Below are 72089 nucleotides of genomic sequence, written 5' to 3' on the forward strand. Positions count from 1 at the left end.
ACATGACCAAGCTCCCCACACTCATAGCAACCCCGATCCATCAATGGTGGTGGGGACTGAATCGGGCCTCGAGAATCAGAATAACTGCTAGAAGAACCTGGAACAGATAAACCCTGAACTGATGGAGCACGAGATAAACTCTGAGTTCAGAGGGCACTGAGAGATGACAGACCCGGACGAACACTGTATGAACCATGGCTAGCTGATGTGCCACGATGAACCGGATGAGCTATCTGAGAGGGCCTATAAGGACGACCCTTGCTGTGGTATAATTTACCCCAGAAGAAACACCGTTGAAACCACCCGAACCACGAGGCCTCTTGGCATCCCTCTCCTCACGCTTCTGACTATGGACCAGCTCTATTCAACTTGAAATATCAACATCCTCATCGAACATAGCACCTGATATATTCTCTGGAGTCATAACAAAGCACAGTTCATAGTTGAGGTCATCAATGAACCTCCTAATCCTCTCCCTCTCTGTGGGAACCAACCAGACTGCGTGACGAGCTAACTCTAAAAATATCATCTCGTACGGGGTCACAGACATGCCCTCTTGGCATAGCTACTCAAACTACCTACGTAACTCCTCCTTGCGGGTCGGTGGCACAAACTTATCCAATAAGAGAACATAGAACTCTTGCCATGAAAGTGGTGCGGAACCGGCTGGCCTGCCTCGCTCATAGGTCTCCCACCATTTGAAGGCTGCCCCTATCAGTTGAAAAGTAGTAAATGAGACCCCACTAGTCTCTAGAATACCCCGCCGTGTGAATAATCTGGTGGCACCTATCCAACAAGTCCTGAGCATCCTCTGACTCGGCCCCACTGAACTCCAGAGGCTTGAGCCTCCCAAACCACTCTAGTCTCTTCTGCTCCTCATCACTCATAGGTAGGCCAGCCTAGGCCTGAGCAACGGTAACCGGTTGGGCTAATAGTACCCCCGGTGTCTGAAGTCCCTATATCACCTGATCTAAAGTACGGGCGGCTGGAGTCTGAGTACCTCCTTCGGCCTGAGAAGAGGCTGATGCGGCCTGAATTGAAACTGCCTGAGCAAGGCTAGTGCAAACAGTCAATATCTGGGCCAAATCCTCCTGAAGGCCTGAAATCACAACTGGTGCCTGAGCTGGTCCCACCGGCTCAACTACATCTAGAATCTGCTCCTGGGCTGGAGCAACTGTTGGGTCTACAGGTGCTACTCTAGCTATTTTACGAGCTGCACCTCGGCCTCTACCGCTACCCCAGCCTCTCGTGGCCCTAGCTGGTGGTACTGGTGGCCATTTGCCCGATCCTGTAGCATGTGTCCTCACCATCTGTGTGATAATAAAATAACATAAGTTTAATTCCCGGAATTAACAAATTTACACGACAAGAATACAAGAATGTGAAGTTTTCCTATTCGATAGCCTATCAAAGATAAGTATAGACTTCTCCGTACTGTTCCGCAAGACTCTACTAAACATGCCCATGACTCGTGAGACTATTTAACCTAGGCTCTGATACCAACTTGTCACGACCCTAATCTTACGTGTCGTGATGGCGCCTATCACAATACTAGGTAAGCCGATAATCACAATAAACTATGCAACTTTAAATTTGAAAACATAGTAATATAAGTTCAAGAGTAAAATCTCATAATAACTTGATGAAAACACCACAATCAATACAGAATTTCCCAAAATCTGGGTGTCACTGGGTACATGAGCATCTATACAATAACACGGCCTGACAAGTGAAACACTGTCTAGGAAGGTAGAACAGTATAAGAAAAACTAAAAGATAAAGGAGGAGAGTCAAGGTCTGCGGACGTCAAGGCAGCTACCTCGATAATCTCCGAACTGATTAAGCTCCAGAAATCAGGAACCACCATGCCCGGAAATGCCTAGATTTGCACACGGAGTGAAGAGTGTAGTATGAGTACAACTAACTCAACAAGTAATAAAACTAACCTTTGGGTGAAAGAAGTGACGAGCTCAACCAATAGAGTCCAAATACAGAGTTTAACATTACGAAAATGACAGGAATATGACAATAATATCGCAGAGAAACTCATAATTTGTTGGTACACAGTACAAGAATGTAGTCATGATTCCAGGTTTATCAATTAGCTTAATATAGATTAAATATGCCAAGTATGACTGATATAAGGAATATTACATCTCTATATCTACATGCCAATGTGCATATCACATGTGATGCAACATAATTAAAACCTCACACACTCACACTCGCAGAGTACTCAATCTGACTGTTTCAATTCTCACTCATTACACTCAGTCACTAAGCACTGTACGGTGTATGCGCTCACTGATGGTATGTCAGACTCCGGAGGGGTGGATCCTGCCCAAGCACTAATAATAAGCCAATCTTGCCTGTTGCAGCGTGAAACCCGATCCCATAATGATAAAGCCTAAAAGGCATGCTGCTACATGCAGCTCGATCCACATATAAGCCATAAGGCCTGATGCAGCTTGCAATCCAATTCACCAATCTCACTCATAACGCGGCTCTCAGGCCCCAACTTAGTCATCAATCTCTCCAGTCTCTCGTGCTCACAAATCTCATACCAATTAGCTCAACAATGATATATAACACAATAATAAATAGTAACAGAGACTGAGATATGATACGAAAATAATGGATGTGACTGAGTACAAAATTGACCATCTATGCGGATAATTCAACAGCAGAAAGGACCACAGTGGGTCGCAATAGGATAAGCATATAGTCTAACATGAATTCTAACATGAATTTGTAGCTCAATTACTCTAACACATAGAGATCACATGAATATCTACAAGGTTTGATGAGTACACAGTACCACAGAATAGACCGGATCACAATTACTATGGTGCACGCCCACACACCCGTCACCTAGCATGTGCATCACCTCAACACCAACCACATAACACGAAATTTAGGGATTTATACCCTCAGATCCAAGTTTTGAAGTGTTACTTATCTCAAACCATGCGAATCTCTACTACAATAAGCTCTTGCCTCGTGAATCGGCCTCCGAACTCCTCGAATCTAGCCACAAACAACTCGATACAATCAACTCAAGCTATAGGAATTAATTCCATACGAAAAGGCTAAGTTCTTTAACAAAAGTCAAAAAGTCAACTCAAAAGGTCAACCCTGAGCCCACGTCTAGGAATCCAACAAAAGTTGCAAAATTAGAACACCCATTCAACCATACTAAAATTACTCAAATCCGATCACAACTCGACCTTCAAATCCTCAAATTAAAGCCTAGGAAGTTTCTACAATATTTTCCCAAATTTTCAACCCAAAACACTAATTAAATGATGAAAACAATGATATATTCATGTAATTTAGCCAAATCCGAGTTAGAATCACTTACCCCAATAACTCCCTTGAAAATCCCTCCAAGAATCGCCTCAATCCGAGCTCCCAAAACCAAATTGTGAAATATAACTCAAACCCTCATTTTCTTATATTCTGCCCAAGTGTTTCTTTTTCATGACCACGGGAAGTGCTTCGCGATCGCAAGCACAAATTCATAGGCTTCCAAATTTACTCTACGCAAATGTGGAATCCCATGCGTGAACACGATATACAGACTTCCCAGACCTACACGATCGTGATCCTCTTCACGCGATCGTGAATAACAAATTCGCGTGAACCCAGCCTCCTACTTTCCTCTTTGAGAACGTGACTAGACCCATGCATTCGCGATTCTCTGCCTCTCTAACATACGTGATCGCAAACCCAAGCTCGCAAACAAATAGAACAAAATCCTAGCTGCCACAACAACACTTCGCAATCGCGATCCTCCTCTCGCGATCGCGTACAAGAAAACCACCACCAACAAAATTAGAAATATTCCAAGGTTATAACTGCACCGAACATGATCTGAATCACACCCGAGGCCCCTAGGACCTCAACCAAACATTCCAACTAGTCCTAAAACATCATACAAACTCGCTCAAAGCATCATATCGCATCAAACAACACTAAAACCACGAATCACGCATCGATTCAAGCTTAATGAATTTCTAACTTCTACATTCGATGCCGAAACCTATCAAATTAACACAAATTTACCTCAAATTTTGCACACGTCATAAATGACACAATGGACCTATTCTAACTTCCAGAGCAAAAATCCGAGCCCGATAACCACAAAGTCAACTCTCGGTCAAACCTCTCAACTCTCCAAACTTCTAATTTTTTAACTTTCGCCATTTCAAGCCAAAATCACCTACGGATCTCCAAATCCCTATTTGGATATACTCCTAAGTCAAAAATCACCATACGAAACTATTGGAACCATCAAAACTCCATTCCAGAGCCATTTGCACATAATTCAATATCCGGTCAACTCTTTCAACTTAGGCTTCTAACCTTGGGACTAAGTGTTCCAATTCATTCTGAAACATCCCCGGAACTAAACCAACTACCTCGGCAAGTCACATAACATAAATTAATCATAGAATAAGTAGTAAATGGGGGAATGAGGCTACAACACTCAAAATGACCGACTGGGTCGTTACATCCTTCACCTCTTAAACAAACGTTCGTCCTCGAACGAGTCTACAATCATACCTAGAGTGTCAAATAGGTGTGGATATCTTCTCCGCATCTATCGCTCAGTCTCCCAAGTAGCCCCTCGACTGGCTGACCTCTCCACTGAACCTTTACTGAAGCTATGTTCTTTGACCTGAACTTTCGAACCTGCCGATCCAAAATGGCCACCGGCTCCACATCATAAGTCAAATCACCGTCCAACGGAACATTGTTGAATTCCAAAACATGAGACGGATCGCCGACATACTTCCAGAGCATGGAAACATGAAACACTAGATGAACACTCGACAAACTAGGCGGCAATGCAAGCCTGTAATCCACCTCCCCAATTCTCTCAAGCACCTCAAACGGGCCAATATACCGAGGAATCAACTTTCCCTTCTTCCCGAACCCCATAACACCCTTCATAGGTGAAACTATGAGTAGTACCTTCTCCCCTCACCATGTAGACAACATCGCGAACTTTCCGATCGACATAGCTTTTCTTTCTAAACTATATTGTGCTTAGCCAATCCTGAATCAACTTAACCTTATCCAAAGCATCCAGAACCAAGTCAGTACCCAATAGCCTAGCCTCACCCAACTCGAACCAACCCACCAGAGACCGACACTGTTTCCCATACAAAGCCTCATATGGAGGAATCTAAATGCTCGATTGGTATCTGTTGTTGTAGGCAAACTCAGCAAGCGGCAGAAACTAATCCTAAGAAACCTTGAAATCTATGACACAAGCATATAGCATATCCTCCAATATCTGTATAGTGCGCTCGTACTATCCGTCCATCTGAGGGTGAAATGCTTTACTCAGCTCAACCTGTGTGCCTAATTGTCGCTGCATTGTATTCAAAAACTGCGATGTAAACTGGGTGCCCCAATCTTAAATGATGGATAATGGCACATCGTGAAGGCGAACAATCTCACGGATGTAGATCTCAGCCAACCGCTCTGAAGAATAAGTAGTCCCAACTGGAATGAAATGCGCTGGACTTAGTCAGCCGATCCATAGTCACCCAAATAGCATCAAACTTCCTCGAAATCCGGGGGTGCCCAAGTACAAAATCCCTGGTGATACGCTCCCATTTCCACTCTGGAATCTTATTCCTCTGAAGCAATCCGCCTGGTCTCCGATGCTGGTACATCACTTGCTGACAGTTTAGGCACCGAGCTACAAACTCCACTATATCCTTCTTCATCCTCCTCCACCAATAGTGCTGCCTCAAGTCCTGATACATCTTTGCGGCACTCAAATGAATGGAATACCGCGAACTATGGGCCTCCTCGAGAATCAACTCACGTAGCCCATCCACATTGGGCACACAAATTCGACTCTGCATCCTCCACACCCCATCATCCCCAATAGTAACCTCCTTGGCATCACCGTGTTAAACCGTGTCCTTAAGTTCTAGCTTGGGTGGTTTCTCCGTCTTTCTTATATGATCACATGAGAGAGCGTCAGTATGATGATCCCCATTTGCTTGTCGACTGGGCTCCAAAACATCTAAGCTCATGAACTGATTGGCCAAGGCCTGAACATCTGATGCAAGCGGTCTCTCACCAACAGGAATAAATGCAAGGCTACCCATACTCACAGAGTTTCTACTCAAGGCATCGGCCACCATATTGGCCTTCCCGAGATGATACAAAATGGTGATATCATAGTCCTTTAGTAGCTCTAACCATCTTCGTTGCCTCAAATTTAGATCCTTTTATTTGAATAAGTGCTGGAGACTCCGATGATCGTAAATATCCCACAAGACACACCGTAGAGATAATGCCTCCAAATCTTCAATGTATGAACGATGGTTGCCAACTCCAAATCATGAACAAGGTAGTTCTTCTCATGGGACTTCAACTGGCGTGAAGCATAAGCAATCACTCTACCCTCTGCATCAAGAAACATCCAATACCAATCCGAGAAGCATCAGAATACATTGTATAAGAGCTTGACACTAAAGGCAAAACTAGATCTGGAGTTGTGGTCAAGACAGTCTTGAGCTTCTGAAAGCTCTCCTCACACTCATCCGATCACTTGAATGGTGCACCCTTCTGGGTCAACTTGGTCAAAGGAGCTATAATAGATGAGAAACCCTCCACAAAGCGACGATAATATTTGGCCAAGCCGAGAAAACTCTGAATCTCAGTAGCTGAAGATGGTCTGGGCCAACTCTGAACCGCCTCTATCTTCTTTGGATCCACCTTAATCCCCTCACTGGACACCACGTGCCCCAAGAATGCCATCAATCTAAGCCAAAAGTCACACTTGGAGAACTTGGCATAAACCTTCTCATCCCTCAACCTCTGTAGTACAGTCCTCAAGTGTTGGGCATGCTCCTCCTAGCTACGTGAGTACACCAGGATATCATCAATGAATACTATGACAAACAAATCAAGATATGGCTGAAATACATCATTAATCAGATGCATGAATGCTGCTGGGGTGTTGGTCAGCCCGAAAGACATCATAAGGAACTCATAGTGACCGTAGCAGGTCCTGAATGTCGTATTCAGAATATACGAGTCCCGAATCTTCAACTGGTGATACCCAGACCTCAAATCAATCTTAGAGAACACTCTGGCTCCCTGAAGCTGATCAAATAAATCATCAATGCGCGACAAAGGATACTTGTTCTTGATTGTAACTTTGTTCAACTGCCTATAGTCGATGCACATCCGCATAGTACCATACTTCTTCTTCATAAACAGAACCGGTGACCCCCAAGGCGACACATTAGGCCGAATAAACCCCTTATCAATGAGTTCCTGAAGTTGCTCCTTCAATTCCTTCAACTGTACTGGTGTCATACGATACAGAGGAATAGAAATGGATTTAGTTCCCGACACCAAGTCAATACAAAAAATCAATATCCCTGTGGGGTGGCATGCCCGGCAGGTCTGCAGGAAACACATCCATAAAGTCTCGCACTACCGGAACATAATCAATAGTAGAGTATCAGCACCAACGTCCCTCACAAAGACCAAATACGACAAACATCCTTTCCCAACCATCCGTTGGGCCTTCAAATAAGAAATCACCCTCCTAGGAACATAATCTAGAGAACCTCTCCACTCGATCCTTGGCAACCCTGGCATCACCAATGTCACGGTCTTAGCGTGACAATATAAAATAGTATGACATGGAGATAACCAATCCATACCCAAAATCACGTCGAAATCTACCATACTAAGCAATAAAAGATCAACTCTAGTCTCAAATCCCCCAATAGTCACTACACACGGCCGATACACACAGTCCACAATAATAGTATCTCCCACCAGCGTAGATACATGAACAGGTTAAACTAAGGACTCATAGGGCATATCCAAATAATGAGGAAAATATGATGATACATACGAATAAGTAGAACCAGGGTCAAATATATAGAAGCATCCATGTGGCATACTGAGTGAATACATGTGGTCACTGTGTCTGAAGCAACGGTATCTGGCCTAGTAGGATAAAACCTCCTCACATGACCAAGCTCCCTACACTCATAGCAACCCCGATCCATCAATGGTGGTGGGGACTGAATCGGGCCTCGAGAACCAGAATAACTGCTAGAAGAACCTGGCACCGATGAACCATGAACTAATGGAGCACGAGATGAACTCTAAGTTCGGAGGGCACTAAGAGATGACAGACCCAGACAGCACTGTATGAACCATGGCTAGCTGATGTGCCACGATGAACCGGACGAGCTATCTGAGAGGGCCTATAAGGACAACCCTTGTTGTGGTATAATTTACCCCCAGAAGAAATACCGTTAAAACCACCCGAACCACGAGGCCTCTTGACCTCCCTCTCCTCATGCTCCTGACTACAGACCAGCTCTATTCGGCTAAAAATATCAACAACCTTACCGAACATAGCACCTGATACATTCTCTGAAGTCATAACAAAGCGCAGTTCATAGTTGAGGTCATCAATGAACCTCCTAATCCTCTCCCTCTCTATGGGAACCAACCAGACCGCGTGACAAGCCAACTCTAAAAATATCATCTCGTATGGGGTCACAAACATGCCCTCTTGGCATAGCTACTCAAACTACCTACGCAACTCCTCCTTGCGAGTCAGTGGCACAAACTTATCCAATAAGAGAACAGAGAACTCTTGCCATGAAAGTGGTGTGGCACCGGCTGGCCTGCCCCGCTCATAGGTCTCCCACCATTTGAAGGTTTCCCCTATCAGTTGAAAAGAAGTAAATGAGACCCCACTAGTCTCTAGAATACCCGCCGTGCGAAGAATCCGCTGGCACCTATCCAAGAAGTCCTGAGCATCCTGTGACTCAGCCTCACTGAATTATAGAGGCTTGAACCTCCCAAACCTCTCTAGTCTCTTCTGCTCCTCATCACCCATAACGGGACCCACCTAGGCCTATGCAACTGTAACCGGTTGGGCTGGTAGTAACCCCGGTGTCTGAAGTCCCTTTATCACCTGATCTGGAGTGCGGGCGGCTAGAGTCTGAGTACCTCCTTCGGCCTGAGAAGAGGCTGGTGCAGCCTGAACTGAAACCGCCTGAGCAAGGCTAGTGAAAACAGTCAATATCTGGGCCAAAGCCTCCTAAACGCCTGAAATCACAATGGGCACAACTGGTGCCTGAGTTGGTCCCACCGGCTCAACTACATCTAGAATCTGCTCCTGGGCTGGAGCAATTGTTGGGTCTACAGGTGCTACTCTAGCTATTGTACGAGCTGCACCTCGGCCTCTATCGCGGCCCCAGCCTCTCGTGGCCCTAGCTGTTGGTACCGGTGGCCATTCGCCCGATCCGGTAGCACATGTCCTCACCATTAGTGAGAGAATAGAATAATAGAAGTTAAGTTCCCGGAATTAACAAATTTGCACAACAAGAATACAAGAATGTGAAGTTTTCCTAAGGGTTCGACAGCCTCTCAAAGATAAGTACAGACTTCTCCATACCAATCCGCAAGACTCTACTAAACATGCCCATGATTCATGAGAACTATTTAACCTAGGCTTTGATACCAACTTGTCACGACCCTAATCTTACGTGTCGTGATGGCACCTATCACAGTACTAGGTAAGCTGACAATCACAATAAACTACGCAACTTTAAATTTGGAAACATAGTAATATAAGTTCAAGAGTAAAATCTCACAATAACTAGATAAAAACACCACAATCAATACAAAATTTCCCAAAATCTGGGTGTCAGTAAGTACATGAGCATCTATACAATAACACGGTCTGACAAGTGAAATCAGCAACTACCATGCCCGAAAATGCCTAGATCTGCACACGGAGTGAAGAGTGTAGTATGAGTACAACCAACTCAACAAGTAATAAAACTAACCTTGGGGTGAAAGCAGTGACGAGCTCAACCAATAGAGTCCAAATACAGAGTTTAGCAGTACGGAAATGACAGGAATATGACAATAATATCTCAGAGAAACTCATAATCTGTTGGTACATAGTACAAGAATGTAGGCATGCTTCCAGGTTTAACAGTTAAGCTTAATATAGATAAAATATGCCAAGTATGACTGATATGAGGAATATTACATCTCTATATCTACATGCCAATGTGCATATCACATGTGATGCAACACAATGAAAACCTCACACACTCACACTCTAAGAGTACTCAATCTGACTGTCTCAATTCTCACTCTTCACACTCAGTCACTCAGCATTGTACGGTGCATGTGCTCACTGTTGGTATGTCAGACTCCGGAGGGGCGGATCCTGCCCAAGCGCTAATAATAAGCCAATTTTGCCTGTTGTGGCGTGAAACCCGATCCCATAATGATAAATCCTAAAAGGCATGCTGCGGTATATAGTCTGATCCACATATAAGCCATAAGGCCTGATGCGGCGTGCAATCCGATTCACCAATCTCACTCACAACACGGCTCTCAGGCCCCAACTTAGTCATCAATCTCCCCAGTCTCTCGTTCTCACAAATCTCATACCAATTAGCTCAACAATGATATATAACACAACAATAAATAGTAACAGAGACTGAGATATGATACAAAAATAATGGATACGACTGAGTACGAAATTTACCATCTAAGCAGATAATTCAATAGTAGAAAGGACCACAGTGGGTCACAATAGGATAAACATATAGTCTAATATGAATTCTAACATGAATTTGCAGCTCAATTACTCTAACACATAGAGATCACATGAATAGATACAAGGTTTGATGAGTACACAGTACCACAGAATCGACCGGATCATAATTACTACAGTGCACGCCCACACACCCGTCACCTAGCATGTGCATCACCTCAACACCAACTACATAACACGAAATTTAGGAATTTATACCCTCAGAACAAAGTTTAGAAGTGTTACTTACCTCAAACCATGTGAATCTCTACTCCAATAAGCTCTTGCCTCGCGAATCGGCCTCCGAACTCCTCGAATCTAGCCACAAACAACTCGATACAATCAACTCAAGCTATAGGAATCAATTCCATATGAAAAGGCTAAGTTCTTTAACAAAAGTCAAAAAGTCAATTCAAAAGGTCAACCCCGAGCCCACGTCTAGGAATCCAACAAAGGTTACAAAATGCGAACACCCATTCAACCATGAGTCCAACCATACTAAAATTATTCAAATCCGATCACAACTCGACCTTCAAATTCTCAAATTAAAGCCTTTGAAGTTTCTACAATATTTCCCCAATTTTAAACCCAAAACACTAATTAAATGATGAAAACAATAATATATTCATGTAATATAACCAAATTCGAGTTAGAATCACTTACCCTAATCACTCCCTTGAAAATCCCTCCAAGAATCGCCTTAATTCGACCTCCCAAAACCAAATTGTGAAATATAACTCAAACCCTCATTTTTGAAACTTATATTTTGCCAAGGTGTTTCTTCTTCGCGATCGCGGGAAATACTTTGCGATCGCAAACCACAAATTCACACGCTTCCCAATTTAATCTACGCGAATGCGGAATCCCATGAGCGAACGCGATACACAGACCTCCCATACCTACGCGATCGCGAATAACAAATTTGCGTGAACCCAGTCTCCTCTTTTCCTCTTCGCAAACGTGACTAGACTCACGCGTTCGTGATTTACTTCCTCTCCAACATACACGATCGTAGACCCAAGCTCGCAAACGCATGGAAAAAAATCCCAGCTACCACAACAACACTTTGCAATCGCGATCGCATACAAGAAAACCAGCACCGGAAAAATCAGAAATCTTCCAAGGTTAAAAATGGACCGAACATGATCCGAATCACACCCGAGGGCCCCGGGACCTAAACCAAACATACCAAACAATCCTAAAACATCATACAAACTCGCTCAAAGCATCAAATCATATCAAACAACACTAAAATCATGAATCATGCATCGATTCAAGCGTAATGAACTTATGAACTTCTAACTTCTACATTCGATGTCGAAATCTATCAAATCAACTCAAATGGACCTCAAATTTTGCACACAAGTCATAAATGACACAACGAAATTATTCCAACTTCCGGAACCAAAATCCGAGCCTGGTAACCACAAAGTCAACTCTCGGTCAAACCTCTCAACTCTCCAAACTTCTAATTTTCCAACTTTCACCATTTCAAGCAAAAATCACCTACGGACCTTCAAATCCCTATCCGGATACACTCTTAAGTCCAGGATCACCATACGGGATATCAGAACCATCAAACTATATTCCGGAGCCATTTACATATAGGTCAATATCCGGTCAACTCTTTCAACTTAGGCTTCTAACCTTGGGACTAACTGTCCCAATTCATTCCGAAACATCCCCAAAACCAAATCAACTACCCCGACAAGTCACATAACAGCAATTAAGCATAGAATAAGAAGTAAATTTGGGAACGGGGTTATAACACTCAAAACGATCAGTCGGGTCGTTATAGTCATGGTAGAGGCTATGTGAGCCATCAAGTTCACTCAACACTTCCAGCTTCTAGTGATGCTCCAATTATTCTGAGGTCGCAGGTTTCACACTTTGCTCAGCCACCTTCTGCAATCAGTCCAGCCGACCAGGCCCGAGCCAGTCCCAGCAGCCACGCCCACCGAGAGCTTGCTTTGAGTGTGGTGATACCCGTCACATAGTTAGAGACTGCCCCAGACTCAGGAGGGGTGCACCTTCACAGACTACTCAGGATCCATGGATTCAGTCAGGTCCATAAGCTTCTCAGGCCATGGTTGCTGCCCCAGTTGCCGCTCCATCCGCACAGCTGTTGACGGTCAATTTTGACCCTCCCTTTTAAATTAATTTACTTATACTTAATTATTACAATAAATATTTTGAAAGTATTTTCCATCAATAAAAACCTATTTCTACAAATTAATTAAGTATTAGTTTTGAAATTAAACACATAGTATTAATATTATGTAATTACAAATATCCTTCTATTTTAATACTATTAAAATAATTATTTAAATGTGTCGTAGAGGTTTTTATAATTAATTTAACAAATAACTTATTAAAATTTTGATTAATTAGATTATTATGTTAATAATTCAAATTAGTGTTGTAATTTAGAAAGCGAAGTATTTTATAAATAATTAATTACATTTATGGTATATTTGATATTTATAATTTTTACTACATTTTATTAAAAATTATTAAGTTTAATTAAGTTAATTTTAAAGAGGTTAAAGACTAAATGGCTACAATTGCAATTCCTCAAATTAAACATAAATTGGCCATTCTTTAAATCAAAACCAGTCCAATACCCAAGCCCAATTCCATCTGACCCAGTCCAAACCTTCCCCTCTCTTTTCACTATGACAATCCATGCCATCACATTTGAACCAATCACAGCATGCCACGTCGCCTTTTCCATCCCCTCACAACAGAAACACAACCCATCCTAGTCGTTGATTTATATCATCAACGGACTAGGATTAATCTTGTTTTTTCATTTATTTTAAAAGCCCGTCTTGTTTTATCTCCGCCGTTGGATCACAAGAATCCAACGGTCATTAAATTTTCTCCATAAAATCATTTTAAAATGCCTAACTCTCAAAATAATCAGAGTCGTTGATCAAATGATCAAACGGCTCCCGTTCCATCTCCCATTTTAAACCGGGAGACACCCCTCCCAACCCTAATCATTACCTCCCAAGACCGTCCACCTCTCTTTCCCAAAACTCTCTCTTTTCTCTCATCCCTTCAACTTCCATCAATCATGGAACCTTGCACAAATCAGTGCAAGGTCACAAAAATCAAACCCCAAACACTCAATATGCCTCATATGACCGCGAATACTACCTGGTTATTTCCTACTTCATTGTCAAAACTCGAAATTCCCAAATCTGAAACCCTAGATTCAAAGATGAAAGTTCAAATTGTCTAGTTCCTCTTATGTTCTTTCAATTTGAACCATGCATGAAGATTTCCTCTGAACTCATCATTATTATTCGTCGTCCAGAGGTTAGACGCAATTACCTCTAGACAATGGAGCTTTGACCGATAGATTTTCGCGTTCAACGGTCGATTTCCCATACCCAGGTAAACTCTTCACTATTTTTCCCTTTTTATTCTCTAATTTTACCTCTACCTTGATATCATTATTTGACTATCATCATTTCCCACTATCTAATTCAAATCCGTCGGAACTCTAAGTCATTGAATGCACTATAAATAGAGCCTTCAATGCTCTCACCTAACAGATCAAAAAAGAAGAGAAAAAAGAAATCAACACTAAGATTTCATTTAAAAAATTTAAATTCCTTACTAATTTCTGGTTCTTTTCGTTTTCTGAGTTCTTTCACTGCTCAAAAGCTTGAATCTTTGGTTTTCAAATGGCTAAGTTAGAAACCATGTTTGGTCTTCTGCCCTAGAAAAGGTTAGTACACCTCTACCCTTTCTTTTGCGACTATCTTACTCGAACATCACAAACATGCTGTTGTCTTTTATTAGTTGTGTTTGTTTATGATATTCGTTATTAATGTATAGATGTTATTTCCAGTTCATGATGATCTGTTGTTAATTTGTGGTCATCTGTCATGCTTTTGAGTATCTCTAATTGGCATTGATTGAGTTGTTATGTGGCCTTAATGACTTCCATTCTGAATCCAAATAGTTTACATGATTTAAGTCTTCTTAATATGCCTCAATGACTTCTCATCTTTGCCTAGACTTTAGATTTTCTTTTAATGATTCTGCTGTGATCTTTATCCCTACCACACTATTTTATGCATTCTGCTGTCCTATAGTCGATTTTGTTATTCAATAATTCTAACTAGAACAGACATGAAAGCTCGTAGTTTAATCCTTCATCACTTAGCTGAAGCATATGAAGTTTAAGTGTTTAAATGCTCTCTTTCTTTGTATAAGTGTTTGCTAACTCTAAGAGCAGTTTCTAAGTCATTATTATGAGAGTCTTATGTCTGTGTCTAACTGCTAGTTACATCTCTAAGTCTCTCTATATGAAACAGTCTCACTAAGGTGAACGTTTATGAACATCAGTAACCATTCTGCATATATTCTGTTATGATCAAGTTATCTTTCATAAAATAGGTTATAGTCATGTTTGCTACAGTTGAGTGATAACTGTTTGACAAGCTGAGGACAACTACATCATGTTTAGATGTTAATCTTAATTTGTAAAGCTGAGTTAAACCTATTTGGTGCAATATTTTCCTTGTCTTTAACCCCCTTTATGACATTGCTGACTTGGTCTGATAAAAAGTGAAACTCACCCTGTCTTTGTAAGATCATAACCTTATTTGAAGTATCTATGTGTATTGAATGAAAATGCTGCATGTACCTCTGTTTGTCTTCATGATTTCATATCCATGTACACTATTTTGAAACTGCACTCAGTTATCTATTTCCCTGTTAATATAAACTAAACTTGGTCTGTAAATCCTAAGAGAAACTTCTTATTGTTGCTTTTTGGACATAATAGTTTACCTATTTCAATATAAGGTTAGTACTCTTATAAAGATGTGGTTCTTCCATCAATTCCAAAATGAAGTAAGATTGATAATCCGTGGTCATGTTAAGCACCTTTAGGAATTCCATGTTTAGATCTGCAAACTTGTAGTCATGCTAAAGGTTCTGATTATATTCTGGTATCTTTAATAACACCTGTAGAGGTTGTTAACTATGACTGTTTGTCTGAACCTTTGTTGATGCTTTAAGGAGTTCCAAGTAGTATTGTTAACTTATGTGTGTGGTTGTGGCAAGACCTGAGTTAACCAATCTATGATTAGTCTGGTAGGACAGAGGCATCTGTATTTCTGGGTTGCTGCATATCTGAACTATGTGCTCTTTATTTATCCTTAAGATGTGATCCCAAGTGTTTGTTTCTTTAGCAGTAACATTATGGTATTCATGCCTCTATGTGTGTTTGTAATATGACCTTCAGACTTGTTTAATGTGTGTTTCATTCACTTAGTATTGGAAATACAGTTATAAAAATAAAATTGTTTCTAAGTCCTTATGTTATTTTGCCAAGAATACTTCTGTGGTAGGGTGTATTATGGTAGTTAGTTTACATTGAAAGAGCCTCATTGGCACTTAAACCTACGGGGGAAAATGAGTCGTTAGTGGTTAGGGGTATTTGGAGGTAGAGTTTAACTCTAGGTTGGGCTGCTCTCCCCCGCACAAGCATTGCCCTGGGCCTTGAGACCCTTGCGAACTTTGAAGTGTAGGGGGATTCAAAGGGGGCATCAACCTTGAGTGGAACTCTCTCCTTAGCCCTTAATTCATCGACACTTGTTATTCTCTTTGGGTTTAGTGTTTAATGATAATGAAAGATTTTCAATATAAATTATTTACCATATATAACCGCCAATTAGTATAAGTTCTCATAGTATTTGAGTATTGTTAGTTTGTTATATTTTGCTCCAATCATTTACTTATGTGTTTCATGCATGATTGAATATGCAGAATATGTATCTAATGACCTTTTCTTTTTCTTTTCTTTTACATGTACATTTGTTGGGGCATGTTGAGTTCTTAAGGAACTTGGGCCCAAATCCAGCATTGCTATATCTCAGAAGGTCCAGAGTCAGTTGTTGCCCGTCCCTGTATCGCTGGGCCTGCCTCTTTGAGGCCCAAATACCAGAGTCCAATCCTCTCCTTTAAACTCCTTTATTGTTTACTGCTTCATTGGCTTAGCCTTACTACCTTGTCGCATTTTGTTTTTTTTCTTGTTGTTGTTTTGTCTCACATATATACAATAATTATATATTAGATTGAATGCTTTACTTTATATCTTAAGTCATATAAAACTTAGGTAAGTCTTAAAGAACATAAGATTAAAAGAAGTATTAGTTAGTAACTAATCCCTCGTTCCATAATTATAAGTTGTTTGTATCATTAAATTGCTATGTTCTCGCTAACTTTTCTTAAAGATTTTGAAGCCCAAAAGCTTAGCAAGAGACGACAGCTCCTCTTTCAAAAATGAAAACCAGAACTGAATTGCAAGTTTGATCTGAGAAAGGGAAATCAAATCATTTCGAAAACAAGGTGCTGTCACCCAAACAAATACAGATTTTCAAACGGTTTTCTTCAAGTCTAAAAACCAAGGTATATCTTAGGTTTACTTTCATAGCACCTTCATCTCATTAGAGTAATATGAATCTTCATTCTCTAAGAACAAAGTGTTTTAATTTAGCTTTTTCTTTCCACATATTTTCTTAAATACGAATATCCTATATACTCTTTTAAAAAAAAGCTTTTTTCAAGCATATATACACTAACATTATTTTTCCTAGACTCATCTATGAATTCATACCCTTTTTTAAAAACTACACACTTCTTTTGTAAGTTAGTAAACCGTACCCTTTTAAAAACTAGTTAAGGCATAGTACAAATAATTAATTATAAATCTAGTCTAAGTCCTATGGAGCTATCTCAGGTAGATTTTAAGGGGTGTCTAACACCTTCCCCTTATAAATAATTAATTATAAATCTAGTCTAAGTCCTATGGAGCTATCTCAGGTAGATTTTAAGGGGTGCCTAACACCTTCCCCTTAGAATAACAAGAACCTTTACCCGTAATCTCATCGGTTAGAAGACTAATAAAGAACATGACTTTAGTAATTAAATAGGTACCGTAGTATACCTTTAAATATTAGGTGACGACTCTCTTTTCAACAACAGAGAAATCACAAGTTGAATCTTGTTTTGACTAGTACAAAATAGGGTGCAACAACAGACAGCTGGGGGTGGGAAACGGGTAGGTAGAGGTCGCCCTAGAGGGGGAGGCCAGGCCAGATTCTATGTTTTTCCAAGTAGGACAGAGGCAATTACTTTAGACACAGTCATTACAGATATGGTTCCCATTTTCCATAGAGATGCATCAGTCTTATTTGATCCGGGATCCACTTATTCATATGTGTTATCTTACTTTGCTCCGTATTTGGATATATCTCGTGATTCTTTGAGTTCTTATGTTTAATTATCCACGCCTGTGGGAGATTCTATTATTGTGGACCGTGTGTATCGATCGTGTTTAGTTATTATCGGTAGTTTTAAGACCAGCGTTGATCTATAGTTACTTCGTATGGTAGACTTTGACGTTATCTTAGACATGGACTGGTTGTCACCCTATCATGCTATTCTGGATTATCACGCCAAGATTGTAACATTGGCTATGCCATAGTTTCCATGGTTAGAGTGGAGGGGTGCATTGGATTATGTTCCTAGTAGGGTTGTGTCATTTCTAAAGGCTCAGTGGATGGTTGAAAAAGGGTGTGATACTTTTCTATCCTTTATGAGAGATGCCACTGCTGATACTCCTATCATTGAGTCAGTTCCGGTAGTGAGAGACTTTCCATATGTATTTTCAGTGGATCTTCCGGGCATGCCGCCCGATAGGAATATTGATTTTGGTATTCACATGTTGCCAGGCACTCAGCCCATTTCTATTCCCCCATATTGTATGGCCCCGACAGAGTTGAAGGAGTTAAAGGAGCAGTTGCAAGAGTTGCTTGATAAGGGTTTCATTCGGCCTAGTATGTCACCTTGGGGTGATCCAGTCTTGTGTGTAAAGAAGAAGGATGGCTCTATGCACATGTGTATTGATTATCGATAGTTGAACAATGTTACAGTGAAGAACATGAATCCATTACCGCGCATTGATGATTTATTTGATCAGCTACAGGGTGCCAGAGTGTTCTCAAAGATTGATTTGCAATCAGGTTATCATCAGCTAAAGATTCTGGATCCGGATATTCTGAAGACTGCTTTTAGGACTTGGTATGGTCAATACGAGTTCCTTGTGATGTCATTTGGGTTGACCAACACTCCAACAGCATTTATGCACCTGATAAATAGTGTATTCCAGCCATATCTTGATTCATTCGTCATTGTGCTTATTGACGACATCTTGGTGTACTCCCGCAGCCGGAAAGATCATGAGCAACATTTGAGGATCGTGCTCCAGACCTTGAGAGAGAAGAAGTTGTATACAAAATTCTCAGTGTGTGAACTCTGGCTTGATTCGGTGGCATTCTTGGGATCAATTCTTGCTGCTTGCAGAGTTTTCCTACAACAACAACTACCAAACGAGTATTTAGATGGCTCCTTATGAGGCCCTATATTTGAGACGGTGTCGTTCTCCAGTTGGTTGGTTTGAGCCGGGAGAAGCTAAGTTAATGGGCACAGATTTGGTTCGAGATTCCTTGGAGAAGGTCAAGTTGATCCAGGATCGGCTTCGTACAGCCCAATCTAGATAGAAGAGTTATGCAGATTGGAAGGTTCGTGATGTTATATTCATGGTTGAAGAGTGAGTCTTGCTCTCGGTTTCACCCATGAAGGGTGTGATGAGGTTCGGGAAGAAGGGCAAGTTGAGCCCTAGGTATATCAGACCTTTTGAGATCCTTGAGAGGATTGGTGAGGTGGCCTACAAGCTTGCATTGCCACCTAGCTTGTCTGCAAATCATCTGGTGTTCCATGTTTCTATGCTCCGAAAGTACTATGGTGATCTGTCTCATGTTTTAGACTTTTGCACAGTCCAATTGGAGAAGGATTTGACTTACATTGAGGAGCCGGTGGCTATCTTAGGCAAATGGGTCCGAAAGTTGAGATCAAAGAACTTTGCTTCGGTGAAGGTTCAATGGAGGGGTCATCCGATCGAGGAGCAACCTGGGAGACCGATCATGACATGCAGAGTCGTTATCCTCATCTATTCACTACTTCAAGTATGTCCTTATATTCGACGACGAACATTTATTTTAAGAGGGGAGAATGTAACGACCCGACTAGACATTTTGTGTAATTGTTCCTTGTTACCCCTTTTGATGCTCACACATATATGTTTATAATTTTATGACTTACGGGGTTGATTAGTTTTGTTCCAAGAAGCTTTCTGGTTGATTTGGACCCTTTGATTCTTGACTTAGAAGCCTAAGTTAGTAATATTGATCAAACTTTGACTTTTATGAAAACGACCTCGGAATAGTGTTTTGATGGCTCAGATAGCTTTGTATCATGATTTCAAACCTGGGCGTATGCCCGAAATTGAATTCGGAAGTCCGTAGATTGATTTATGTTATTTTGGCAAAATTTGGCAATTTGAGGTTGAAATGTTTGACTATAGGTTGACTTTTAGCTATTGAGCTCGGAAACTTATTTTGGGTCTTGGAATAGGTCTGTTATGCTATTTAGAACTTGTCTGCAAAATTTAGTATTATTTGGAGTTGATTTGATAAGATTCGGACGTTTAGTTGTAATTCTAGAGATTCTTGAACTTTACTTTGAAATTCATGCATTTTAGTGCTTGATTCGTAGTTTTAGATGTTATTTTTGTATTTTGATAATGTGAGCGAGTCTGTATGATATTTTTAGACTTGTGTGGATGTTTGGTTTGGAGCCCTGGGGGCTCGAATGAGTTTCAGATATGTTTTGGAAGTTTTTGAACTAAAATGCAGAATTTGGTGTGTTGATACTTCATGTATCGCATTTGTAACCACCAGGTTCGCAATTGCGAGCTTAGCCGGGGGGGGGGGAGGGTCTCAGGTATCGCAATTGCGATACTAGGCTTGCAATTGCGAAGTGACTTAGGATTTTGGGTAGCTTTCATTTGCGACTAATCTGTTGCTTTTGCGAAGGGACAGGATTCGCATTTGCAAACCCATTTCTCGCAATTGTGAAGTCCCTGTAGGCCGCATTTGTGAAGTCCCTGGAAGTCGGGATTTCATCTCATATTCTCTCATTTTAGAGCCTTAGACTCGGTATGAGGTGATTGGAGAGGGGATTTTCATCTACAAACTTTGGGTAAGTGATTCTACTCTATTTCCAATCATATTCCATCAATATATCTTATATTTTAACATCAAAATCATGTGATCAAAGTGAAAATTTGTGAAACTTTGTCAAGTTTTTGAAAAATAAGAATTTGAGTTCTAAGAGTCGGTTTGGACTCGAACTTTGAAACTAATCACATATATGAACTCGTGGGGTCATGGGTAGTCAGAATCTACCATTGGACCTGGGTATTGACCAGACGAGCCCCGGGTTGACTTTTGTTGACTTTTTGGGAAAAGTGTATAGATCATAGCTTTATCTATTGTAATTGATTTCCCTTGCATTGTTTGATGATATTAAGTCAAGTTTTGGTTAGATTTGAGTCATGTGGAGGCGAATTTTAAGGGAAAAGCTATTTCCGAGGGTTGAGCTGGCCTAGTTGTGATGAGTATCTTGTCTAACTTTGTGTGGGAGAACGACCCCTTAGGATTTGGGATTGATTGTGTCATTCGTATTATGTGAAATTCGTGTACGCAAGGTGACGAGTGGTACATGGGTTGTATATGGTAATTGACCAGTTTAGGCTACTTAGACTCTTTCCATGCCTTAATTGAATTGTCATATCATGGTAAAAATTCTCATAGTTAATCTATTCTTACATGTGTTAGTCTATCCTTACATGCCTTAAATGACTTTGTTAACACTTGTTTTACATCGTACTTGATAATTTGCTCTTATGCCTTAGTTGAACTTGTTGCCTCTTTTATTGTTACATGTTATCTCTTTCATTGTTGATCATCATTATTTAAAGTTATTGTTATATGTCATCTCTTTTATTGTTATTTATCATTATTTGAAGTCATTGTTACATAATATCTCTTTCATTGTTGATTATCCTCATTTGAAGTCATCGGTATATGTTATCTCTTCCATTGTGAATTATTCTTATTTTGTTTCGTAGTTACACATTATCTTTCTCCTTGTTGAGTTATTGGTGTTGAAGTTGTGAAAGCCGTTATCACATTGAGGTGAAGTGTTAATTGTTGAGACATCTTTCTTGTTGAGAATTTACATTCATTTTTATTGTTGATATTCTTGTACACGTTGTGGTGGAGCCATGGGCTATTGTTGTGGAAACATTGATATTGTTGATTATTGGCAAGTTGTGACATATGGGCACTTGTGGTGCGAATTGTTATTGTGATATGATATTGACTCGCATGCGGAGGTATAAGGATAGTGGTTAATGTGAATATGGCGGTGTGCGTGATGCTTGTAAGGGAATTACATGAAGCCATGCGACATCATATGGTACGCTAAAGTGTGTGTAGCTATTTTGAAATAAATATTTTCAAAACTATTTAAATGTAAGGCTCACGCGGCGGTATAAGCAAAGATTGTGATTGAAATTGAGAAATGTGAATACGAGGCGGTACCTCGATTGTGATTCTTGTTATATACGAGGAGGTACCTCGGTTGTGATTCTTATTTTACATAAGGCGGTACCTCGATTTGATTCTTCTTGTTTATCTCATGTTGCAAGGAGTTATTTGGTGGGGACACTTCTTGTTGCTTTGATCTTTCTTGTTCTATCAGTTATTGTCTGTATATGATCATTGGGGTTCTTTTCAATTGTTTCATTTGTGTTATTTCTATGCTTACAACCCTTTCATTAGACTATATTATTGACTTGTTTCATATTACATATTTCTCCGCTTTCCACTACTTCTTATTATGACGTTTTTATTTTGTTTATTATATCCTAATAGGTGTCTTAACCTGGCCTCATCACCACTCTACCGAGGTTAGGCTTGATACTTACTGGGTACCATTGTGGTATACTCATATTATGCTTGTGCACATCTTTTTGTGCAGATCCAGGTACGTCTGCTCGTGCCGGACGTTAGGGATCGACTGTTAGCTGCTTTCCAGAGACTTCAAGGTATACCTGCTCGGCATCTGCAGGCCTCAGAGTCACCTTCCCTTATCTTTACTTCCATTTGCAAGTATTGTATTGTTATTCTTACTATGTTTAGCCTTATATTGCTATTGTTCCCTATTAGTTTTATAATCATATTATACAGGTTATTATGTCTGGTAGGTGTCTCGACTGTACCTCATCACTAATCCGCTGAGGTTAGTCTTAATACTTACTAGGTACCGCTGTGGTGTACTCATGCTACGCTTCTGCATATCTTTTTGCGCGGATCCAGGTACACCTGCCCGTGTTGCATGTTAGTGATTGACTCATTAGGTTTTTTCCGGATACTTCAAGGTATACATGCTCGGCGTTCGCAGGACTCGAAGTTACCTTCCGTTATTTCCTCATTATTATTGTTTCCTTTATCAGATAGTGTTGTAGTAGACATTTCTAGAATATTCTATAGAGCTTATGACTCAGTTCCACTAGTTTTGGGATTTGTATTGTGGAGGTTTTATTTTGGAAGTGAATATGAGTTTATCTATTTTACTTTGGTATCTCAGTTTGGTTATTTTGTTATGTTAATATCAATTGTTCGGCTTACCTAGTCTTAGAGACTAGGTGTCATCACGACATCTTAAGGAGGGAAATTGGGGGTGAGACACAGACACATTGGATAATTTAAGGTCATCCACGGAGATAAAGAGATCTGATTCTGGTACGGTCATCTAATTGTTGCATTCGGTGCTAGATGTGGATGGCTATTGCGAGGTAAACTCAATCAATTCAATCTAGGACTGGAGGAACGAGTTCATTGAGTATCTCAGGCATGGTAAATTACTCGAAGACCCAAAGGCGTCCCGAGCACAGCATACCAAAGTAGCTCGCTACTGCCTCATAGATGTGCAGTTATGCAGGAGGTCGTTCTAAAGACCATTGGCCCGATGTCTAGGGGACTCGGAGGCGGACTAAATGATGAGGGAAGTCCACGAAGGAGTTTATGGGAATCATTCTGGTGCATGCTCATTAGTTCTAAAGTTGATTAGGGTAGGATACTATTGCCCTTGATGGAACACATTCGTACAAAAATGTGATAAATGCCAACGTCATGCATAATAGGTGCACCGAACAGCAGAACTTTTGTAGTCGGTGTTATCCCCATGGCCATTCATGAAATGGGGGATGGACATAGTTGGACCTCTACCGCCGGGCCACGGAAAGGTAAGATTTCTCTTAGTTTTAATTGATTATTTTGCTAAATGGGTTGAAATAGGTCCTTACCAAAATATCAGAGAACGCGAAGTGGTTGACTTCATATGGGACCACATAATCTGCCAATTCGGGATACCGAAGGAAATTGCTTGCAATAACGGGCCATAGTTTCTAGGCTCAAAAGGTCACAAAATTTTTAGAAGGGTTAAAATCAAGAGAATTACATCTTCACCATACCACCTAAGTGCTAATGAACATGCGGAATCAATCAACAAGGTAATTATTCAGAACCTTAATAAGAAGTTAGAAGATGCTAAGGGCAAGTGGCCCGATGAGCTACCAGGAGTGTTGTGGGCATATCGGACAACGGTGAGGTCGAGAACGGGAGAAACACCTTTCTCTATCATGTACGGTTCGGAGGCTCGAATACTGATAGAAGTAGGGGAGCTAGCTTTGAGGTTTTCCCGAGCAAACGAAGAAGTAAACAATGAAGCGTTGCTGGTAAAGCTAGACTTTCTCGATGAACACCGGGACTTGGCGTACATGAGGATGGTGGCTCAAAAGCAAAGGATGGAAAGGTATTATAATCGCAGGATAAATCTCCGTTATTTCAAAGTAGGAGATTTGGTTTTGAGGAAGGTCACTCAAAGCACTCGAGAAATCAATGTCGGGAAGCTGGGACCAACGTCAGAAGGTCCTTACCGGGTTTCGGCTATCACCGGTAAAGGATCATAAGAATTGGAAAATCAAGATGGAGTCAAACTGCCCAGCAATTGGAATGTGGCTCACCTCAAAAGGTATTATTGCTGATGGTTCCTGATGATGCTAAAAGTATGTGCTGCACTCTTTTCCCTTCGATCAGTTTTTGTCCCAATCGGATTTTTCTGGCAAGGTTTTTAACGAGGCAGCAACAAAAAGCATATTACAAAAAAAGTGTCATCGAAAAAGGATAGACCTTTAAATATCTAGGCACTAAAATTCTCACATCGATGGTATATAGCTATGTGGATGGTTAAATAATCTTTGGCTCGATGGCAAGCCTCGCCTTCCATTATTAAAAAGGATCATTTAACCGTTCACAAGTTGTCTCCACCGATGAAGAACCAATATGGATGCAAGAATTCCAGTGTCCGAATCAGCATGCTTCGCATTTGAACACTGGGGGAGAATAATATCTGATACGGCACCAAGAGCGCCACGAAAAGCGGGGACTGCAAAAACTGGGATCAATATTTCATCGGGACCGGGGACTGTTGATCAGCCTCATAGAAATAAGTTGTACAAGTTAACCACATGTATTGGCAAATTTATTTACCTTAGAAAATGAATGCCTATGTACTTTTAAAAATAGAGGGAATAATACAAAGTCCTTTATTTTTATCTTATTTCTTGTCCAAATGATGTGTTAATTTTATCGTTTGAAAGTTAACAAAAACTTCAAATGTTTGTGTCGGAATGAACAGGAGACGTCTTCTTCAAGAACACCATAAACATGGCCCTCTCTTATGAAACCCTCATAGTAAAGGGTAGATTCCTGAAGAGTTTATGCTCGGAATTAGAAGCTATCGGATGGAAAAATATACCTGAAGCTTTAATCAACTAAACATAAAAGGGATATTTTTGCACAACACTTAAGCAAAAAAATATTTTATTTATCAAGTGCCAAACTTGATAAAAGTTTTGGCATAATTACAAAAGACACACAAAAATAAAACTATACATCATTGCCGTCAGAACCCGAAGGGAGAGAAGGATCTACATTTCCCTTGGTAGAGGAAGGCAGATCCACTACCAATTCAGGGCCTTCATCTTCTTCCGTCTCCCCTTCAATTTCCGAATACTCGGAACTAGTACTCGAGGAGTCGGTTGCAACAGGCCGAGCAGGAAGATTCTCACAAGCCGTTAACTCCGGTTCTCGAGCTATGGAAATGCAATCATCGATATCGACAATGCCTGCTTTGGCTTCCTCCAGAGTCTTCCTCATCATATGATACATGGAATATGTTTTCTCGAAGAAGAAGGAATCTTCTTGATCCTGGAGTTTTTCTTGGAGTTTATCAATTTCGGCCTGGAACCTTTCTCTTTCCGTTTTCATGGCGCCAGGGCGGGAATCAAGCTCAACATCTGTAGTTGAGTAAAGCTGGTTTTGCTCTATGACCCTCTTGAGCCTCTCTTCCATTTTGACCCTCTTCTCCTCGGCAGCATTGGCCTCCACGGTTTTGGAGCATAAGTCGGCCTTCAGATTATTAATTTGCTCCTCAAAGGCAGACTAATGCTCGACAGTAACAATTACAGCATCTTGAAGTTCGACCTACTTAACCTTAGCTTCTCTAAGGTATTTGTGCAGTTGAGCAGCTTCTTGGTTGTGGGCCATCTTGTCTTGTTCGGTTTGCTGTAAGCGAGCCTCAAGCTCATCCATCTCTACAACTTTTGCCTCCAACACCGCGTGGCAAACTGGTTCCTCTCAGCTATAAGTTTATCCTACTTAGAAGCAAGACCTTGTTTATCAAGGATAAACCTTTTGAGGCACTCATAAGCAAGAAGGTTGGCCTATACAGATAAGTTTGAAGATAGAATTACCATTGACACACATAAGTAGAAAAGAAGATAGGAGAAAACTAGTATGGTACCTGCGTCAAACAGTGCATACTGTTATTTATTAGGCTCTTCCAATCCTTTGCCAAAGCCAGTGGCTTCATATAGTTGGCAAGCTCTACCAGCCTGGAGAGGAGATGACACTCCTTCAAAACTGGAAGGGTGGCGTTTCGCCTTCCTTGGGGATCTTGAGAAGGTATGGCATAGGTGCTTCCCAAATTCCCATGGTCATGAGACTGACGAGGAGAAGCATCCCTTTCTTGATCAGCTGGTGCTAGTGGAGGATAAGCAGTTGTTGCTGGTGGCGAAGGAGCAGCTGGCATCGGTGGACGTGAAGTTGGTGGTGTAGAAGGAGAAAAAGTAATTATGGCAAGAGGGACGGTGTTTGTTGCTTGCTTAGTAGATGAAGGCAGAAGAAGCTCGGGGTTCGAACTCCTTTGACCGGAGACAGCAATGGGGGCCTGGAAATGAGAGTCAGCATTCTTGACCAAACCTATCTCACCCCAAAGTGCCTCAACTTCATTTGACGATGGGTTTAGAAGCTCTGCCGACTAAGCATCCGGTTGAGCTGATGAAGATCCTTTTCTCCTTTGAAGGGGAGCCTCTTTATCACTAGCTTTCCTTTCATCAACAAGGACCACGGTGGCCGGCTCGGATGACATTTTCTTTGATCTTTACTCTTGAGTCCCAGCCGAGGAGGAGCGTCTTATCTTCAGTTTCTTGTTCTTGGACTGGGGACTCCGAGAGGAGGCTCCCTTACCGAAGGCTCGGGCAGATCCACGAGCTTTGCTTCTGGCAAGGGTAGTTTGCAACACCCTCTTGACCTCCTCGGCGTCATCTAAGGCGTCAACTTCGGGGCAGGTAACAGAACCCCTCGGAAGCCTTGTATTAGGCAAAAATGGAGTTAGCAATTCATTCATGAGATTTCTTATGCTTGAACAAGGATAAAAGAAAGAAGGACTTGGCTTACCATGGTGCTTGACCTTCCACCCGTATTTGGGAGCCAATCCCTTCCACCGCCGGGATTCTAGAGTTGTAATGTCCATAATTTTCTGAACACATTGGTCCTGACCTTGAACCCGTGGTAGTTCCCAGCAGGTAGCTAAAACAAAGGAAATAGAAAATCAAAAAAATAGGAAATTATCTTTTCACTAAGAAAGGAAGGAAATAACTGAAAACTTACGAAAAAGATTCTACGACTCAGGAAAAATCGGAGTTGTGGTTGGGATGATGTCCCTAGTAGCAACAACGACGAACCGTTCCATCCATCCACGATCATTGTCATCATCTATGTTGGTGAGGAGAGTATGGTGACCACGCTTGCTAAAGTTTAATACTCCCCCACGAAAATTTTTGGGAGAGTAGAGGTTTATTATATGTGCAAGAGTTAGGGTTTCTCCAGTCTCAGTGAACAATTGATGAAGGCAGGCCACCGTCTGCCATATAGATGGGCCTATTTGTGCTAAGCAGACCTGATATCGATGGCAAAACTCCAAAATTATTGGGTTGGGCCCTTCACTCGACCCCAAAGAGAATGGACCCAAGGTAAAGGGATACATATAGACATACGTGAATCCCTCCTTGGAGTAGGTAACTCGCTCTATCATATCTGGGCGAGGAATTCAATATTGGGGCAGTTGCAGTCCTCCTTCATAGTTAGGATACTAGAAAGATGAATGAAGGAGGGATATCTACGAACTAGCCAAAATCGGTAGCCTTGAGAGTTTGCAGGAGGAGTTTTTTCTTGAAGATCGTTTGCAGTGTTGAGTTGAAGTTGTATGATGGTGTTAACAGTTGGAGGATCAGACTCAACGTCAACCTCCTTGTTTTGGTTTTTCTTCGAGCCTCCACCGAAGAAAAGACCAGTATTCCTGAAGGAAGCAGTGTATGAAGACATGATAGTAAAAGGTTTGTAAAAGAAAAGTTCTTGATGAGGAAGTTGAAGGTTGTGAAGGAATTCGAAGAAAATGCAGGAAAAGAGAAAGACTTGTGAAAGTTGTGGAAGTGAAGATGTAAAAATGATTAGTAGTAGAGAAGTTATATACGGCAAAAGTCGTGGTCATGATTACCTTGAAAACCAGCGAAAATATTTGATGAATCATAGGGCAACACGTGTTTTAAATGCGAGAAGACGTGCGTCCTGTCAAGTGTCAGAGATTGTTCATAAACTTTCCTGCCAAGAAAGAAATTTTCACCTACTTCCCGGTAATACTAAGATGCGTCACTGAAAAGTATGGGGATTATTTGTATGGGGCAAAACTGGTTGATAATAGATGGTCAAATGGTAAAATGATATGTGAAACCGAAGATAGGCAAATGATGAGTCGAGAAACAACTAATACTGAACGCGACGTGTGTGGCTGGTACCGAATGGATTTTGAAGGGGATGTATTCAGCAGTAGAAGTTCAAAGGTTTGTCATTGGACAACATTCAATGAGAAAATATTTGTTAACGTTAAATAAACAGTCGTTACAGAGAATATTTGCATCAGGGCCTGCCATTATATATTCATCAATGACACTTTTATTCTCATTTAATAGAAGTTTGATCTTAGGATCTCGTTTCCCTAGGTAGAGTTATAAATAGCGGGGTTAAAAGTCATTGTAGGGACATGAAATATTTTGCTCACAAAAGCTATAATTTACTATTTTACTCTCAATTTAATAGCTTTATCATTGCATTATCATTATTTTCACTTATGCTCTCGAAAAGGGGGAGTTCGGAACCAGGCTTGTCATCTTCTTTAATTTCAGTCGTTAAATCTTAATTTCAGTTTTATTTCCTTATCATTTTTAGGATCAAATTGGTTCACTTGTCTATAAAGCACGTAACAAATTTAACTGTACCGTTTTACGGATAAACAGAGTACACGTTTAATTACTTAATTATGTCTTGAACATGTCCTTCACGTACGAGTCTGACTTTTTCCTTGCGCCAAACACGTGAAAATTCGGATGAGGAGTGAGACTTGAACCGAACACCTATGTCTACTTAATATAATACTAAAGTGTGTGACAATTTTATTTATAAGTTTAAACAATTGAAGAAAAAAATATAATTTTAATTATTTAATTATATTTTTAACGCGTGATACTCAAAATAATAAACCTACTTCTGTCCAAAGATGACTCAATGATATGCCTGTATTCTTCTCATCCTGCAGCCCTGCCCACAATTCCACACTCACAGCAGGGAGGGTAAGAAGAGCTGAAGAGGTCGTAACATAAATTGTGATTTGTGAATTACATCATTATTTCCACAAGACCAAACATTCTTAACGACTAACACAGCTGATCATACAAAACCAGGAGATTAAGAAGAAGGATTTACATCACATTGAAGAGGACGTGCAGGATTTACATCACATTGAAGAGGACGTGCCTGCACCTTCTCCTTGATCTAATTGTTTGGTAAAACGTCTCAAAGTTCGTTCAAAATTTGATAATTTAAAAATAAATCATGCTTTTCAACAATATCAAGTTGTTAAAGCATTAGTAATTTTTTAATCAATCTGCTTCTTGTTTAATGTTTCTCGCAGTTGAATATGATCGACATAATTAGTAGATGGAATTAACTCTTTGCGGTGATCATTTTCAAATGGCACCAACGTCAAGTGTTAGTGTTATCGTGTTATTTTCAACTTCCTTTGACTAGACAGACTCGAAGTCGACCAAAACATATAAATTCAGATACCGATTCCTTTACTTTTCTATAAAATAATGCTTAATTTTTTGTTGTTTTTTTTCTGAATTTTAATCTGGTTTTTAGATAGTAACAATGTCACATAAAAAAAATTATTTTGAAAAAAAGACACACGTGGGTGGTTAGAGATGGTAATGTCAGTCAATGCCGTGAAACGTAATAATGGGGGAGGGAGACAATGAATCGATGATGATCCGTCATATCATATACTCAAAAATGACTTCCTCACGAAAAATTAACTTCCTTCTTACCAAACACGCCCTGAAATGAATACTATACGACCGGCCCTGTACAGATAGCCACTGATTAGAGATGTCTTTATTTTTTAGCCACTGTTTTAAATGTATTTACTCTTTAGCCAGTGCTTAATAAATTTTTACCCGCCGGACAAAAATACCCTTGTGCTAGACATAGGTGTTGTGTAAATATTAAGGACATGGTGTCCTTAACTTCATGAATGTTGTGTAAATATTTAGGACAAAGTGTCCTGTATTTGCACATTCTGCTACTAAACTTTAGGACATCATGTCCTTGACTTCATATGTGCAGTGTAAATGTTAAGGACATGATGTCCTTAACTTCATGTGTGCAATGTAAATGTTAAGGACATAATATCATTAACTTGTATTTGCAACTTCTGTTGTTAAACTTTAGGACACCATGTCCTTAACTTCATATGTATAGTGTAAATGTTAAGGACGTGGTGTCCTTAACTTGATGTATGTAATGTAAATATTAAAGACATAATGTCCTTAACTTGTATTTGTACCTCCTGTTGTTAAACTTTAGGACATCATGTCCTTAACTTCATATGTGCAGTGTAAATGTTAAGGGCGTGGTATTCTTAACTTCATGTGTTCATTGTAAATGTTACGGACATAGTGTCCTTATCTTCATGAGAGATGTGTAAATATTAAGGACAAAGTGTCCTATATTTGCACCTTCTGCTAATAAACTTTAGGACATCATGTCCTTAACTTCATATGTGCAGTGTAAATGTTAAGGACATGGTGTCCTTAACCTCATGTATGTAATGTAAATGTTAAGGACATAATATTATTAACTTGTATTTGCAACTTCTGTTGTTAAACTTTAGGACATCATGTCCTTAACTTCATATGTATAATGTAAATGTTAAGGACGTGGTGTCCTTAACTTCATGAGTGATGTATAAATATTAAAGACACGGTGTCCTTAACTTCATATGTGCAGTGTAAATGTTAAGGACATGGTGTCCTTAACTTCATGTGTGCAATGTAAATGTTAAGGACATAGTGTCCTTAACTTCATGAGTGATGTGTAAAAAATAAGGACATGGTGTCCTTAACTTCATATGTGTTATGTAAATGTTAAGGACATGGTGTCCTTAACTTCATGTGTGCAATGTAAATGTTAAGGACATAATATCATTAACTTGTATTTGCAACTTCTGTTGTTAAACTTTAGGACATCATGTCCTTAACTTCATATGTGCAATATAAATATTAAGGACATGGTGTCCTTAACTTCATATGTGCAGTGTAAATGTTAAGGACATTGTGTCATTAACTTCATGTGTGCAATGTAAATGTTAAGGACATAATATCATTAACTTGTATTTGCAACTTCTGTTGTTAAACTTTAGGACATCATGTCCTTAACTTCATATGTGCATTGTAAATGTTAAGGACATGGTGTCATTAACTTCATGTGTGCAATGTAAATGTTAAGGACATAGTGTCTTTAATATTTTACACATCACTCATGAAGTTAAGGACACTATGTCCTTAATATTTACACATCACTCATGAAGAAAGGGTAAAAAAGACTTTTCGTATCAATTTTAATAGAGCAGTGATTATTTTTGCTCAACATTAAAAACACTGGCTAAAAAGTAAATACCACTTAAAAAAGTGGCTATACCACGCCATTTCTACCCCATTTTCATGCATGCACTTTCATTGTGATCAAATCATTTATAAAGGTGAAAAAAATATGCATATTCATGTTAATTGTTAATTTATTTTCTTCATAAAAGCTCTCCTGATCTATCTCCATTTATCCGGCGAGAGTAGCACATGTGAGTCAACACTGACACTTATAATGAAGGGATGGCCGAGAAGAAAAGTTGATGGCAGAAAGTATCAAAACTTGAAGAGTTCCTTTCAAAGAATGATGCATCAGATACATGATTGCCTTGGTTAATGAAAATTTATCAACAGCATCTATATGATCTCATGGCTCTTATTGCTGAACTAAAGTATCAGCGCAACATATAAATCCAGAATCCACTATAGATTTGCTTAAATCAAATGAATGTATAAAAACCATTAAGTAAACTCTCGCCATAACTCCAATTACATTGTTCTCACAACTGCTCATAATAATCAACTCAAAGTAGCTTGAGTAACATCTAACTTGTGGGCTATGTGTACCGTAAATCTGCGTTCTGACAGATTTAAAAGTTGGAATCGACATTCATCCCCCGGCTTAATGCCATAAACTGCAGTAAATTCTGCCCAGCGACTCGCCAAAACCTTAGAACCTGCTCTCTCATGATAGGTGACAGGCCAGGGTCTATCATCTGGTCCTTGGAGAAAAATAGTAATGTGTTCCAGCTTTTTCCTGCCCGTCAAAACTTGTGGCCAGCTTTGTGGTAATTCCTACACAGTATGTTAAGGTCTAAATTCAAATATAAAGAGAGGAAAAGTATATACACTCAGGGAATTAAAAGAAAATTTCAGCCAAATACAGGCAGTTAAGCACAATCTGGAGCGGACCACATTCTCTAAGGAGAAAGCTTTAATCAGGACAAAAAGATGAAAAGAAAAAAGAATGATCAGTGTGGTCAGGTGATTAAAAGTGCCAAATATTCAAATAAACAATGGAATGTAGGCGCTGTTTCATAGAGAATGAGATATGACATTTTCCTCTTTGAAATCTAGTTCCACAGAACCCTACAACTCTTTTTCCTTGAGAAATCTTAAGACAGAATATCTGCTCTTCGTAGCATAAGAAGTTGAAATCAGCCATTTGCTATGACCAAGAAAAAGAACAAAAGAATGTCCATTGCCAATCAGGTTGACACTGGTCCTTAAAAGAAAATGACCATTTCAAACACAAAGGATTCTCATTAATTTTTGGAAAAAAGCAAAGGCAAAGTTTACTATCAGCAGTACTAACAATCAAAAATATAATAATTTACTTTAAGCTCAGTGGTGATTTCATGATCCTCATTTAATAAAAAGGAGCTTGCACTGAAATTAGCTTTTCATTTCTTTTATTCCTTTTCAACAGTTTACTGACAAAGTAATCAGCACTTATCCTCAATCTTCATGAATTAATGAAAAGATTATAGAGTATTTAGGCCGAAAAATATGCTGGCAAAGATGTGTGAATTCCCCTATACAATATCTTTAATAATTCAATGCCAAAGATTGGTGAAAACAGTACTAAAATGCACGTCACTCCAACAAACACTCTAGATATAGTCATTAATCAGGCAGTGCATATGCTGCAGGGAATAAAACAAACAAATGAAATTCCTCAAAATAATAGCAGAAGGAATGATATTTCAGCAAGATTTTCACCAGAAAATTTCGACCATCCGCCCGTAGCAAACATGAGAAGCTGCCAGCATCAGGAAATGATGCGTCTCCTGAATCAGCAGGCTCACTTTTGGTAACTTTGTTATTACCACTTACAGCCTTTGGAAAACTTTGACCATCTTTCTCTGTTATGTTTGGCTCTTTTCCTGCATTTGCTCATGTTAAATAGTTAGTAATGTACAGTGTCCCACATCGGGAAGTAGATACTTATTATTATGTAATCACTGTATATAAATAGGGCATTGTACAACACTTTAGACATAATTAAATAAAAGTTTTCCGTGCTATACTTCTCACATGGTTTCAGAGCGTCGGTGAGAAACATCCGCGAAAGAAAACTCCGCCAAACAGTCGCCGTGTGTCAATTTCCGGCAACTTCTAGGGCTGTTATTGCGTCACCTACGTTCCCCTCAGTGTTGTGATAAAACCAACACTACCACAAGGTCCTACACCTTCCGGCGACCAAACCACAGCAAACCCCGCTGGAAAATATTCCCACACGCGACGACCAGAAGGAGGAAAATTCCGGCGAGATCCCTTCACGCGCCGGCGCATGAGCTACCCTCGGGCCAATTTCTGACAAAAGTCATGTTGGACAGCTTGCTCGCGAGGCTATTCCGAGCCTATCAGTCCAAGTTACATCAAATTCCGACAACGTTTTTATTTTTCGGCGAGATTTCTGGTGACTGTTCAGTTTCCGCCGAGATACAATGTTTTTTCTTCATTGTTCTTCTGAGCTTCTTATTGTTCTTGATTGTCTGTGCTATTTGGTCCAACACTGTTTTGGGGACTTGATATTTTTGGTTCTAAAAACAACAGTTCTGGAAATTCTTGTTTGATGATTACTTTGAAACCCTTAATGGGAAGTTCAAACTACTTAGCCTGGGCTTCTTCTGTTGAGTTGTGGTGCAAAGGTCAAGGTTTCAAGATCACCTAGCCAAGAAGACTAGTGATGGAGATGAAAAGGCCAAAGCACTCTGGGAGAAAATTGGTGCTCAATTATTTAGTTTGTTGATCAATTGATTCCAAGTTAATGCCTTTGTTTCGTCCATTCCAAACATGTTATTCAGTTTGGGAGAAAGCTCGTACTTTATACACTAATGACATATCTCGTTTTTACGATGTGATATCTCGGATGATAAACTTAAAGAAACGGGAATTGGATATGTCTACCTACTTGGGACAAGTGCAGGCAGTTAATGGAGGAATTTGAGAAGTTGATGCCAGTCACTGCTAGAGTTTGAAAAACAACAAGAGCAACGACAGAAGATGTTTCTAGTTCTTACACTTGTTGGACTGCCTAATGACCTTGACTCAGTGAGAGACCAAATTTTGGCTAGTCCTTCGGTTCCTACAGTTGATGAAATATTCTCTCGATTGCTTCGTCTTGCTGCACCACCGAGTCACACAGTGGTCTCACCGCCAACTATTGACTCCTCTATTCTCGCATCTCGGAAAATGGAAAATCGGGCATCTCAGGCTATAGAGAATCGACGAGGAGGAAGTTATTTTGGGAGATTTCGACCCAAGTGCTCTTATTGTAATAAACTTGGACACATTCGTAAAATGTGCTATTCTTTACATGGTCGACCACCCAGAAACGCTCATGTTGCTCAGACCGAGACTACAGGTAACCAGGAATTTTCTTTATCTGAAAGGGACTATAATTAGTTCCTTCAGTATCGAGCAAGTAAGCAGTCATCTCCACAAGTAGCCTCGGTTGCTCAGATTGATACTCATGTTACTAGTAATTCTTTTGCTTGTGTTTCTCAGTCTATTACTCTTGGACCGTGGGTCATGGACTCGGGAGCTTCTGATCATATTTTTGGTAATAAATCAATTTTGTCGAATATTGTGTATTCACAGTCTCTTCCTACTGTTACTTTAGCCAATGGGTTCCAAACTAAAGCAAAAGGAGTTGGACAAGCTAATCCCTCATCTTCTGTCACTCTAGATTCCGTTCTTTATGTCTTTTGTTGTCCTTTTAGTCTTGCATATGTTAGTCATTTGACTCGTGCCCTCCATTGTGGTATATATTTTATTGATTATTCTTTTATTATGCAGGACCGCATTACGAGGCAAACGATTGGCACAGGGCTTAAATCACAAGGCCTTCAGTACCTTAACTCACTCAATCACTCCACAGCATGTCCAGTTACAGATTCTCCAGAACCAAGTTTAACCAAGCTTCAGAAGATGATCTAATTTATCTACATTAGATTGTGAGTCGTGCCAACTTGGGAAACATACCCGAGTCACCTTTACGCGTAGTGCTGAGAGCCGTTCAGAGTCTATTCTTTCTTTAGTTCATTCTGATATATGGAGTCCTAGTTGAGTTAGTTCAACCTTAGAATTTTGTTATTTTGTTAGTTTCATTGATGATTACTCAAAATGTACTTGGATTTTCCTAATGAAAGATCGTTCTGAGTTATTTTCTATCCTCCAGAATTTTTGTGCTGAAATTAAAAATCAATTTGGTGTTTCTATTCGCATTTTTCGTAGTGATAATGCTTTAGAATACTTATCCTCCCAGTTTCCATTAGCACTTTTCGTCGTGATAATGTTTCTGTTCGCACTTTTCGTAGTGATAATGTCTTATCCTCTCAGTTTCAACAGTTTATGACCTCTCAAGGAATTATCCATCAAACACCTTGTCTGTATACCCCTCAGCAGAATGGGGTAGCAGAGAGAAAGAATAGGCATCTCATTGAAACCGCTCGCACACTTCTCATTCAGTCACATGTTCCGCTATGTTTTTGGGGCGATGCAGTTCTTACAGTTTGTTACTTGATTAATTGAATGCCTTTTGCAGGTCATTGGCATCTTTATCACTTAGACATTAAGAATGTTTTTCTCTATGGTGATCTTGAGGAAAAAGTTTATATGAAGCAACCACCAAGTTTTGTTGCTCAGGGGGAGTCTAGCGGTCTTGTATGCCGATTGCGCAGGTCACTATATAGTTTGAAACAGTCCCCTCGAGCTTGGTTTGGTAAGTTCAGCACAGTTATTCAGGAGTTCGGCATGACTCCTAATGAAGCTGATCACTCTGTGTTTATCGACTTTCTGCTCCTAATCTGTGTATTTATCTGGTGGTTTATGTTGATGATATTGTTATTACTGGCAATGATCAGGATGGTATTACTAATCTGAAGCAGCATCTCTTTCAGCACTTCAAGACTAAGGATCTGGGCAGATGGAAGTATTTTCTAGGTATTGAGGTCGCTAAGTCTAGCTTAGGTATTGTTATTTCACAGCGGAAGTATGCCTTAGACATTCTTAAAAGAGATTGGAATGATGGGTTGCAGACCTGTTGACACTCCTACGGATCTGAATGCTAAGCTTCTGTCGGGACAGGGGGAACCTCTTAGCGATCCTACGAGATATAGGAGGTAGGTTGGCAAATTGAATTACCTCACAGTGACTAGATCTGACATTTCTTTTCCTGTGAGTGTTGTAAGCCAGTTTATGGATTCTCTCTGTGATAGTCACTGGGATGTAGTTGTTCGCATCTTTCGGTATATAAAGTCAGCTCCAGGCAAAGGATTACTATTCGAGGATTGAGGCCATGAGCAGATTGTTGGGTATCAGATGCTGATTGGACAAGATCATCTTCTGATAGACGTTCTACATCAGGATATTGTGTTCTAGTAGAAGGTAATTTGGTCTCTTGGAAAAGCAAGAAACGGAATGTAGTTGCTCGATCTAGCGCAGAAGCAGAATATCGTGCCATGGCTGTGGCAGCGTGTGAGCTAGATTGGATCAAGCAGTTTCTCAAGGAGTTGAAGTTCGGAGAAATCAGCCAAATGGAACTGGTGTGTGATAATCAAGTTGCTCTTCATATTGCGTCAAATCCGATGTTCCATGAGAGGACTAAACACATTAAGATCGATTGTCACTTTGTCAGCTCAGGAGATATTGTTACAAAGTTTGTGAAGTTGAATGATCAACTTGCAGATATTTTCACCAAGTCTCTTACTGGTTCTCGTATTAGTTACATCTGTAACAAGCTCGGTACATATGATTTATATGCACCGGCTTGAGGGGGAATGTTAAATAGTTAGTAATGTATAGTGTCCCACATCGAGAAGTAGATACCTATTATTATGTAATCACTGTATATAAATAGGGCATTGTACAACACTTAAGACACAATTAAATAAAAAATTTCCGTGCTATACTTCTCACGGCTCATGCAGCATACATCAAATAAGAATACATGCATGGAATGATGTGCAGTTATGAGAAAAGGATATCAAGATCAAATGAGAGTATAAAGTAAATATGAAAATGTTATACCATTTAGCTTTTTAGCAGAGAAATGTGTTTTTGCTGCCATCTCCTTCCGTTCTTGCTTATCTATTCATGATGCAAAACCCCACAATTAACAGGAAGAAATCTAATAAAACCGATAAAGAAAAGATTTAGTGTCACACACAAAAGTCACAGAAGAATAAGAATACATTTTAAGACAGCAGAATAAAATGATTCTTAATGTTAAAGACTGGAAGCTTACCAATATGAGATGCTTCATTGGATTTCTCTCTGGTAACCTGATTGCTGCAGCGACTTTCTTTATTAGATGGCAAGACCAAATGACTACCTAATATATCATATCATCATGCGGTTGAAAATATATATTGGAGCCAATCAAAGTAAATCATGGACTTGCTTAGAAACAAGGGAAAAGGAAGGAAATTAAGGGAAAAGTACAGAATTTCTTTTTCTTTTTTTCGTTTATCAAGAGAAAGAGCATGGGAAGTGGAGAGAGAAGAGAGGACAAAGACCATTTTCTTTTAGCCCCACTAATTATTCTCTCGCACTTCCCTTCTATTTTCCCTCTTTAGTAATTTTCCTTTCCCTTCCATTGTTTCTGGACACGGTAAAGATATTGATTAGAAGATACGATAAAAATGAAAGGGGCAAAATTACCCTTGCCACCATTTTCAGCTGAAGACATGCTAGAGATAAGACCCATATTATGGACATTTTCATCTTTTTGGCCCAAAAGTAAAATATCGTTCACTGGTTCAGAAATTTTTTCAGTCTGAGTGATTCCAATGTCAAGGAAGTGGACAGGTTCTTTAAAGGTTAAGAACTCCATCTCAACAGGAACCTCATCTACTGAACTTGACTCCCTTTGTGATATTGAATTGGTGCTAACATGATTACCAGGTCCGTTTTCACCTTGTAGAATATCACTGATTGCTTCTGCTTCGGGAACTATTTCTAGGATTCCAGTGTCAGCATCTATGTTTGATGCAAAAGTTGTGGTCGCTGGCTCGTGATCAGCCATTTCAGACTCTGGTACAGCAGTATCTGAGGGTGTTGAATTCCACTTTTTTCTTGACGGTAGCAGCTCATCTTGGGAAGTTGCTTTACAATTAGTTCTTTGCCTTTTCTTCCCTGTGCTAGTGCCATTGTCAAAGCTGATCTTTTGACAACCACTTGTTCCAAATATTTGAACAACAAAGTGCTGTTCCTGAATATAGTGGAAAACCAAGAAGTCCCCCATTTTCAGACCATGTTCTGATGAAAATGCATGCCATCCCTCTCTAATTGCAAGCGAACCGTTATGAATACATATTCCCACCTTCCATTTCTGTCCACTTGAGTCCTCCAGATAAGTTGCTTGATTAGTCAAGTGAGACACCAATCGAGCAAATCCGGGGGGAAAGTACTGAAAAGATTGTACACAGAATATGAATGGCTATAAAGTATAAACTGATATGTAATTCAACATCTAGGTTAAAGAAAAACTTTTCCCACCACACAATCGGGAAGTGTTTGAGTTATACATGGAGCATTTCTTTATCACAAACGTTCCAAAATTTTACACCAATTCAGTCCCTTCATGCAGTCAACTTAAATTGCATAAAAATTAGGAAAGTTTAAAGCAACAAATGCATGCCAACTATTTAAAGAAAAAAAAAAAGCATGAATATTGATTTTGCTAAAAGCATAATGGTGAGAAACCAACCGGACACTACAATGAAGCTTCTCAGGAATGTAGATACCATAAAAGACTTTAAGAATATTTACACTCAGAAGTTTGAGTTTTTTTTTTTTTTTTTTTTTTTAATAACTAAAAGTTTTTCACATTAGTTAGGAGGATTCGGAAGGGGAAAAGGGGCAGTGAGAATCGAACCTACACTTAATGTGTGGGAAACTCCCACTGATACCACTAGACAAGCCTTGGTGGTTGTTAGTTTACAGCATGTATATAGTGTAGTATTGTCCCACATTGGTAGAAGAGTAGTATGTCCTTTTATAGTATAGCTATAAATAAGGAACTCTTGTATTGTATTGTTCATCCAATATCAATAACATATTTTCTCCCGTGCCTTCTCACATGGTATCAGAGCAATTGTGAGAGACTTATCGCTGTGCATAAATTCCAGCGATTCCGGGAAAGAGAAATCGCTGTGCATAAATTCCAGCGATTCCGGGAAAGAGAAATTAGTACTTTTTTAAGTCTGTTTTCTATCTGCTTCATTTCTGTCAGTGTTGTGCAAAATCCAAGTCACTATCCGCCGACCAAACCCCAGAGCAGCCTCCTCACGCGCCTCCACGCGCCGGCGCGTACGACCACTTCCGGCCATTTTTTGAAAATCTTCCTTCAGAACAGTTGGGTCGCCTGGTAATTCCGATCCTACCCCTACTGTTTTCATTTCATTCCGACAACTTTGAGTTTTTTCCGGCAGCTACAGTACTATTCCGACAGCTACAGTACTATTCTGACAGCTACAGTATTCCAGTATTCTGTTTTTGTGTTTCCGTACACTGTTTCAGTGGATTACAGTTGATTCTTTCTCCTATTTGGTAATAATTTGCAACAATGTCTTTGGGATTTGATGCTTTTGGGTCTAGAAACATGAGTTCTGGAAGCTCTAGTGCTATTATTACCTCGGAACCTTTAATGGGAGGTTCAAACTACTTAGCTTGGGCTTCATCTGTCGAGTTATGGTGTAGAGGTCAAGGTGTTCAAGATCATCTAATCAAACAGTCTAGCGATGGAGATGAAAAGGCAATAGCACTTTGGGCAAAAATCGATGCTCAGTTATGTAGCATCTTGTGGCGATCTATTGATTCCAAGTTGATGCCTTTGTTTCGTCCATTCCAGACATGTTATTTGGTTTGGGCAAAGGCACGCAGCTTATACACTAATGACATATCTCGCTTATATGATGTGATATCACGGATGACAAACTTAAAGAAGCAGGAATTGGATATGTCTACTTACTTGGGTCAAGTACATGCAGTCATGGAGGAATTTGAGAAGTTGATGCCAGTTTCTGCTAGTGTGGAAAAACAACAAGAGCAGCGACAGAAGATGTTTCTCGTTCTTACCCTCGCTGGACTTCCTAATGATCTTGATTCAGTACGCGACCAGATTTTGGCTAGTCCGTCTGTCCCGACAGTTGATGAATTATTCTCTCGATTACTCCGCCTTGCTGCAGCACCAAGTCCACCAGTGATCTCATCACAGATACTTGATTCCTCTGTTCTTGCATCCCAGACAATGGATGTTCGGGCATCTCAAACTATGGAGCATAGACGAGGAGGAGGTCGTTTTGGAAGATCTAGACCCAAGTGTTCTTATTGTCACAAACTTGGACACACTCGTGAAATGTGCTATTCCTTACATGGTCGTCCACCCAAAAATGCTTACATTGCTCAGACCGAGACTCCAGGTAACCAAGGATTTTCTTTATCTAAAGAAGAATATAATGAGCTCCTTCAGTATCGAGCAAGTAAGCAGACATCTCCACAAGTAGCCTCAGTTGCTCAGACTGATACTTCTGTTACTGGTAATTCTTTTGCTTGTGTTTCCCAGTCTAGTACTCTTGGCCCATGGGTCATGGACTCCGGCGCTTCTGATCACATCTCTGGTAATATATCACTTTTGTCAAATATTGTATATTCACAGTCTCTTCCCACTGTTACTTTAGCCAATGGATGTCAAACTAAGGCAAAAGGAGTTGGACAAGCTAATCCCTTGTCTTCTATCACCCTAGATTCCGTTCTTTATGTCCCTGGTTGTCCTTTTAGTCTTGCATCTGTTAGTCGTTTGACTCGTGCCCTCCATTGTGGTATATATTTTATTGACGATTCTTTTATTATGCAGGACCGCAGTACGGGACAGACAATTGGCACATGGACGTGAATCAGAAGGCCTTTACTACCTTAACTCACTCAGTCCTTCCATAACATGTCTAGTTACAGATCCTCCAGATCTAATCCACAGACGTTTAGGACATCCGAGTTTATCCAAACTTCAGAAGATGGTGCCTAGTTTATCTAGTTTGTCTACATTAAATTGTGAGTCGTGTCAACTTGGGAAACATACCCGAGCCTCCTTTTCGCGTAGTGTTGAGAGTCATGCAGAGTCTGTCTTCTCCTTAGTTCATTCTGATATATGGGGTCCTAGTAGAGTCAGTTCATCCTTGGGATTTCGTTATTTTGTCAGTTTCATTGATGATTATTCAAGATGTACTTTGCTTTTCTTAATGAAAGATCGTTCTGAGTTATTTTCTATATTCCAGAGTTTCTGTGCTGAAATCAAAAACCAATTTGGTGTTTCTATTCGCATTTTTCGCAGTGATAATGCCTTAGAATATTTATCTTCTCAATTTCAGCAGTTTATGACTTCTCAAGGAATTATTCATCAGACATCTTGTCCTTATACCCCTCAGCAAAATGGGGTTGCTGAGAGAAAGAATAGGCACCTTATTGAGACTGCTCTCACACTTCTCATTGAATCTCGTGTTCCGTTGCGTTTTTGGGGCGATGCAGTTCTCACAGCTTGTTATTTGATTAATCGAATGCCTTCATCTCCCATCAAGAATCAGATTCCGCATTCAGTATTGTTTTCCCAGTCACCCTTATACTCTCTTCTACCTCGTGTTTTTGGGAGCACGTGTTTTGTTCTTAACTTAGCCCCTAGGAAAGATAAGTTAGCTCCTCGTGCTCTCAAGTGTGTCTTCCTTGGTTATTCTCGTGTTCAGAAGGGATATCGTTGTTATTCTCCAGATCTTCGTAGGTACCTTATGTCAGCTGACGTCACATTTTTTGAGTCTAAACCTTTCTTTACCTCTGCTGACCATCATGATATATCTGAGGTCTTACCTATACCGACCTTTGAGGAGTTTACTATAGCTCCTCCTCCACCTTCGACCATAGAGGTTTCATCCATACCAACCGTTGAGGAGTTTAGTGTTGTTCCTCCTATTTCCCCAGCCACAGGAACACCACTCTTGACTTATCATCGTCGTTTGCGTCTTCCATCAGGTCCAACTGGTTCTCGTCCTGCACCTGACCCTGCTCCTGCTGCGGACCCTGCTCCTAGTACACTGATTGCATTTCGGAAAGGTATACGGACCACACTTAACCCTAATCCTCATTATGTCGGTTTGAGCTATCATCGTCTGTCATCTCCCCATTATGCTTTTATATCTTCTTTGTCCTCGGTTTCCATCCCTAAGTCTACAGGTGAACCGTTGTCTCATCCAGGATGGCGACAGGCTATGAGTGACGAGATGTCTGCTTTACATACAAGTGGTACTTGGGAACTTGTTCCTCTTCCCTCAGGTAAATCTACTGTTGGTTGTCGTTGGGTTTATGCAGTCAAAGTTGGTCTCGATGGACAGATTGATCGACTTAAGGCCCGTCTTGTTACCAAAGGATATACTCAGATATTTGGGCTCGATTACAGTGATACCTTCTCTCCCGTGGCTAAAGTGGCTTCAGTCCGCTTTTTTCTATCCATGGCTGCGGTTCGTCATTGGCCCCTCTATCAGCTGGACATTAAAAATGCCTTTCTTCACGGTGATCTTGAGGATGAGGTTTATATGGAGCAACCACCTGGTTTTGTTGCTCAGGGGGAGTCTCGTGGCCTTGTATGCCGCTTGCGTCGGTCACTTTATGGTCTAAAACAGTCTCCTCGAGCCTAGTTTGGTAAGTTCAGCACAGTTATCCAGGAGTTTGGCATGATTCGTAGTGAAGCTGATCACTCTGTGTTTTATCAACACTCTGCTTCAAGTCTCTGTATTTATCTGGTAGTCTATGTTGAAGCAGCATCTCTTCCAGCACTTCCAAACTAAGGATCTAGGCAGATTGAAGTACTTTCTAGGTATTGAGGTTGCCCAGTCTAGCTCAGGTATTGTTATTTCTCAAAGAAAATATGCTTTAGACATTCTTGAGGAGACGGGGATGATAGGTTGCAGACCTGTTGACACTCCGATGGATCCGAATTCTAAACTTATGCCAGGACAGGGGGAGCCGCTTAGCGATCCTGCAAGCTATAGGCGGCTGGTTGGAAAATTAAATTATCTCACAGTGACTAGACACGATATTTCTTATCCTGTGAGTGTTGTAAGTCAGTTTATGAATTCTTCCTGTGATAGTCATTGGGATGCAGTTGTCCGCATTATTCGATATATAAAATCGGCTCCAGGCAAAGGGTTACTCTTTGAGGATCGAGGTCATGAGCAGATCATTGAATACTCAGATGCTGATTGGGCAGGATCACCTTCTGATAGACGTTCTACGTCTGGATATTGTGTTTTAGTAGGAGGAAATTTGGTGTCCTGAAAGAGCAAGAAACAGAATGTAGTTGCTCGGTCTAGTGCAGAAGCAGAATATCGAGCAATGGCTATGGCAACATGTGAGCTAGTCTGGACCAAACAATTGCTCAAGGAGTTGAAATTTGGTGAAATCAGTCGAATGGAACTTGTGTGCGATAATCAAGCTGCTCTTCATATTGCATCAAATCCGGTGTTCCATGAGAGAACTAAACACATTGAGATTGATTGTCACTTCGTCAGAGAAAAGATACTTTCAGGAGAGATTGCTACAAAGTTTGTGAGGTCGAATGATCAACTTGCAGATATTTTCACCAAGTCTCTCACTGGTCCTCGTATTGGTTATATATGTAACAAGCTCGGTACATATGATTTGTATGCACCTGCTTGAGGGGGAGTGTTAGTTTACAGCATGTATATAGTGTAGTATTGTCCCACATTGGTAGAAGAGTAGTATGTCCTTGTATAGTATAGCTATAAATAAGGACCTCTTGTATTGTATTGTTCATCCAATATCAATAACATATTTTCTCCCGTGCCTTCTCACAGTGGTAAAAGTAAATTTACAGCTTCAAAACTTAAACACATGATCTAGTTTTTTTCATGTTATTGCAAGTACTTAATCACATGATCTAATTCAAGTAAGATTTGCATTTATTAAACAAATCATTATTACAGTTGACGTTGAGGATTAAAAGAGACAACTTTTTACGAGTAACTAAGAAACAAAGAAACAGAATCATATAACAAGTGAGTGATAGGTTAGCCTAGTACTAGTATAAACATTTGTAAGGAGCTAACAGTTGCTATACTCTTTTGTAATTTATGCATCTTCTTGATGCCATCGATGAAACCAATTACTTCATAAAAAAAAGGGTCTGTAGGTGGGGATGGAGTTGTTTGAATAACTGAAGTAGCCAATCTCTAGTTTCTATTTTTTAATCAACTATTTCCTCTAAGCATGAAACATTTCATTTTGGAATTTAAGGGTATTTGAAGACTGACTTGCATCTTTTGTGCATCATCGTTAGGAACATATTTAATGAACTTCAAAAAATCCTTTTTTTGGGTGAATTTTTAAGAAGCTGTTGCCCTGGTTTACACTTAGACAGTGAAACACACTGGAGAAAAACTATTACATTGCAAAACAAAAGAGTTCAGGACTCTTTGGTTGTTGGCAATTTGGACAGGCTGTTTGGTCTCTATCGCAAAATTTCAACAATGCGGATTGGGATCATTAGCAAGTGCAAGGAATATAATTTGTTTTAAGAAACTCAAGGGGTTGTAAAGACTTGAAATACTATGCAGATCTGAGCCAATGATTATCCCATTTCAAAATTGAAAAGGACCTTTAACCTTTATGACTAGCTTAAGAGCATTGCCTTATTTCTCTGTTGACGAATCTACATAAGCTGTAAAACTTCAAAATATTTATATGTTCCATTAGAAGGTAAGCATAGCAGTATAATATTGTAAGAATCTAAATGGATCAAGAGTTGCAGTTGGGCTTATCTAGTCATAGATTGAATGTTCTTCCATTTCAAGCATCAGTAGGTGAAGGAAGAAAAGCAAGGATCAACATGATAGAGATTCCAGCCAAGTAGGTTCATGTCTCTAATGATCCTATTCTATGCACAAGTTATCTACAAAGTTTGAAACCACAAGAATGCTAAGATGGAAAGAACTCCTTATTCAACAACTCAAATGAGATTATAAAGTTTCACTTTAGCCGATAACAACAATCAACTTAGACTTTGTCTGATGGGATCGTGGTCCTAAATGCAGGCAATCCAAATATCTAGGTTGAGTGTTAGAGGAGAACGATATGATGGATGAAGATGTAACAAGAAAACTAAAATATGATGGTTAAATAGAGTGTTATAGGAGTACAATTCAATAGGAAGATAAAAAACAAATAGAAGCAAAGTCATACCAGTAATGATATATGAGAGTAAATGTTGGCCCTCTAAACCCTAACGTATCGATAAAGTGAATGTTGTAGAACTGTGGGCGCTAAAATGGATGTGGAATTATACAAGATGGGTTAATGCTAGAAATAATCACGTCAAACAAACTATGCAAGTAGCACACATAGAATATGAAATAGAGAAAAGATTGTCTGAGATGATTTGGCCATGTCCTACGTAGTATGCTAAGTAGATAGATTCGAAATATATATGTTCCTTAGTAGATAGTCGAGTTTGGGACACCGTATCTATTCCTTATTTCCCATACCAGTATTATTACTATCATTACTGTATTATCTTATTCTTTGATTTCTATTACTACCGGTTGCTTCCTTTGCTTCGGTTATCTTACTGCTTTGTTGATGTTGTTATTGTTCTTGTCTTCATTATTTTCAATATGGCTTCTTCACTACTGTTTTTCAACATGGCTTCTTTTTCAATCCTACTTAGAAATGCTTTTCTTGAGCCGATGGTCTATCGGAAATAGTCTCTCTACCTCCACAAGGTAAGGGTAAGGTCTGCGTGTACATTACCCTCCTCAGATCACACTTGTGGGAATACACTGGATATGTTGTTGTATTACAAATACTGTGTGTGTGTGTGTATATATATATATATATATATATATATATATGTGTGTGTGTGTGTGTGTGTGTATGTGTGTGTGTGTGTGTGTGTGTATATATACATAAACTTTGAAGTCAACTTTTCGACTTTTCGACCCTTATAAAGCTAATATTTCCTAAAAGAAATTTGGATAAAGCTGTAATATTTAGGACTATCTAATATACATGAACTTTGAAGTCAACTAATAATAGAATATTTAAAATTCGTGAAGAAATGTGAATCGTCTCTTACTCGAACTAAAGTTGTTTCAAATTTTTAGCTATTTGAGACGTTCTACCGGTTCTTGAAGTCCCAAATACATACTAATTCCACATGGATAAAAACAAATTAAACCGCATGTTACCATACATATAAAACGTGTTCCATTGGCATATTACATTCTCACCAGACCAAGAACTATGAGATCACCCCATTCATTCTGGGGTGATGGAGGATCGTACCATTCGAGCCATTTTGTTCTTGACTCGAAACGGCAGCAGGTTTGAAAAAGGATCTTAGAGTGCTTAGGGTCGGGCCAAGAGGGCCTTAACTCCTCTTTTCTTCTCATTGGAGTTATTTCACAAAGACTTACCAGGGTAAGGAAGAAGGGGGAACTTGCCGCATGGAAACTGTTAAAATTTCCTTCTTTTTGTATTTATGTAAGATGCTACATATGCACATAATCAAATCACTTATAACATGAGGTTTTTACCTCTTTTGGTATCATTTTATTTTTATCCTTGTAATGTCGATCTAATCTGGTAAAGTTCTTAATTTATATATAGCATTGCAGATGACCCTATTGAAATTTACTGTTTTAGCTTGAAGAACAATGATCTCAGGTAATTTTCAAGTTTCACTCCCTGTCACGCATGTTGCATGGCAAGCATGACTATATTTGGAAGTAGTTTTTGAATTTGATTAATGTTTGTATCACACAACATATTTAAATAGCGATGAATGATAATGCCAAGCCAATAGTGGGAAGTATTGTTGATGTTCTTCTGAGGCACAACGACAAAAGATTTTCAGATTCCTTTTAGATGAATAATGTCAAATCTATCTTTATGGTGAGTGCCCTCTTCTCTTATCTAGTCTTTTTGCTTACAAGTCAGTAGATCTTCTCCTTTAATAGCAATTGAACTCAAAGATCTTCCGTTGAATTTATTAACATGTTGAGTTCATACTATAATTTGTTCAACTTAGTTAAGTTAATAAACAGCAACAATGATATCTACCAATTTATCTCATTCATTGCCGGCCAAAATTTTGAACGTACTTAAAACAAAAAAGGCAAACTGTGGCAAGCAGTGAGGTTATGGTGAGGTCGTGAACAAATATGTTTTCCAAATAAGCCAAAAATTATATAGAAGATCGTATTGAGATTACAACGCCAGGGTTGCAAATCACAACACCCAATCAGGAGGTGCAAGCATTTTGAGATTAACGGGGACAAGAAAGGAAAGGGAACCTCTCTTACGGAATTGCATGTGCAGCAGAATGCAAAACATATATTTCCTTTTGTGTTTTTACACCATTTTGATATTTTGGTTATTTGTGATTATGTAGCTAACGAGAGTCTCTTCCTAAATAGATATGATAAATTCAGATTAATATTCTATTGTTTTTCTTTTGTGGTTTTGCTACTATCTGCTCATTATGTGCTGAAATAGGGAGGCAAATAAATAAATAAAAAATTTAAAGCCGTGACTAAACCAAACTTGAGTAAATTATTCATCTTCAAAGCCTAAAAGTTCAATCAATTATTTAGAATTTAAAGGTCCTTGCATGCAGTTAAGTTTTATTATACCTCCATAGTTGATTGACTTTTTTACCTATAGATGTCGTTTGGTACAATGGTGGAATAAAAAAGGATATCCCATGGGATTCGCTATCCTACCTTCTATATGGGATAGCTAATCCCACCATTTTAGTGTAAAACGTATCCCGGATTAACTAATATCTATAATCAAAACATGGATACACACAATCTCAATTCTAGCCCCGGATCATTATCCTTATCCTTTATACCAAACGACCTCTTAAAAATAAATCTCCCCTCAAGAAGATAATAGATGAATTTTTCATTATGTTTGATATTTTAAGTGATTGGCTCACTGCAAAAGAGTGGCACTCTAGTCATACAGTTACAACATGAGTTAGGATTATAGTAAAAACTAAAGAGACCTACTATCCTTACATGCCTTCTAGTGTTAATTGGATCAAAGCAAATTGAAGTTTATGCAGTTACATATGTACTACTTCAATTTCTATTTCATAGCTCAACTAAGGGTGTGTTTGGTATGAAGGGAAATATTTTCCAGAAAATGTTTTTCAATTTTCCCATGTTGGTGGGCTTAAATGTTTTGGAAAACATTTTCCTCATGAACTCATTTCCCTCCAATTGGAGGGAAATGTTTTCCCTATCAAAAGAAGGGAAAACATTTTCCAAAACTCTTCTTCAAACTTCCCCATTGTACTCCCCATCCCCACCAACCCCTCCACACCTCACCCACCCCACACCTACCCCCACCCTCCCCCAAGCCTGTCCTACCCATCCTAAATAAAAATATTATTAAGAGTATTTTCTTTTCATGCTGTAGATAGAGTACTTTCTTTTCATGATGTAGAAAAAGTATTTTCTCTCATTTTAACAAAACAAGTACTTTTTAATGTTGTAGAAAGAGTACTTTCTTTTTCAACCAAAAAATAGTATTTTCTTTTTAGTTATGTAGCACAAATTTCAACGTTATTTTTGCGTGAAAAAGTAAAGCAGCACATTAGTCACTTTGGATTTGTGTGAATTTTTAAAAGAATAATTAAGCTCTTGAAGAAAATAGAGTCCTCAAAATATTGGGTATTTGGGGTTTTGGGGAGGGGGAGAGGGAGCATAGAAACATGGGGATCTGGGGAAGGGGGGAAGCGGTAAGGAAAGTAGCATAAAAGATTATTTTCCTAAAAAAATATTTTACTCTCTAAACAAACATTAGAAAATATTTTCCGGAAAAAAAATTTCACTCACCAACCAAACAAGGATAAAATAAGTGACAAAACCATTCATTTTCCAGGAAAACATTTTCTTTCATACCAAACACACCCTAAATGTTTTCTGAATATTAATACGGTTAAAATTTCACTATTTTCTTGCACAAAAATTCTACTCCTTCTGTTTCACTTTATGTGTCTTATGTTCCTTTTAAGTCTTTTTAAAAAGAATGCCTCTTTCTATATTTAGTAACTCCTTTAACTCCAAGATTCCACATGGCATATTTAAGACCACAAGATCCAAAGGCATTTTGGTACATTACACATATCTTTAGTTTAAGACCGAAAGATTTAAAAGTCTTCTTACTTTTCTTAAACTTTGTGCCTAGTCAAACTAAAATACATAAATTGAAACGGAGGGGATAATAAATGACAAAGTTTCTATAGACGACGTGCCAACGCATGTCCATAGAGACTAGTACTAATTAAATGTGCTAAAGGGAATTGAGGTACGACTACAACTAGGAAAAGACAGAAAGTTTCTCTTAATTAACCTCCGACATACAAGCTATTGGATGTAACAAGTAATTTTAGAAAATATAAGAACAACTTAAACAAGAACTGTTATCAGAACAAATGCTTTATTTAGAAGGAGACTTTAATTTTATTTTTTTCAAAACAAGTCTAAGATCATATAATACCAGAACTTTGGAGAAGCGCTTATCGATCATGACTTTGAAGAAAGAGTTCACAATATGTGAGGGGTCCCGCTGTCCATGTATCAACAGGCAGGTTTGCGTGCACTTTTCACATGCTTCGTTCCGGTGAACCATCTCTCTTCTCCTGATAAAGTACCTTGTCTTCCCCCAAATTTCTTCCCCTACATAGAGCAAATAAAAAAATCATGTAAATATTGTTTAGAGATGGTCCAGTGGAAGGGAGGCAGGGGCAGAGCCAGAGTGTGGAATGCGGGTTCGGCTGAACCTAGTAGCTTTTGTTCAAATCATGTATTGGTCTTAAAAAATCAATTGAATATGTAAAAATTATTAATTTAGAACCCAGTAACTTAAAAGGATTACAATCCCGAATCCATACAGTTCAAATCCTGGCTCCGCCTCCGGAGGGAGGAGGTACATCGAGATGCCAAGAGTTTGTTCAGAGGCCACTAAAACTTGAGACTGATGGAACATTGTTAGTCGAGATGCACGCAAACTTGTTTCATATAACAATTTAACAAGAATTTCCATCTCTTTTTCTTATAACAAGGTGTCCCGGCCAGTTTGGGCGCCTCTTGACTATTCAAGTATCTACGAACTCCCAGCACAGGTAGCAAGTAACTCTGCCCAGTAAGGCTTTGACATACGTGAAGAAGTCACCCTGTGTTTTCTGTAAATTGTCCATCTTCCCTAATACAAAATTTTCGAGTACATTGTAGCTTCCAGACCAAAGCCCAAACTCATAATTAATTTGCCCTCTGAAGATGCAAATCACATATATGCACGCTGCTGCAGACTTACATAGGATCCACAAGCAGAAAAAAAAAAATGTTCGAAGTTCAATCCGGGAATAGCTTGAATTCTTGATTTATTTCAGAGGCAAACAGCAAATAAAAGGGGGATGAAATATCCCAAATAACAATGCAGTAACAATTCTTTGTTTTCTTGGGTAGCCCTTCATGCAATTCAGTCACTTACATGAACCAATGTGATGATCATGGCAAAGATGGTTAAGAAATCATACTCACAAATCAAAAATCAAAAATTTTAAAGAAAGAAGAATAGGACTTCATTCTTATACACATTAAAGAGGAGTAAAAAGAGGGGCACAAACAGTGGAGAGAAAAAACGAATACCGTTTGAGAAGAGCAGCGGAAGAATTCCAAAAAGGGCGACAGCTTTTATGACTTTCTCTTTTTGAGTTGCAAAGTTTCTGCTAGCGCCGCTTTCGGGCGGACGAATTCTGGTGAAAGCAAAAATACGGAACTCAGGAGCAAAGTAGTACTGTAAGTACTAGTACTTCTCACTAAGATACCTACAATTTCTGTTACAGTTTTGCTAATTAATGAAGGGTGAAATTTATCAAAATCCCCCTCAACTTTGAACATTAGATATTCTTTTGCTTTTATCTAAATTTTAAATGACTATTTTACCCACTATATTGCATATTTAATATCATGATGAATTCTTTTTCTTTTTGCTTTTTAATATACTAGTCTTAGTTGCCCATGTACCCAATACCAATGTCTATAATTTTTTAAAAAGTTATATATAAATATTTAGTCTTTGTATAAGTGCAAAAATCCCTTCTCAAAAATTAAAAAAAAAAATCTTAAAATAATAAATTTTTAATTGGGTATATATTGCAAAAATACTTATATTTGATAATAGCTTTCAACTACAAATCTATTGTAATGATCCGATCAATCGTTTTGAGCTTTCGCATTTCGTTCAGTGGTTCGAGGTCTTGAGTGGCTTCATATTGTGTAATATGACTTGTGTGCATGGTCGGATTTGATTTTCGGATGTTTCAGGATTTATTTGGATGAGTGATTCTCATCATGGAAGCTTAAGTGGCAAATGTCGATCAAGGTTTGACTTTTGTGAAAACGACCATGGAACGGTGTTTTGATGACTTTGATAGGTTCGTATCGTGAATTTGGACTTGGGCGTATGCCCGGAGTTGGATTAGGAGGTCCCTAGGTGGATTCGGTTTGTTTTATCGTACGTTGGCAATTTAAAGGTTTAGAATTTTGATAAGTTTGACCGTAGGTTGACTTCATTCCGAGTTGATTTGATAGGAATATGACGCATGGTTGTGTTTTTAGAAGTTATTGAGTTTCAATGTTAATTTCATGCATTTTGATGTCCGATTCTGTCACGCTCTGAACTAAGGAAGCGTGATCGGCACTCAACCGAGTGAACTTAGTCGAGCAAACATACGTTACATCAACTTCTCATCGTAACTCATGCATGATTTATCAAAACATAATTAGATCTTGACTTTCATACTGAATACATTTGGATCAATGGCCCATAAATTTTTTTTTGTTTCTCCCGTGATGGGTACATAGCTTCATAAATATCTGTGAACATAAATACATGACGAAACTTAAAACTTAAGTACATGACCCACAGTGTACATGGAGCTTCTATGACCATAGATACCTAAGTACATAAAACCAAATAGACTCGAATACCCACTGAAACTGTAGCGGGCTCACCATAATCTGTTGCGCAGAAGATCCCTATCAAAGATCCATATCATCTTGTAGAGGTATACCTGCATCTATTAAAAGATGCAGCGCCCCCGGCAAAAGGGACGTGAGTACATGTGGAATAGTACTCGCATGTAAGGCAAATAGAACAACATATGAAATCATGGTAATTCAAATAAGAGGCATACGAAGTACATCAAGAACTACGAAATATCCCATAGATTCACATTTCAAGTCTCGTTACGCTTACATCATTTTAAATCTCTTTTAAGATCAACTGAGCCATATGAACTATACGTGGAATACATAATGTAATGTAATTGAAACAACATGTACAAACAACGTCAATGAAAGTGGCACCTATTGTTTGCGTTAATAATGCATCTCACTAGACCGTCCATATCCCTCTCTTATCTTACACCTATACATTTAACTTGTGTGTTTCATAGATCGTTCATAGTGTTTACTTACACAATACACCTGTGCGTTTCATAGACCGTTCACAGTGTTTACTTACACAATACACCTGTGCGTTTCATAGACCGTTCACAGTGTTTACTTACACAATACACATGTGCGTTTCATAGACCGTTCACAGTGTTTACTTACACAATACACCTGTGTGTTTCATAGACCGTTCACAGTGTTTACTTACACAATACACCTGTGCGTTTCATAGACCGTTCACAGTGTTTACTTACACAATACACTTGTGCGTTTCATAGACTGTTCACAGTGTTTACTTACACAATACACATGTGCGTTTCATAGACCGTTCACAGTGTTTACTTACACAATACACTTGTGCGTTTCATAGACTGTTCACAGTGTTTACTTATACAATACACATGTGCGTTTCATAGACCGTTCACAGTGTTTACTTATACAATACACATGTGCGTTTCATAGACCATTCACAGGATCACCTATACAATACACTTGTGCGTTTCATAGACCGTTCACAGTGTTTACTTACACAATACACCGTGTGTTTCATAGACCGTTCACAGGATCACATATACAATACAGTTGTGCGTTTTATAGACCGTTCACAGTGTTTACTTACACAATATACCTATGCGTTTCATAGACCGTTCACAGGATCACATATACAATACATCTCATTACATTAGCACATGTATGGTAAATCAATAAGTCAATTTCAATGGCACCTGGCCCAAATATGTTTTCCATAAGATTTATCGTCACTTAGTATAGGACATGCCTCATCCACTTCATTATATATATACTCCCTTGTCATCTTAAGATCATTAGCTAAGTTCATGATTCTTGGGGACTTAACTTCGAAGTCATTTACATTAATTATTTCTGAAGCATACAAATATAGTTGAAACCATTGGGACATACAACACCTCATAATTCTCATTTAGGCAAACGGCCACATTTCATGTTCATACTACCACTTACTTGTACTTCTCATGGGTGATCATAGGACATCAAGAACATTTAAAATATTTAGGAACACCATAGCCTCTCCTCATGAGGGCGTAAGAGCTTATAACACATTGGAAACATAAGTACAAATACATTTATCTCATAACCTTTCACACCATATATCACTTCATTAGTACTTTCAACTACTTACAATATCATTATTTCATTGGCTCCCTTGGCCATACATATTATTCTTCATTCAAGACACTGTGGCCGTATATCATATTCCACACTTTCATTTCTTTACTTTCAAGGATTATCATCACTCATCATATAGAATACTCTCAAAACATATTTCCCCAAAAATAGCAATACACAATCTTAGCTCATGAATATGTAAAAACTCAAAACATATTGGAAATATCTACCAAGCATAGCATTAGTTAGAACAACCACATTTGGACATGACTTGATTACATAAGCTTTTGGATGGTTCTATTTTCGGAGTCAATTTGGAATAGTTGAATCAAGGCTCATTTCATAATATTTCACACATCATTTCATTTCATTAGCGCTATAGGCCACAAGTATAGCTTTCATTCTTGGCACGGTGTTCACACTTTATATCCCCAACTCACTACTTTTACTTTCAAGCATCTTTATAGATTATCGACAACAAGGAATCCCTAATCACGACTTTTAGTACACCTATGAGCAATTAAGAGTCTTATGCACATTGAGACTTCTTACACAATTTGGCATAAATAGCCTTCACTTGAAACACTACTTGGAGTCATACATTTTTATACCCAACTCATGCTTTGAACACATTATCGAAGGATAACATCATATGATAAGAGCATCCGAAACACACTTTGAACATATAACTTTCAACACAAGGTTTATTCGGAATAGTTAATTTATAATGAACAAGGGACTTACACAAATTACATGAACACTGTGGGATTCAATTCTAAGAGAAGAGTTTAGCCAACATACCCAGAATTTGCCCCTTAATAATACTACGACGTTCCACCACACTAAACAACTTCAATCTACAATAATGCAACACAATTGCACCAATATTAGCAAGATTTCTATACATTAAGTCATTTAGACTTTTTATCAAACATCTAGTGTGCATATCTTTCTACAACCCCCCTCCAATGGAATTTCTTCACCTAAAAACCACCTTTCACACCAATGATTCACCTCACAATCGCTTCTAGTCCATCCATAACTTCCATTAGCACAGGCATGCCCAACAATTTACTCCCAACCTACAAATCTTATCAATTAATTCATTTTACAATCTCTATAATACCAACACAACCTAGGTTAGGCATTTGTGTCTTTCAGTCACCATCCCATAAGTCCTAACACATATTTCATACATAAATAATCACCATAGATTAGTTAGAGATGGTAGACATACCTCTTATAGTGAAACTCTTGAGAATCCCAACTTGTAGTGTTCTTGACCAATTTGGGGATTTAAATAAAAATCTATGGATCTTCAAGATTAATCCTTATTAATACAAGTGTTTAGGAGTAGTAATCAACTCAAAATTACTCCAAAAACACTATCTTGGTTCATGGGAGGGAGGTGTTAGACGGATTCCCCTTGTTATGCAAGCCCTAGCTCAAAGAAATGACTTAGCCCTCTTTCTACCCGGCCTTGGGGTTATTTAATGGGCTCCTACGTGCGCGGACGCACACCTGGGCAAGTGGCCGCGCACTTGAGGCAGAAACTCTCAAATATGCGCGGCCGCGCATCTGGGCACGCATATGACACAGGTCCAGTAAAATGGCCATAACTTTCTGTATACATATCCAAATGACGAACGGTTTGATGCGTCGGAAACTATACTCAAAGGGTTTTAATTGGATAGGTAGATAGTATTTATAGTTTGGAAGAAAATTGCGTTTGAAGTAGGATGTTGTGCAAATTGGGACATCCTTTTCACTTAATGTATCCAACTTGTTCCACACAAGTGCTTGCCATTCACAAAACTCCTTAGTATGTTCCAACACACCCTAAACATATATTTTTATTTCAAAATAATGTGGTTTTATCCCATGGGTCTCCTTTAATACTCGAACACGTTATTCCCAAATACCGTTGGCGCACTTTAAAATATTATATCATTAGGAAATTTTTACGGGGCCTTGTAGATTCGTGGTCATAGATGTTATTTTTGTGTTTTGATCGCGCGAGCGAGTTTCGTACGATATTTTTAGACTTGTGTTGATGTTTGGTTTGGAGTGTCAAAGGCTCGAGTGAGTTTTAGACGCATTTCAGAGTGTTTGGAAGAGTTTTAGTTTTGTTGGTTTTTGCATATATGCTTCAAATTGCGCTACTAATAAAAAAATCTAGTCTCATACTGAGTGACTGTCATGCTACCCTACTGAAGGTGCTCGAACTGACTGCGCAACTTCTCTCTCTAAATGAAGGGAATGAACATCTTTAATAATAATTGTGGTATGGAAAGAGAAGGATTCAACCTCGGTAACTGAGCCCATGTGAGAGGAGGTGATCCCACTGGACTTCCATGCATATACACCTGCCACCAACTCTTGGCAGAACCATGCAACTGAAATATGGTGAAAAATTAACTCTTGTTGGACTCCACTATCCCCATGTTGTGCATAATCTCATGACAGCGGTACGAGAAGTCCTGGGGGTCCTTAAAAGATGTAACACTAAAGTGATGGGGATATAAGTTGGTGAAACTATCCGATCTCTTCAGCTCATCAACTGACATCGTGGGTCTCTCCCCAGGTTATGTAGCAACTATAGGTTAAATCGCCCCAACTGGTTTCACTATTGGGTCTGATAACCGTGAGACATCTACTTAGGAGTATGAATGGCAGGAGTCTGGGCTCCTCCCTCGGCCAGAGAAATGGCTAGTACCATAGAAAACACACCGGCTTGAGCCATACTCTCTATGAGACCAACCATGCGGAGTAAGGCGTCCTAAAGCACTATGGTAGCAATAAAACCCTCTGGAACCTGAGTTGGTCATGTTGGCTCGATCGGAACAGGGATCTCATCATCATGCTCAATCTGATGCATAACAATGGGTGTCGTTATGCGTGCTCTAGGCTGAGCTCTGCCTCTATCCTTGGCTCTACCTCGGCCCCGGCCTCTACCCTTGGTAGTGTCTGCAATTTGGGGCTCCGACTTCTGATCAGGTGCGGATGACGTACGCGTCCTCACCATCTGTGAGAGAATAAGTGAAAGAAGTAGCACGATAGAGAAAAAAAAGAAGTTTCCTAAAGCCTTATAGCCTCTAGAAGATAAGTACAGACGTCTCTGTACCGATCCTCAAGGCTATACAAAGCTTGCTTATGACTCGTGAGACCTATGCAACCTAGGGCTCTGATACTAACTTGACACGACCCAAAAATCTCAACTAATTGGGATCGTGATGGTTCCTAATGTTGCTTGCTAGGTAAGCCAACACATAACAGTAAAATACGAAAGAACTGTAATAAATGACAAATAGAAGGATAACAACATAGATTAAAACAATTTGGATATAAGCATAATAAGTATAGAACCAACATCTAACGCAATCATCCCAAGATGTAGAGTCACAAGTACATGAGTGTAACGAAAAGATAGATCGTTATTAGTACTAGCTTTCTTTTCTGATTTCCGAGACTTCTTATAACTCAATTTGATGATTTATAACTTTCATGTGTGGTCCGTATCGATTTCCGGAAAGTTTATATGTGAAATTTTGAGGAAAATGTGATTTTTGGATTTAAAAATAACTAGAGTTGACCACAGTCAACGTTCTTGGTAAACGACCTCGAATTGGTATTTTGATAATTCTGGTAGGTTCGTATGATATTTTTTGACTTGTACACATGTTTGGTTGGGGTCCTGGGTGACCCGAGGCCGTTTCGGCGCATTAAGTAAAAAGATTAAAAAATGAGTTTTGAAGTTGAAAATCTTGAGTTTTAATGATTGATTCTTGAGTTTGATATTATTTTGATGATTTGAGCTAGCGAGCGAGTTTGGGTGATGTTATTACACTTGTATGAATATTAAGATTGGAGCCCGAGAGGCTCGGGTAAGTTTCGAATGTGTTTTGGAATGTTTTTGGATTACTAAGAACATCTAGTGCTGCGAACTTGCAGCTCTTGCATTTGCAAAGACCATATCACAAATGTGAGCCTCGTAATTGCGATGTCAGGTTCGAAAATTGTGACGATGGGCTAGGACTTTACTTTTACAAAGAAAACATCGCATTTGCGAATTGGAGGGAAGTCACATTTGCGATCTAAGTGTCGCATTTGCGATACTGGAAGGATGGGTACAACTTCGCTTTTGCGAAGTTTGGTCCGCAATTACAAAGAGGGGGACCTTCAAAAATGCAAAGGATTAGTTGCTTTTGCGATAACTGGGGAATTGAGACACTAATCGAATTTACGATCAGTGGTTTGCATTTGCGAACATTGCAATAGCGGACAAGGTTTCGCAATTGTGACATCTGCAGGTGGGTAAAGGTTGGGAATTTTGGGACTCAACTTATTTTACACCATTTTTGAACCCTAAACTCCATAGAGGTGATTTTTGGAGAGCAACATCTTTCTAAATTCATTAGTTAGTAACTTTAACTTATTTTCAATCAATTTTAGTTTACTTTTTCTTAAATTTCATCATCAAATCTATGAATTTCAAAGTGAAATTTGGGGGTTTTGAGTAAAATTTATGGATTTTGTAAAATTGAGATTTAGACCTCAATTTTTTTAAACAAATCACATATTCAGGCTCGGGGTGAATGGGTGATCAGGATTTGGTCTTAACTTCGGATTTCGACCACGTGGGCCCGGGTTGACTTTTTATTGGTCTTTTCAATTATGTTAAATATTGAACCTTTTTCATTTGAGGGTAGTTTCTAAAGCTTGTTTTGAATTGTTCGAACGATAATTGGCTATATTCGGTTGGTTTGGAGGCTTATTTTAAAAGGAAAAGCCGTATTGGATTATTGGTTGTGTTTCGGAAAGAGGAAAGTGTCTTGGTTAACCTTGATTTGAGGGCAATAAGGTAGAATCAAGTCTAATTGCTATATGAACTATGTGTTGGGGTGGCGTATATGTAAGGTGACGAGTGTATATGCGTTGGCTATGGGATAACCATGCGGGTAGAACCAGCCTTACTTGTACCATGTTATTCTGTGTATTTTGTCTTTCATGCTTTAGAAAGATCATTTTTTCTTTAATCACTCCTATTCATGTTATTTCTTACGTTGAGATTATTGTGATATTGGGAGTTGAGATCGTGAAAATTGTTGATTTGTTGTTAGCACTAATTGTTGAAGATCCGCATATGACGAGTTGTGTTCAAATATTATTGTTAATGTTGAATTTGTTACCCACCTTGCTTGGTATCGTGATGTTTGTGATTGCTTGGTGAGAAAGAGTAAAATGCACAAAGTGTGTTGCCATACCTTATTTATATATTGATATTTTTGCTTGAGTGAACGTGAGGATAAAAACACGAAGTGTGATGCCGTGCAATTGATTTTACATTATTATGTGAGGACGAAGGGTGATGCTATGCACTTGCTTTTATATTATAACGTGAGGATGAAAGTAAAATCATAAAGGGTAATGCCGTGTAATTTTGTTGATTCATTGCTCTTTACTTTGATATTTAAATGTGGTCTTGACATTATGACTTCTTTAATTATTTTTGAAAGATTGTATGAAGTAGTTGTTACTTTACTTTATGTTTCCGCTTTAAGCCCCTTTACTTATGTACTTGTTTTTATTATGTCTTTATACTTGACGCTTTACTTGTTACTTCATTACTTCTTGATATATAATTGCACATGTTTATTGTAAGTGTCTTTTCTTTGCCTCGTCACTACCTTGTTGGGGTTAGGCACGACACTTACTGAGTACATTGTGTTGTGTACTCATACTATATTTTTGTACTTTTTGTGCAAATCCGGATATCGGTACTAGTGGAGTTCCGGGAGGTACTTAGCAGATATCGGGCAAGTGGTTTTAGGTAAAGCCGCATCCTGTTCGCAGGGCTTAAGTCATCTTCTTAATTTCATTGTACTGTTTCCATTTTATCTCGGATAGTGTTGTATTTCTTTCTGAATAGTGTATGTAGAAAATTCTAAAAGCCTTTATAAGTGTCAAGCCTAACTCTGACGAGGTAGTAACGAGGCTAAGACAAGAAACCTACAATAAACCCATGCAATTATATAGCAAGAAGTGACAAAAAACAGGTAAATAATCAAGTATAACAACGAGATAATGACAAGTAAAAGGGATAAAAAGTACCCAAGTAAAGGGGCATAAAACAGAAACATAAATTAAAGTGTCACTGAGTAAGCCTCTTTCAAAAGTAAATACCGAAACCACAAAGCCAAGTCCACATTCCAAATATCAAAGTAAAGAGCAACGAAATCAATAAAATTGTATGGCATTACCCTCCGTTCTTTTACTCTCATCCTCACATTATAATGTAAAAATAATTGCACGACCTTACCCTTCGTGCTTTTACTCTCATCCTCGCATTATAAAATAATAACAAGCATGGAAACACCCTTCGTGCATATCCTCATATTCACTCAAGATATAATATCAATATATAAATAAGGCACAGAAACATCCTTCGCGCATAATCAATCTTCCTCACAAGCACAACAATATCCTTCATGCATTTCACTCTTCCTAACCAAGCAATTACATACAACACATTACCAAGTAAGGTGAGAAGCAAATTCAACATCAACAATAGTATTTGAACACAACTCGTCATATGAGAATCTTCCAACAAATAGCACCAACAACAAATCTGTCACGACCCAAAACACATAATAGGTGGCGATGGCAGCTAACGCCGCCGTTAGGCAAGCCCGCAAGTGAACCTATAATTTAATTACCACTTTTTAACATTTAAAACAAAAGTTTCCTTTTTAAAAGAACGAAATCGGTAAGATCTCATGCAATTGTACATACTCTTTTCTTAACAAAATACCAGCGCAATAAATACATCCACTAGAGTAACAGTAATGATACGTACAACAATACATAAATGCTAAAAGCCCCCAAAACTCGATGCCACAAGTGCATGAGCAGTCTAGAGAATATACAAGACGAATACAACTATTGTCTGAAAGGTAATAGACAGAAATAATAAACAAGGTAGAGGGAGACTCCGATGCTACAGATCGTAGCAAGGCAAACAACTCACCACTAAGTTTCTGTAGAAGTGTGGCTATGCACCCGTGTGACCATTGGTAGTACCTGACTTAGTACCTGCACATTCAGTGCAAAGTGTAGCATGAGTACGGAAAACAACGCATACCCAGTAAGTATCTAGTCTAACCTCGAAGAAGTAGTGACGAATGGTCGACTTGACACTTACTAGAGGTCAAACAGTAATAGAAATATATAAAGTAGACATGGTGAGTGTACAACAAGTAGCAACGAAGTAAATGAAAGTAATTACAATAATTCCACACATAAGTCTATATGAAATCACTAAACTTGTCATAACCGGTCTTGAAGGAGCTAACTCAACTGTTACCAAAACAAATCCAGTCTCAAATATTAAGCACGAAGCTGCTAAGGCCAACGGCCCGATCCCATAGGAATAGTGGTACTCAGTACTGCCGAGGCGAACGGCCCGATCCCATAAGAATAGTATTACCAAACTGCCGAGGTGAACGCCTGATCCCATAAGAGTAGTGTTACCATAGCCGAGGCGAACGACCCGATCCCATAAGAGTAATTTATTTCACTGCCGCGACGAACAACCCAATCCCATAAGAGTAGAGAAATTTACCTTGCTCGCGGAAGCACATGCGAGACGAGAAGACACGGATCAATAGTTTATCAAATATTTCCCAATTTTTCCAAAGTAAGAGGCTAAGTCGGTATCTTTATAAAAATTCTCAATCTCAGTCATAATCAAGAAAATTAATACACAGGATAGGCATAAATAGCACAATTAAAGGCATATTGTGAATCTAAGTCTACCCGAGCATATCATTAATATAGCTACGTTTGGACTCTCGTCACCTCATGCGTACGTAGCTCCCCGCAACAAGTAGCACACAAAAATTAATACACCTAAGGGGATAAGTTCCCCATTATAAGGTTAGGCAAGAGACTTACCTCATTCCCAAGTCCACTTTCCGTTCCACAAATCACTCTAAAGGCCTCAAGTCGGTGCTGAACAATTCGAAACTAGACAAAGGTGGTACAAACTAAATAATAATTGTTCAAAGGCTCATAATTTAACTATTAGAGAAATCACCCAACCCGATTTGGAAGATTCCTAAAATTCACCCCTGAGCCCACGTGTCTAGATTCCTGAAATATTTGAAGATAAATGTTACCCATGACCTCACGAACTCAAATATATAATTTATTCCAAATTCTATAATCAATTTCGTGGTCAAATCTCATTTTTATCAAAACCTAGGTTTTTCAACAAACTCCTAAAATTTCCACATTTTGCCCGTTTAAATCTACCCATAATCTATGTTTAACTTACATTAGGTAGAAATTACTCACCTTACAATGCTTGATGAAATTCCCTCTCCAAAATCATCATACGAACCTATTGGAACCATCAAATCCCGATTATGAGGTCGTGTACTCAAAATGTTGACTCAAGTCAAACTTGGCATAAGGAACTAAGTGTTCTGATTTCAACCTGAACCCTTCCAAACCTAAACCTACCATCCCCACAAGTCATAAAATAGTAAAACAACATACATGGAATCTTAATTAGGGGAACAAAGATCTAGAAAGCAAAATGACTGGCCGGGTCGTTATATTCTCCATCTCTTAAAAAACGTTCATCCTCGAATGGGCCTAGAATAATACATGGAGTGCTGAATAAGTGTGGATATCTGCTCCTCATGTCCTCCTCGGCCTCCCTAGTCACTTCCTCGACTGGTTGACCCCTACACTGGACCTTTACCGCAGAAATCATCTTAGACCTCAACTGGCAAACCTGCTTGTCAACAATTGCAATTGGCTTCTCCTCATAACCCAAACTCTCATCTAGCTGAATCGTACTTTAATATAACACATGCAACCTGTCGGTATGGTACTTCCAGAGCATAGACACATGGAAGACCGGATGAACTCACGATAGACTGGGAGGTAAAGCAAGCTCATAAGCAACCTCCCCAACTTGCCTCAACACCTCAAATGGGCCAATAAACCTTGGGCTCAGCTTGCCCTTCTTCCCGAAACTCATGATACCCTTCATCAGCGAGACTTTCAAGAGAACCTTCTCGCCCACCATAAATGATAAATCACGTGCCTTCTGATCTGCGTAACTCTTCTGTCTGGACTGTGATGTGCGAAGCCGCTCTTGAATCAACTTTACCTTCTCCAAGGCATCCTTCACTAAATCAGTGGCATAATCTAAGGCAATCATCCCAAGATGTGGAGTCATAAGTACACGAGTGTAACGACCCAATAGGTCGTTATGCGTACTAGCTTTCTTTTCTGATTTCGAAGACTTCTTATAGCTCAATTTGATGATTTATAACTTGCGTGTGTGGTCCGTATCGATTTCTGGAAAGTTTATATGTGAAAGTTTGAAGAAAACGTATTTTTTGGCTTTAAAAATAACTAGAGTTGATCACGGTCAACGTTCTTGGTAAACGGCCTTAAATTGGTGTTTTGATAATACTAGTAGGTTCGTATGATGGTTTTGGACTTGTACGCATATTTAGTTGGGGTCCTGGGTGATCCGAGGCCGTTGAAAAAATGAGTTTTGAAGTTGAAAATCTTGAGTTTTAATGATTGATTCTTGAGTTTGATGTTATTTTGATGATTTGAGCTAGCGAGCGAGTTTGTGTGATGTTATTACACTTGTGTGAATATAAATATTGATCCCGAGAGCCTCTGGTGAGTTTTGAATGTGTTTTGGAATGTTTTTGGACTACTGAGAATATCTGGTGTTGTGAACTTGCAGCTCTCGCATTTGCAAAGACCAGATCACAAATGTGAGCCTCAGAATTGTGATGTCAGGCTCGTAATTGAGATGATGGGCAGGGAGCTAGGACTTTGCTTTTGCAAGGAAAACATCGCATTTGCGGACTGGATAGAAGTCGCATTTGCGACACTGGAAGGATGGGTACAGTTTCACTTTTGCGAAGTTTGGTCCGCATTTGCAAAGAGGAGGACCTTCAGAAATGCGAAGGATTAGTCGCTTTTGCGATAACTAGAGAACTGAGACACTTATCGCATTTAGAATCAGTGGTTTGCATTTGCGAACATTGCAATAACGGACAAAGTTTCGTAATTGCGACATCTACAGGTGGGTAAAGTTTGGAAATTTTGGGACTCAGCTTATTTTACACCATTTTTGAACCCTAAACTCCATAGAGGTGATTTTCTGAGAGCAACTTCTTTCCAAATTCATTGGTTAGTAACTTTAACTTGTTTTCAATCAATTTTAGTTTACTTTTTCATAAATTTCATCATCAAATCTATGAATTTCAAAGTGAAAATTGGGGGTTTTGAGTAAAATTTATGGATTATGTAAAATTGAGATTTAGACCTAAAATTGAGGTCGAATTTCGAAAAAAATCACATATACAGGCTCGGGGTGAATGGGTGATCAGGATTTGGTCTTAACTTCGGATTTCAATCATGTGGGCCCGGGTTGACTTTTTATTGCCTTTTTTAATTATGTTAAAGATTGAACCTTTTTCATTTGAGGGTAGTTTCTAAAGCTTGTTTTGAATTGTTCGAACGATAGTTGGCTATATTTGGTTGATTTGGAGGCTTATTTTAAAGGAAAAGCAGTGTTAGATTGTTAGTTGTGTTCCGAAAAGAGGAAAGTGTCTTGGTTAACCTTGATTTGAGGGAAATAAGGTAGAATCAAGTCTATTTGCTATGCGAACTATGTGTTGGGGCAGCGTATATGCAAGGTGACTAGTGTATATGCGTTGGCTATGGGATAATCATGCGAGTAGAACTAGCCTTACTTGTACCATGTTATTTTGTGTATTTTGTCTTTCATGCTTTAGAAAGATCATTTTTTCTTTAATTAATTGTATTCATGTTAGTTCTTACATTGAGATTATTGTGATATTGGGAGTTAAGATCGTGAAAATTGTTGATTTGTTGTTGGCACTAATTGTTGAAGATCCTCATGTGACGAGTTGTGTTCAAATATTATTGTTGATGTAGAATTTATTTCCCACCTTTCTTGGTATCGTGTTGTTTGTGATTTCTTGGTGAGGAAGGGTAAAATGCATGAAGTGTGTTGCCATGCCTTATTTATATATTGATATTATTTGTTCAGTGAATGTGAGAATAAAAACACGAAGGGTGATGCCGTGCAATTAATTTTATATTATTATGTGAGGACGAAGGGTGATGCCATGCACTTTCTTTTATATTATAATGTGAGGATGAAAGTAAAAGCATAAATGGTGATACCGTAAAATTTTGTTGGTTCATGCTCTTTACTTTAACATTGAAATGTGGTCTTGACTTTATGACTTCGTTAATTATTTTTGAAAGATTGTATGAGGTAGTTGTTACTTTACTTTATGTTTCCTCTTTAAGCCCATTTACTTATGTCCTTGTTATTATTCTGTCTTTTTACTTGACACCTTACTTGTTACTTCGTTAATTCGTGATATATAACTGTACATGTTTATTGTAAGTGTCTTGTCTTAGCCTCGTCACTACCTCGTCGGGGTTAAGCTCGACACTTACTGAGTATATTGTGTCGGTTGTACTCATATTATAATTTTGTACTTTTTGTGCAGATCCGGATATTGATTCTAGGTAGAGTCGTATCTTGTTCGCAGGCCTTGAGTCATCTTCTTAATTTCATGTACAATTGTTTGGGCCTGCTGAGTTCTTGAGGAACTCAGGCCCAGGTCCAGCGTTACTGTGTTTTCTGGAAATTCAAAGTCCGCCGTTGCCCGTTATTACTACTGCTGGCCTGTCTCTTTGAGGCCCAAAATCTAGAGTCCAATCTTCTCCTTTACTCATTTACTGTCATTGCTTCTCTAACTTAGATGCATTGCTTTGTTATTTTGTTGCACTCTCGATGTTTCGCACATGTATGCTACAATTATCTTATTGGATTGGATGCCTTACTTTATACCTTAAATCATGTGAACGACTTAGGCAAGCCTTGAAGAACCTAAGATTAAAAAAAGCATTAGTTAGTAACTAATCCCACATTCGCTAATTATAAGTTGTTTGTACCATTAATCCACTATGCTTTGCTAACTTTTTCTTAAATGATTTTGAAGTCCAAAGGCTTAACAAGAGATGGCAGCTCCTATTTCAAAAAGAAGAAATAAGATTTGAAACGCAAGTTTTGACCTTCTAAAGGGAAATCAATTCATTTCGAAAATAAGGTGTTGCTGCCCCAAGTAAAGATTTTCAAATGGCCTCCTTCAAATATTTAAAATCCAAGGTATATCTTAGGCTCAATTTCATAGCATTTTGCTATAGTAATATAAACCTCCATGCTTCTTAAAAGACAAAACGTTTTATAGCTTAGCTCCTCGTTTTCACATGTTTTCATACAAACATCATATATACCTTTAAGCTCTTTTTGAGCATATATATGCACTAACATCATTTTTTTAAGACTCTTCTTTAAATCCATCTTCTTTAAAACTACATTCTTCCCTCATAGGAATTATTCCCTATTATATGGTAAGCTTTAGAACACTAGTTAAGGCATAGTATAAATAATTAATTCCAAATCTAGTCTAAATCCTATGGAGCTACCTCAGGTAGATTTTAAGGGGTGCCTAACACCTTCCCCTTAGAACAACAAGAATTCTTACCCATAATCTCACCGGTTAGCAGACTAATAAAGAATATGACTTAGTAATAAAATAGGTATTCTAGTATACCTTTAAATATTAGGTGGCGTCTCTCTTTCATCAACAACAGAGAAACCACAAGTTGAATCTTATTTTCACTTGTACAAAAAAGGGTGCAACAGATATGGACTGAGGTTATGGCACGAGATTTTTGCCGTGTGATTGTTATAATTATGGCACGTGAGTTGTCCGTGCACCATGTGAGTTGTCTGTGCAGTTGTTATCATTATTGGCATGTGAGTTGTCCGTGTAGAGGATGAGTTATCTGTGCAGTTGTTATTATTATTGGCACGTGAATTGTACGTGCAGCACGTGAATTGTTCGTGTTGTTATGGCACGTGAGTTGTCTGTGCCGCATATGGATATGAATCCATCCCCCTAGGGTCTCCCTTTCATGTTTCTCCCTTGATAGCGTATATGCATGTTGTGAGAAACTGACAGGTTTCTAGTTGATTGTGATGTGGGATCCTATATGATGAGTTAATGAACATAATGGTGGAAGCTTGGCCATTTAAGTGATCTTTTGTTTGTATACATACATTTATATGTTGTATTTACACATATCATCTCTATATGCTAGCTGATGCATTTTGTATATGCACGAGACTTGTTAGTGAGTTGTTGGACACTAGGAGAGTGTCGAATTAAGGTAAGAAGAGAGTTATCATTATACATTGATATGTTGGACCCATGTAAAGGTTTGATATAAAATTGATATCATTATACATTGATAGACATACCATGTGGAAATTGATATAAAATTGGATCATTGCTATATATAGACATTGTACATTCATGTAGGAGTATTTGGGTACTTGTAACTTGGTGTATGTCTCTTTTGTGTTCAGAGTTAGTGCAAGTTGTATCTTCTTTGGCCTGTTTAATTGGAATAGCATGTTTATTATCTTTTTTCAGTTGTACGCCTTTATTTGCAATATCCACTATTCTACGAGTGTTTCATGGATACTTTTATGCTCTCTATATATATATATATGTTATTGAGCTACACATGTTATGTGAGTATCTTTTGACTTAAAAACCTCATCACTATTTCACCTAGGTTAGTCAAGATACTTACTGAGTACATTGGGGTTGGTTGTACTCATATTACATTTTTGCACCTTGCGCACATATATTTGGAGCTTAGTTGTTGTGGATGATGGAGGCTAGCATTGAAGTTGTACTAGGATTTGTAATTCTGTTTACGTATATTCCAAACAGATGTCGTATTTTCTTCATACCAGCATGGTAAATCTAAATGTTTGTGGCTCATGATTTGTACTATCAGTCCCTGGGTTAGTCGTATGGATTTCAGTCATCTTATTTATTACATATTGATGATCTTTCATTTGAGTTGTGTTATTTATTATTTGTCTTACTAGTATGTTGGGTTAGGTGTCATCACGACTAGGTGAAATTTTGGACCGTGACATTGAATTGGTTTTCATGAATATGTTTTTGGGTGCATCATATGGTTTGGTTCTCGGGTCGGGTAGTGCATCGGGTGCCGATCATGAATTTGGGTCGTGATAATGTCATCTAAAAGTACTTTTTTGACTTTGATATTGAGTTAAGAGTATCATAATTGTAAAAATTAAGTCATTTATATCTAATTATATTATTTATTATAATGTGCATTTATATTTTAGTATATAAAGAAGAATGCTTGATTAAAGGATAATAGACATACTATTGTATACCGAAAGAATCAAATATTGTTTTTCAAAAAAAATTATTTCTCTATTTTTTTTAATAATAAAATTAAATTGTATAAAATTTACGGGTTTTAATTCTATAACCGGTTATAAATCTAGAATTAAGAATAAGGAAAGTAGAAGAAATCTATTCGTAGACTTAGTTATAGTTTCTACTTAGTCTTTGTCTCGTTTTTTTTTATTTTTACTAAGATAGAATTAATTGGTTATAATTCCATGACAAAGTATTAATAAAGCAAACCTACAATACATAATAACTACTTTTTACTTATTCTATATGGATTTTTTCATTTTTTTAATAATAATTGTCTTTTATAAATTATTATGTTACATAATTCAAATGAAAGAATTTGCGCAGATATATAAGAAAGGGTTTAATGCATAACATATAGTTAATATTAAACTCCTAAATATTAGGAGAAAACTTAAATTCTCGGGGAAAAAAGTTCTATAGTACGATACAAGACGTCCATTATAAATGAAATTGGTAGTTTTGTTAATTATTATATCCTGTTTAAATTAAAAATTAATAAGTTAATTATCTAAATTTTGTCCAGATATATAAGAAAGGGTTTAATGCGTAAAATATAGTTAATTTAAAAGTCTTAAATATTAGGAGAAAATTTAAATTCTCGGGAAAAAGAAAGTTCTATCCTATGACACAAGACGTCCAATATAAATCAAATTGATAGTTTTCTTAATTATTATATCCTTGTTTAAATTAAAAATTAATTAGTTAATTATCGATTGTTTATCTTAGTTTAATAACAAACCTTGACTATTAAAATATGAATTTGAAAGTGCATGTCTAGATTGTTTATATCTAATTTTGTACCACAAATATTGGATGCAAAATATATACTACGACATATACTGATTTTGAATTTTAAAATATTAGTACTTCTTAACTAGTTCAAATAAGAAAAAAAATTATTAACCAAACTTTTAGCTTACATCAAGTCCAAAATATTAAGAAAATAATTAACTAACTATTTCATTAGATGACCATTCCTAAATATTAGGGAATTATCACGACCCGAAATCCCTACCACGGGGTCGTGATGGCGCCTAACCCGAATGTCGGGCAAGCCACCATAACAGATAATATAAAAAAGAAAGTAATAAATATCTAATAACTGACCGATGACATAACATAAGCTATCCCAAGATTTTTGATGTCATAAGTACACGAGTGTCTAGATCCAGCTAAATATAAGGTTTGAAATAAATACAACACTGTCCGAAATAATAGGAAACTGTACAAAGAAATAGAAAATGACTCTAGGGACTGCGAACGGAATGCAGCTCTACCTCGAATCACAGACTGGTAGCTGCGAAGTACCTCTCGGAACTTTGCTGGTACCAATGCCAAAATCTGCACAAGAAGTGCAGAAGTGTAGTATGAGTACAACCGACCAAATGTACTTAGTAAGTGTCGATCCTAACCCCGACGAGGTAGTGACGAGGTTAAGATAAGACACCTACTAAAAATATGCATGTATATATATATATATATATATATATATATATATATATATATATATATATATATATATATAAGGCAATGGAAATAACAAGTAAAGCATTTAGAAGAAATAACGGGGTAGGGGCATATAAAACGGGACAACAACCGGAACAATAAGTACACAATCACGAAGTATTTTTGTTTCCAAAATAAGCAACGAAACCGCCAAATTAAACTCACAATTCATGTATCAACTAAAAGCAATGGAATCATCAAATTGCACAACATCACCCTCCGTATTTTTACTCTCATCCTCACCACATGATATAATAAATGTAATGGCATGGTATCACCCTTCGTGCTTTTACTCTCTTCCTCACATGATGTGATAAATGCAATGGCACGACATCACCTTTTATGCTTTTACTCTCATCCTCACATGATATGATAAATGCAATGGCACGGAATCACCCTTCGTGCTTTTACCCTCATCCTCACATGGTATGATAAATGATAATAAAGTAATCAAGTGTACGACATTATCCTTCATGCTTAATCCTCAGATTTCACTCAATCAATCATAATAATATGTATATAAGGCACGGGAACACTTTTCGTATTTTTCACTCTTCCTCACCAAGCAACGATACTAACCCAAAGAGTCAAGCAAGGTGGGAAGAAAATTTCAACGTCAACCATGGTGTTATGATAAGCTAACTCAACTTCCAATATCCCAACTTCTTCAAAATGAGCAATAAACACGAAAACGAATAATTAACGGAATAGCAATCTAACTAAGGCGGAAGGCATAGTAAATGAAACCACACGGTACAATGAGACAATTTTCACTCAGATGCTTTAACCCATGACAATGTATATATACTTGTCACCTTGTATATACACTATTCCCACATATAATTCACGTAGCAAATAGACCAATAAGTCTTAATTCCCTCAAGTCATGTTATACACGGTAATTACCTCACGCATTAACCAAATCAACAATCAACCATGACTTGGCCTTTCGATCAAGCCTCCAAACCAACCGAATCTAACCAATTATTGATCAAACAATTCAAAATAAGCTTTAGAAACTACCCACGAATGAAAAAGGGTTCAATTTGTATCATTTTTTAAAAAAGTCAACAAAAGTCAAACCCGAACACACTTGGTCGAAATCCGAGATTCAGACTAAAACCCGATTATCCATTTACTCCCGAGCTCGGTTATATGATTTGTTTCAAAATTCGACCTCAATTTGAGGTCTTAAATCTCTTACAAAATCCTTAAATTCTATTCAAAACTCCTAATTTCTACCATGAAATTCATAGATTTGATATTAAACACTCATGAAAACTAATGAGGAATTGATAGGAAATGAATTAGAGTTGCTAACCAATAAATTTGGGAAGAAAAAACTCTTCAAAAATTGCATCTAGAGTGCTTAGGATTGAAAAATAGTGTAAAATGAGCTAAGTCCCGTTTTCCCCCTCTTTTACCCAGCTGCAAACGTCGTATTTGCGAATACTTGTTCCCAAATGCGATGTTTGCAAATGTTGATACAC

The 72089-nt window shown here is 38.5% G+C and overlaps 2 protein-coding genes across 2 annotated transcripts; one reads left to right on the forward strand and one right to left on the reverse strand.

Annotated features, from left to right (window-relative positions):
- Positions 1 to 24254: 24254 nt before the first annotated feature.
- On the forward strand, positions 24255 to 24584 carry LOC142178174 (uncharacterized). Its single transcript, XM_075247504.1, has one exon. The coding sequence runs from the start codon at positions 24255 to 24257 to the stop codon at positions 24582 to 24584; it is 330 nt and encodes a 109-aa protein (XP_075103605.1).
- Positions 24585 to 32268: 7684 nt separating this feature from the next.
- Positions 32269 to 51916, reverse strand: LOC107771707 (uncharacterized). Its single transcript, XM_075247973.1, has 7 exons — positions 51725 to 51916; positions 50574 to 50752; positions 38664 to 39411; positions 38248 to 38334; positions 38031 to 38090; positions 33717 to 33880; positions 32269 to 32789 (listed from the first exon to the last, which is right to left on the reverse strand). The coding sequence occupies exons 2-7, from the start codon at positions 50703 to 50705 to the stop codon at positions 32514 to 32516; spliced, it is 1467 nt and encodes a 488-aa protein (XP_075104074.1). The 5' UTR covers positions 50706 to 50752; positions 51725 to 51916; the 3' UTR covers positions 32269 to 32513.
- Positions 51917 to 72089: the final 20173 nt, after the last annotated feature.

Source organism: Nicotiana tabacum, chromosome 24, assembly GCF_000715075.1.
Source record: "Nicotiana tabacum cultivar K326 chromosome 24, ASM71507v2, whole genome shotgun sequence".
Taxonomy (NCBI): Eukaryota; Viridiplantae; Streptophyta; class Magnoliopsida; order Solanales; family Solanaceae; genus Nicotiana; species Nicotiana tabacum.

What these genes read in the sequence shown, in the direction of transcription:
- LOC142178174 (XM_075247504.1), top strand. Translation starts at nt 24,255, where the DNA reads ATGTACGGTTCGGAGGCTCGAATACTGATAGAAGTAGGGGAGCTAGCT.
- LOC107771707 (XM_075247973.1), bottom strand. Translation starts at nt 50,705, where the DNA reads ATGGTTCACCGGAACGAAGCATGTGAAAAGTGCACGCAAACCTGCCTG. An exon ending in AGCTGAAAATGGTGGCAAGG is followed by an intron (nt 38,335 to 38,663) that starts GTAATTTTGCCC and finishes ATGATATATTAG; the next exon opens with GTAGTCATTTGGTCTTGCCA. An exon ending in CGGATGGTCGAAATTTTCTG is followed by an intron (nt 32,790 to 33,716) that starts GTGAAAATCTTG and finishes CATACTGTGTAG; the next exon opens with GAATTACCACAAAGCTGGCC.